The 72,089-nt window shown below is 42.5% G+C and overlaps 1 pseudogene; it reads right to left on the reverse strand.

The window, feature by feature from the left end:
• Positions 1-4,174: 4,174 nt before the first annotated feature.
• Positions 4,175-57,935, reverse strand: LOC136131337 (ribitol-5-phosphate xylosyltransferase 1-like; annotated as a pseudogene).
• Positions 57,936-72,089: the final 14,154 nt, after the last annotated feature.

The following is a 72,089-nucleotide window of genomic DNA, read 5'->3' on the forward strand; positions in this document are numbered from 1 at the left end:
CTATTGAAACACTTTTCACTCTTTTGTATTTGAAGCCAGAATTTCAGTCTCTAAAATATGTTATGTAATTAACAAATTATGGTTGACAAGCCAAATGATTTCAAGAGATTTACGCTCAATTCTTTCCTTCGCCCATGAACTGCTGAAGTTCAAAACAGTTTTGAACTAGAATAGGATAGAATAGGAATAGAACCTGGGTCTGCTGAACTATTGCTGCCTGTTAATATCCAGATTCTTCAATTAAAAGGCCAGTCCTCTTGGGCTTCCCTGGTGGCGCAGTGGTTGAGAGTCTGCCTGCCGACGCAGGGGACACGGGTTCGTGCCCCAGTCCAGGAGGATCCCACATGCCGCGGAGCAGCTGGGCCTGTGAGCCATGGCCGCTGAGCCTGTGCGTCCGGAGCCTGTGCTCTGCAACGGGAGAGGCCACAACAGTGAGACCCGCGTACTGCAAAAAAAAAAAAAAAAAAAAAAAAAAAGTCCAGTCCTCTGTGATCTATGTGCACTTAACTGTCTTATGTAACATCAACCCGTGGTCTACTGTCCTTTCTAATAAATAACTTATAGGGAGTAAAAATTATTCCACCAATGCATAATAACCCTGTATAATGAAGTTTTGTGTGTCTTGCATGATATGAAAATACTTTTTTTCCAGCAAATTAGTGTTTGGTTCAGTCACACCTGCTTAGATCTAAGTCTGTCAGAAAAGTCTTCTTATTAATGCTAATGGAAACTGGCTTTGTGTCTGTAAACGTCAGCCAAGGCATAATGTGTTGCAGCCTACCACAGTCAATACTCATAAAAGTACTGAGGTTAAGACCTTCTGTCTGCCTTCATCTTTCCATGTGTTATTTTGATTGCCCTAATTTAGTGTAGTATTGATCTCACAAGATTTCCTGATCATTATAGCCGTATATTGGGGAGAGGGGAGTTGGAATGATGATTATTTCTACCTTCCTTCTCTTACCCCCTGAATTTAGAACTATTTGAGAAGTAGATTCAGGGGTCATTCAGGTGATGGACATATCAGCCTTGTTGTAAAGTGGATTGGAAAATGTGGTTGAATTCACCTTTGGGCTTCCTCTCCCCAGGTTCTAGACCTTGGGTTAACTGCCTGAGGAAGAGTTTGAGTGTTTAGAGTGACTAGCATACTCAGAATTTCTGCCTTACCCTCTGTGATCCCTAACTGTGTGAGCAGACAGAGAAGAAATACATAACTGGGTACTTAAAAAAATTGAAATATAATTTAAATACAGTAAAATTTATCATTTCCAATGTATAGTTGGATGAGTTTTGACATATGTATAGAATCACGTAACCACCATCACAATCAAGATGTATAGCCTTTCTATCACCCCAGGAGGTTCCCTCTGTGCCTTTGCAGTCAGTCTCCCCTCCTTTCTGCTCTTACCTCCAGACCCTGGCAATCCTGATCAGATTTCTGCCCTGACAGTTTTGCTTCTAGAATGTTATATAAATGGAATTGTACATCACGTAGCCTCCATGTTGTTGCATCTATCAGTATCGCTGAGTTGTATTCCATTGCATGGATGTATCACTGTTTATCTGTTTGCTGGTTGCTGGGCATTTGGGTTGTTTCAAGTTTTTGGCTATTATGAATAAAGCTGCTGTAAACATTTGTCTACAGGTGTTTGTGTGGACTTATGTTTTCATTTCTCTTGAGTAAATTCCCAGCAGTGTGATTGTTAGATCATATGGTATTTGTTTAACTGTGTAAGAAATGGTGTACTGCTTTTTAAAGCATTAATGCTACCCAGTGGAGGAACAAGAACCAATGTATGTCATACTCTAAACACTCACAAGGCAGGTAAATTTTTCACTTGGGGATGAGTAAGTGAGGGATGGGGAGAGAGAATAGAAGTATGAGTTTACTGTAGTGATTTCAACCCTGGATGAACATTAGGATCTCATAGGAAGCTTTTATAAAGTCTGATGCAAGTTCTCCACTCCACCCCTTCAGAATGAATAGGTTTTTGGTGAAACCTATATTTTTTTTAAAGAGCCCCAGCTAATTCTAATATATAGCAAGGATTGAGAACCACTGCTAGCTATAGTGGAAGTTCCCTTGTGGAAACATGATTCCTGTGAAATGGACGTGGCCTCTTAATAACCAAGAGGCCATTTCCTTGATGAAAAAAAATCAGTAATGTGATAAAATTAGTGATAACTTTCTTGTATTACATGAAATGATATGAAACTATAATATTTGGGGCTCTAAATATATTTTAAAATTGTAACATCTTGCATGAATTTAAAAAATGTATTCAAGTAAGAGAACTATAATTTTGAATTATTTAGACCACTTTAAAATCTAATTCAAAATGTTTTGTGTTCTCATATAAAAGCCTCAGCTCTCCTACCCCTTTTCAGTATTAAATGTATAAAGAGACTTGTAATGATATTTTTGTTTAACTCTGCTGAGTCTCCCAAGGACATTACCTCTCTTGACTGGTTGAACACATCCCATTAGGATAAAGATGATTCTGTTTTAAATGGCACAATTTCCTTGAGAAATTCTAATTCTAAGCTACTTGTAGACCATGATTTACAAAACAAACCATTGTTTAGTACTTTTGATCTGCTTTGATTTGAAATGAATGCCTTTTAAAGCAGCTTTATATATTACTGGGCCCACTTGAAAAACTTCTTACTCTGTGTCATGTTCTTTGGGCTTAGGTCTTAGTTCAGAATGTCAATGTCACTCTAAAAAGTGCTTATTGATTGTCAAAGTAAAGTGTTAATGATTCAGGAAAATATCTCTACTTTTCACAGATGGCTTTCTAGTTATATTTAGAAGTAAAATAATACACACATGCTACTTCAGGGTGATAATTTCCTGAAGCAAAATGAAATAAATTGACAGATAATAAAGAAATGAAGAGTTTTGCTGGGCGTAGGAAACTCCCACTGGTCTGGAAAGTTGAAATCCAAGGACAAATTAATAGATTGCATGTTTTGAAATGTCTTTCTATGGAGCATTTATAATGTAAACTGAGGATTACTTAATGATTGTTTTGAATTGCCAATGCTACAGAGAAGGGCAAAAGGAGAGGAAAGAAGAAAGGAATGTTCTTTATCATGGGTACCATAGTAGTACACTGATTAAGAAAGAAATTAACTATACAAACATTATTATAGCAACATCAATGGAACTTTAAATAAAAGAGAAAAATTCACTCACATTCCTGCTACCCAAGAATCAATCTGTTCTCATTTGTTTTAAGGATTCTTTTGTTCTGTTAATTAGGTGGAACATTGTTTATTCACCATTTCCAAACTTATAAGGCAGACAGCCCAGGTTTGTTTTGTTTTGTTTTGTTTTGTTTTAGCATTGTAATATTGCCAATCTTTATGTAAGTTTAGGAAAAACTTTTGCATTATTTTCTTAGAATAAGTCCATGGAAATAAGATTTCTGAATCAAATAACATTAACATTTTAATAGTTCTTTACTATGTTAACTCTTCTTTCAAAAATCATTATCATACCTTTTTATTCTATGCAGGTACAAGTGCACTACCTCATCTGGGTATTCTAATTTGAAATCACATTGGTATAAAGTGGTGCCTTGTTGTTATTTCAATGATTTTTTCTTTGATTATTAGGTGGATTGAACATTTCCCCATGTTGTGTCTACTAATTATAATTTCTATTTTTGGATGCAAACTCTTTGATTATGCCATATATTCATTTGTGTCCAGGGAGCCTTAGTAGAGTTCTTATGAAATTTTCACAAGTGCATTTTAACGTAGGTATTAACCCTTTGCTTATTTAATTACTATAAATATTATTTTGTCCTTTGTATTTCTTTCCATTAAAAAAAAATTTTTAGCATAAATTTTGAATTTTTAATGATAAAATGATTGGTTCTGTCATTTGTAGTTTCTTCTACTGCTTCAAAACTTAGAAAATTATGTCAAACTTAATGTCAACCTCATGTGGCTGTAGTGCATGGAGGGGAACTTAATGGTAGTGGGAGTTGAATAAGGAAATCAAGACAGAGAGAGCTAAGGTTATACAATACTTGTTTTTTTTTTAATTTTTATTGAAGTATAGTTGATTTACAACATTGTGTTAGTTTCTGCTGTACAGCAAGGTGAATCAGTTATACATAAACATATCCACTTTTAAAATTTTTAATTAATTTTTGAATTACAGTTAACCTTTATTATTCTTTAGAAGTGAACTTTCCACAATATTAATAAATCTCATTTTTAGCTCTGCTTTGAAATATTGATAACCAGTGAAGTAACCTTTTTCTTCTTTGAATCTTTTCTTGTAAAATTATAGTTTTCTCTTTTTCTAAAATAGGAAGTTCCTTCCAGTTCTTAATAAAGATAAAGGGAGCATTCATGGACTTGAGTAACTGCAGAGGAGCATTATGGTAAACAGATGAATTTCCACAGCTGCCAGCTGTCATTACGTCTTCTACCATGGGAACGGAGCCATAGGAGCAAGCCTCGTATATTCTGTAACACTCTCTGTTTACTCCTGCTGGGCACAATGTGAGATCACTCTGAAGCAGAGCATCTTGATAATTCTTAAGGCTTTCATTTGTTTCTTGAGGCTGCCACTGTTCTGTTGCTGAAACCCAACAAAGCTTATCATTCCCATCTTGTTTCAAAATTCATTAGCGCTTGTCTGGATGAATTTTCATAAATGGTTCCTACAATATTACACAAGTATGGCCTTTCATATGCAGCATTGACCAATTTGCCTCCACCACAGGAAAATTCCTGTATGTTGCTACTCCTAAAGGCCATTGAATAACATCCATGTTATTAATCCAGGGGCTGTCATATATTATGAAAAGTAGTTCCACAGAGCCTCCATTTCTTTTGAGAAATTGGTTTATCCATTCATTATTACAATGTTCATTTGCAACCAAAACAACAGCAAGATGCTGGAGTTTTTGAGTTTGCACTAAATTTTGTGCATAAAGTAACCACTGGGTGGCAAAAAAGACCTTTGCTTTTTCTCTTCCATTTAGAACGAGTACCACATTATTCTCATCAACAGAGAAGTACCCGGGGACCACAGCTGGACCAGTAATGAAGCTGTAATGTGTTCTTCCAACAACTAAATTTCCTTCTCTCCGCTGTGCATTCACATCAGTGGGCTCAAGTAAACCTTCAAAAATATGCTCCCAAATACAAACCAATGGCAGCTTTGCCCCAGATTTGTACATGGAAGTCTTTTTTCTCTTTTGTGGACTTATTTAATATCTGAAGTCTGTGTTTTTGCTCATTTTTTTCATCTTCTTCCCAAGGATTCCATTCTTCACTTCTCAAAGTAGATTGTTTTTTCCAGAAGTTGCCCAATTATTTCCTTCTCATCCAGAACCATTCAGTGATGACTAATAAGTAGAGGGCACATTCCTTATCACTGAACTTGCACATAGGTAAAGAAGACTGGAAAAGATGCTCTGTGTTTTAAGAGCATCTTACGATGTTCTTAGGTGTTTGCGAACACCTTGCCATGTGCACGTGCCAGTGCTCATCTCATCATCATTATCACCTCAGTGCCCTTCCTGTGGCTTTGATGCTGGCCATTATCTTCAGGGCCAAGAAGTGCAGGTTATTTGGATTTGCCTTTATTTAACTATTTGTGATTGAACCTTCCTTCAGTTTTCATCTGGGGTTCAGCTGATTGAAGCTGGGATTGGCTGGGCTTGGTTTTAGTCTATGGCTTGGGTCCAAGTCTGCTCCATATTCTCATCCTCTATGGTCCAGCAGTTATTGGAGTAAAGGTTCTGAGCCCCACATCAGGCTTCCCAACCTGGGGGTCTGGCAACGGGAGGAGGAATAACCGGAGAATCAGACTTTGAAGGCTAGCGGGATTTGATTGAAGGACTTCAACAGGACTGCTAATGTTGGAGGGTCTCCTGCAGAGGTGGGGGGTGGCTGTGGCTCACCGCGGGGACAAGGACACTGGCAGCAGAAGTTCTGGGAAGTACTCCTTTGTGGGAACCCTCCCGGAGTCTGCCATTACATCCACTTTTTTAGATTTTTTTCCCACATAGGTCACTACAGAGAATTGAGTAGAGTTCCCTGTGCTATACAGTAGGTACTTATTAGTTATCTAATAGTTATATTGTTAAGTGGAGTGTGTGTGTGTGAGAAACGTTTTCCCAGAGAGGAATTATACTGTCCTTCCTGAGAAGTATTAATACTGTTGGCATGGCTGGTACCCACGACACCCAACTGTGCAATAAGAATGAAGAAGGGAGCGTGGCACTTTCTGAGAAATTTAGCTTCATGGAGGTAGCCACCTAGTTTATTCACATTCAGAATAATTTTGTTTTATTTTGGTTGCTTGAGATGAATGGTTGTAAATAGAAGTCTAACTAATGCATAGCTTTGGAAAGGAATGAAATCTCACAATGGTGCAACTGTTGCTAAATAACTTCCTGCGTGTCCGCAAAGTGGCCAGTTTCAGAAGGATTGGGGAGACCTCATCTTGCAACATGTTATAACAAAGAAGGAGGGGTTAAGAAATCACACCTCCTCATTGCTACATGACTGTACTTACAATAACCAAAGATTTTCTGAGATGTCCTTAATTCAGATATTCTTTTTTGTTGATCTAAGGTGCATCCTACTTGTCCCATCACAGGTCCCAACTTCCATTCAAAAAGCAGAGTCACCATAGGAATTCGGCAGCAGATCCTGAGCTGTTCTCACCCCCACTCCTCTCTTCTAACCCATTTTGCTTATTTTCATTAACAGAACAGAACATAACACTTTTATGTGCCAATTCTCAGTCTCAGAAGCCCTAGTGTTTCTTTTTTATACATTGCAACAAACCCAAACTTCTTTTGCCATCTTTAAAGACTCTGCCCTACTTAGGTAACTTTCCTTTTCCTGCTTCCTGGACACTCATCTTTTGCTCTAGTCAAGTACCTCTGGTCTCTTTTCCTTGCAGTTGCCCTGTTCATTCCCACCTGTTATCCCATTGCTTTCCTTCTGTCAATCTGTTCCGGCTGCTAGAACAGAATACGATAGACTGGGTGGCTTATTGACAACGGAAATTTATTTCTCACAGTTCTGGAGGCTGGGAAGTCCAAGATCAAGGCAGATTTGGTGTCTGGGGAGAGCCTGCTTCCTGATTCATAGATGTCCTCACATGGTGGAAGGGAAAGGGGGCTCTTTGGGGTCACTTTATAAGGGCACTAATCCCGTTCTTGAGGGCTCCACCCTCATGGCCTAATCACCTCCCAAAGGCCTCACCTCCAGATACCGTCATATTGGGGATTAGGTTTCAACATACGAATTTTGGGGGAACACAAACATTCAGTCTATAGCACTTTCTTTGTGTAATGATTTCCTCCTGGAATGCTTTCCCTCCTTTCCTCGCTTAAAACTAGACTCACTTGTCAAGCCCTAAATCAAATCTGACATTAAACAAAACAAAGCACAGCATAGAGCTTACCCTCCCAGGGAAGTTTAGGTGCCATTGCATAGGTAAGTCTCTGGGCAGAATCTCATCCATCAAAGACTGCTCTAGCCTCTCTGAGATGGATTGGTGGTTCTCTTTTATGTGTCTACAGTTTTTTGTTGAGCAAGTGCACATCTGTTGGGCAGTATTCAGATTCTTAAAGGATCCTAGATAGGCCCCAACCCCCAAGTGTGATCAGTATATTGGATGTACTGGCTTTGGGTGCTCTGCCAGGAGGAAACAACTTTATTCTTTCTCACCACTGCCTTCAAATAAAACCTTGATATAAACTCCATTCCAAGCTCCTGGATGGTGGCTCAGGTTTTTGTTTTTCTGGATGTGGGGGATTAGAGCAGTTTCAGTTATTAAAAATTCTAGCCCAATCAAGACTTCAATCGCATGTCTATTAAAAGATTCTCCTTCCATGTCCTCCCAGAGTCTTGAAGTGGGAAGTGGGGGAGGCAATGTCTGCCTTTTCTTTCTTCCGCTTTCTACCTCTTGCATCTACTTGCTAGATGCTCCAGGGTTAGGTAGCAAGGAGGGGCTAGAAGTTGAGGAACTTTTTTAAAAAAATAAACCTGGTTGGTGTTAGTCTGCAAAAACCCTCTGCATAGTCGACATCCAAATACTGACCATTTATCAAATAGGGTGCTTTTGTTGGTTATTTGGGGACACCCTGTTGGAGACCTCTGAGGTTGAAACATTTCCTGATGTGGGAGAGGTAGTCTCTTGCTGCCCTCTTGTGTCATGCCCTCAACCCTACTCCAGCAGTTCACACTGTGTAACCTTTTTGCTGAAGCAGTCTGGACCCTGGTGGGCAGTGTTCTTAGATGGGGTGCTTTTAAGGAGGCTCTAGCCTGGCTCTCCTCTGCAACATCTATTTAGCCCACAGGTTACCTGGCATGTTGCCTCTCTAAATCCTAGAAGTACAGTGTTCTCTCTTTGCTCTCCATCATAGATAGCTCCAGCCAGCCTCTCCCCTTTGGACTTTACTAGGTGAGAATCAGGCACCAGTCTCTGTGTTCCCCAAATCCCAGGAAACACAGATCAAACCCTCTAGTGATAGGCAGAAAAATGCCCCCCACAGACGTGCCTGCCTTAAGCCCTGGAACCTGTGAATATGTTACCTCACATGACAAACTGTTGCTTTTCTGGAAGCTCCTCCTACGCGGTTTGGGAGGGCAGTGGTGTAATTTTCTACACCATGGGACTAGCAATCTTGTTGGCACTCTTTCTTGTATATAAGCTAGTGGTGGATGTCTTGGTGTGTCCAGCACATTATTTAAGCACCCTCACTCCCTCAGTCACAGTGTAGAGGCAGAAAATGTCCCATTTAATATTGTTGGACAAGTTTTGTAAATCTTTGTCCCTTGTTCTGTGTTTCAGTACAAGCACATATAGACCATTTCTAAGCATTTCCGTTACTCACTAGCTACCTGAATTCCTCTGCTGGACTAGGACTCCTTGATGGAAATCCTGTTACTGAGTGTCCTCTGCATTTTGATGAACACATCCCTCATGTTGGGCTCTGTATATTTTTGCTCCTTTTTCTGGTCTGAAATTAATTTCTGCAACCAAGTCAGTTCCTTCACTTTCTCATTGTATTTTATGCAAATTGCCAGCAGGACATCATGCCTTATGTCGACGCCTTCCAGAGCATAGGTAGAACTTCAGATTTAGGTGGAGGTAGAACTTCAGGTTTAGGTGGGTTGGAGGGGCTCTAAAGATCAGCTCTTTCATTGCTTCTTTCCTCCCACTCCTGAATTTTGAATCATCTCTCCTCACTGTCATCCAGGATATACAAGTATGGGATCCAGGGGGCATCATACTACTTCCCGTGTTTATTCCATTATGGAGATTTTCTTTGAGCTTGAAGGCAAGGACCAAATCTTATTACCATGGCAACACCAGCCCCAACTCAGATCCTGGAGCAAAGCAGGAAGTCAGTGAATGAATGAGTGAATGAACAAATATTATTGGGCCCCAAACTGGCTTCTCTGTGGCTTCTATAACATCTTCCTTGGGACGATTCAGAATGATTTATTAATTCTCTTCTTTGCAGAATGGCCTTTAACTGTATAAAGCTATTTTGTCCTAATTGAGTCTTTTCTTCTCCTATATTTTCAGTCCCCCAAAGGATATTTCTACATATCAGTTACAACCCTTTCTACTTTAGTTTTCTGATAGCCTCTTAAGGAAGGTTCAGTTTTCTGGAATGAATTCAGCATGACGGTGGGCCAGAAGTGATTGGGTAACTATTGCAAAAGGCTGTGGTTTGAATCTTTCCAAAAGTCTTATCTGAGCAGCCCAGATGCAGCACTGTGCCAACAGTTACAGCTTCTCTGTTTCTCATTGTGTAGTCTGCAGATAGCCCTGCTGAGGGCTGAGGGTTTATATGGAAGGCGTCATGGTGTGTTTTAAGTGTAACAGGATATCAAATGGAATTTTTCATGGTGTCTTGATATTTCATCTGAAGCCCCAGTGCTGAGAACAAAAAGTGATTATTATCCCTAGATTTCTGAATGGTGTACTAGCGCTGCCATATGCATGCAGAAATTGTGAAAAGACAGCAAAACTGGTATCGACCTTCCATCACATACTTCCAACTCATGCAGGAGAAAGGGTTTGATTAAAGACTCTCTGGGGTAGTGGACGGTACTGTGGCATTTCCCTTTCTCTTCTTATGAGGTGACCCTTGAGAGAATTGGGGGCTCCAGTGGTACCCTGGGATTGAAATAGAGCAGGGTGGAGAATTCATGGAGAAATGGATGTGTGTCTTCGGAATTTAGGGATATGAATGAGTGGGACCTGGTGCTTGCTTCCTGCCTGATGAGTCTGGAATGTGGGAGGCTGGTCAGAACAAACAGTGATCCCTAAATGAGTGAAGAGGGCAAGAGTGAGCATGTCTGCGCTACCAGAATTTCTAGGGGTGAGGACACGCGTCTTCCAGGAGTTACAGTGGAAGATAGCTGGCCTTGAACCAGGAGCATTGCTGGTGGGGTGAAGGGACCCCAGCAATAAGCTGCTCTATGATATATTTCTGAGTAGGAGCTGAGCAGTTTGCAAGAAACTTCTGGGAGAAGTGGGAGAGTGCATTTGCTTTGGAGGGGGCTTTTCAGCGGGCTAGTCTGCACAGTGAGCCTTTGAAAGCCCCACAAATGACCCCACTGGAGAGAGCCAGCAAATGGGCTCCTATCTCAAGACCAGGGTCTGCTGTGTTGTAACAGTACCAGCCATGAAAGAAACACTTGTTCCTTTTCCTCTAATCCCCCTGCCCCATGCTTTGACCCTGGAGAAGCTGGAAGCAGCAGTGGGGGGGTGGGGAGGACAGTGAAGGAGATGGAGGAAGGATAGACAGTACTTCCTTTCCGTGCTGTAGGCTGTAGTCACTATGCCTTAGGTTGGGGTGGAGCTGGGGTATGGTGATGGGGGACTCTGATTTGAGTATGTGATTGAAGTTTTAAACAGGACTTTTTAATGAGTTTTTTTTTTTTTTTTTTTTTTTTGGTCTGTGAAAAGCGGCATGCGGGATCTTAGTTCCCAGACCAGGGATCAAACCCCAGCCAAGCAGTGGAAGTACAGAGTCCTCACCACTGGACTGCCAGGGAATTCGCTAATGAGTTTTAATTCTTGGAAGTAAGTTTAAAAATCTCGGGTAGACCTGAGATATTGCCCAGAGGTGGGGAAGGATGATTTGACAGAACATGTTGGGAAGGAGTGATTAGAGAAAAATAAAACTATTATCTGGTGTACACCACCAACTTTAGCCTGTCTGGTAAACTGATTAAGTAAACAGTAATTTTAGGAAAATTACAGGAAGGCCGGGCCTGAGGGATAGATAGGTAACAGACTCTTCTCTGGAACCTTGGTATTATGGACTCTTTGTTTTTCTGAAGTTTTTAATATTTCTGTTTAATATTTTAAAAGTTTTTATTTTGAAATGATGATATAACGACAGGAAAGTCGCAAAAATAGTACAGAGTTCCCAAATACTCATTCCTCAGCTTCTGCTAATGTCAACATCTTATATTGATATAACCATAGTGTAATGATCAAAACCAGGAAATTAACATTGATACAATACTATTAACTAATCTATAGATATTATCTGAGTTTGCCAGGTTCCCCATGAATGTTCTTTTTCTGTCCAGAATCCAAATTGCGATCCCACGTTACATTTACTATCCACAGTCTCCTCCTTAGTCTTTCTTTGTATCATTAAATTTTAAGATTGGAAAAGTTATTAAAGGTCCCCTAGATGAATCACCCAGTAGATTCTTGAATCCCCTCTATAAAAATCCCTGCTAATCAGTTTTTTTGGTAAGAAGACACCTCTAGTGACAGTCTGTTTTAATGGGCCCCAGCTCTATAAGGAAGTTCATAACTGTGATTCTCTTTCTTAAAGCTTCCACTTATTGATTCTGGTCCTTAACTGGTCCTTGCCTTTAAAACAATCCTACTATCTGATGGCCTTCAAATATTTGAAGACCATTATATTTCTACTTGCCCTGAAGCCCGATCCCCCATTCCTGCCACCAAATCCTCTCTTCTTTAGGCTGGCCATCTTCAGTTCCATTAACTGTTACTCATATGACATGGTTTTAAGTCATCTCACACATGGATCACTGTATCCCAAACAAGCTCCAGTTGTATATACAGGTGTAGATGTGGGTCTCTCTATTTGTCTGTGTGGTGCCTGAACAGAGAAAAGTCACGTATCATTCTCCACATTCTGTGTCCTATCTCAGCAGGCCAAGATTACATTAACATTTGGTTCGTTTTTATAAAGATAAGCAGGCAGTAGTTAGACATGCTAATTAAATAGCCATTTTTAGTGAACTTCAGTGGGTGATCCAGACTCCTGTGTGAGTTGCTAAGACAAGTTTGGTATCTTTCTCAGAGATATCTTTGGGCATGGAAAGCTGGACAAGGTAAGAATGTTTTCAATACAAATTTGGATTGACAAGTTTCCAATTGAAAATCATGGTGCCTGGCTACAAGTTCCTGGTATATCTTCTCCAAAAAAAGAAAAGGCAATACATTTTCAAAAACTAGAATAAACTTCTAATGTATTGGCAGAATCTGGGAGAACTTTCATTTACTGAACAGCCAGTGGAAATGGACTGAGAAATGCAATGTGGCCGGAAATAGAGGAAGTATTTTTGTTTAAAAATAATAAGAGGTACAAACTATTATGTATAAAATAAGCTACAAGGATATATTGTATAACATGGGGAATATAGCCAGTATTTTATAACAATTATAAATGGAATATAACCTTAAAAATTGTGAATCACTATACCATACACCTGTAATCATATAATATTGTACATCAACTACACTTCAGTAAAAAAAAAAAAAAATTAAAAAAAATTCTCAAAGGACTATTTTTCAGTCTTCTACTGCCCGTACCCTGGTTCAAAATGCAGGGTATGTTTTGACCTTACCTGTACAGTGTGGGTATTGCTGGAGGAGAGGCCTGGAGTATTCCTCTCCTCACAGTTCCCATGGGTATCTCTCTTTCCTCATACTCTCATAGTCTGTAATTTCCAGAGATGAATGGCAGGAAAGCACGAAGGGATTGGGGTTGGTGCATTTCATCTTGGAGATGAGCCCTAGTACGAGTTAAAGCTAGGACACTTTGCATCTGTTCAGAGAGTGAGAGAACCAACAGTGGAGATGCAGTAACACTAGATGAATTTCTGCTTGATCCTGGGAATTGGGCCAAGGAACTGTCAACAGCTTTCTCTCCAGAAGCGGATTTCAGAGTGGAGTTATACTAGCACCTAAGTGATGCGAAGGAGAAAAGCCGTCCCTGACATTCAGGAACTAGCCCTTGGTGTCATTATAAGCTGGCCTGCGCTCAGTTAAGTTTTGATGTGCTCTTGTTGGACATGAGTAGTTTCACAGGACATCAGCATCAGACAGGGCCACTCCATGACCAGGATGCTTCAAAGCCAAAACAAAGAGCACTTGGTAACTATGTCTGAACACAGACAACACATGAACATTGTCCAAGTCACAAAATACCAAGAAGCCTCTGCCAGCTAAAATGAGTAATGGCTGTTTCCTTGTCAATTATACCTTCCACCTTGCTCCATTCTGCCCTCCCTATAAATCAGACTTACTAAGATACCCAGTGATAAAATTGTCCTGGCTTTCTGACACTGCCTAATTCGCCACATCACCCAATCAAAGCCCAAATCCAAAAATAAGTTCTTTCTACATCCTCGTACTGAATTGCCCTGTGGTTCCCCATGTCATAATTCTGTCTTACTACAACTGGTAATAAATCCAACTTGTTCAATGCAAAACTGATTGGCCTTTGGTTTGAGGGCGAAGGACAGAGAATGGGATGATACATACTTGGCAAATACCAATTAAGTGTTAATCTCTTTTCTTTCAAAGATAAGCAAACAATAAAATGAAACAAGACATGGGGTCTAGGGAAAAAACTACTGTTGAATAAAGAAAAAAGAACAGCATCCCTAGACTTGGTTGGGGCCCCTAGCTATACATTTCTATAACTTCCAGTTTTGTACTGTTTATCGTAGAATTCTGAGGAAACTAATATTTATTAGGAAAATTAAAATCCTAATTGGAAGTATTAAGGAGCCAAACTAATACTGGAGAAAATGGAAATGGTAACATTGAGAGGAAACTTGAGAGGTTTTCCTAGACTGAAGAGAAGGATAATGGGAAAGCACATAGTAGACCTACAGTGATTCAATCCAAGAAGGATTTGTGTTCATAACGAAGAAACAAGAGCGCTTTTAATGGAAGCAGTGCTAGTTACTGCAGACTTGCTTGCTCAAAACGCATTCCAACCCTCTGGTAGTATGCAGAGCCAAGTCCCACTCTTCCCACAGTTGCGTGCAGTTTCGAATATGATTTAGGTTCTTCCAAGATGACGCACTCAAGTGAGCCTGGATTTAGAAGTGAGTCATGTGAGAGAGAAGCAGGTAGGGAGGTCAGAGGCATCCAGTTTGCTGGTGCTGATTATGGCAGAGGCAACTCTGGAGGCAGCTTTCCAATTCGGCGGTCAGCTTCCTGGTGGGGGCAGAGGCGGCAGAGTTTTGGAACCAGCCGGTGTGGCAACAGCTCTTGTCTTGGCAGGAGCCTCCTGACTCTACACTGCCCTATGGGGGTCGGAGCAGCGGCTGTACTGGTAGCCCAGTTCTCAGACGTGCATCTGGGAGTCACTCGCGGAAGGTCAGTCTAGAACAGCACTATCCTATAGAAATGTAAGAACACACGTACATCGTTTAAACTTCTCTAGTAGCTGCAGTTGCAGTCCAAAGAAATAGGTGACATTAATTTTAATAATATATTTTGTTTAACCCAATATATCAAAAAATAGTATAATTTCCACATGTAGTCAAGATATCACTTTTTTCCTACTGATGCGTATCTTACCTGAGACTAGCCACATTTCAAGCACTCAGCTGTCTGTGGCTCCTGTATTGGACAACACAGGTCTAGAGTCCTTTTTTTCCATTTTCCTGGCAATTTAGTAAATAAAAAGGACTCAATCTGTACCAGCAAAATGAATGAAAAGAAAACCATACTTAGACACACTGGTACAAATTCTTTGAACTGCAAAGATGAAAGAACCTCAGATGCATCCAGACAGCCTCCCTTGCCCCCTTGTAAATCTATTAAAGAAAAATATACAGATTAGCCTTAGCCTTCTTTCCTGCAAAGATAAATGGCAGAAGGAAATGGAATGATGACTATACATTTGGGGGATAGAAGGTATAGCTTGAGAATTTTATACTCAGCCAAGTTGTTTTTCAGGTGTAAACATAGCAGAATGACAGATGTGTAAGGGCTCATGAAACATACCATGCATAGAGCTCTCTTGAAAAAGTTATTCGCTGATGTTTTCTTTTCCATATCAACCTTCTCCTGTTTTGCTTCTGCCTCTTTTAGTTTCATAATTTCTTGTTCTTTTTTTTTTCCTGGCTACTTAAAAATTAAAAAAATTATTTTTCTTGAGGATACTAAAATACATTTATTAAAAAAAATTTAAAGTGTGTCATTTTAATTTTCTTTTAATAGTGATTTCATCCATTGATTGTAACAGAGTTGGTGTTCTTTCTTAACATTACTTTTCTTCCTGTGTTTTGGATTTTGGTTTGCAGGCCCTTCTTGAAAGGAAGATTTTATATCTTTATTATTCTCTCTGCCTATTTTCTCTCTCTGATCCCCTGCACCCCGACTCTTGTGGTTTTGAGGTTTGTCTCCACCTGGTCCGTGGGGTCCCCAGGTCTTATATTGGCTGCTTGGTGCTCCTGCCCCACAATGACCTTGGGGATGTCACAGATACAGTCACTGAGCCCATAGACAGCTTGGCTGGCAGCCAGGTGGAAAGGCTGAAGTGTGCCCTCCTAAGCTTGCAGCATCACAGATGCCGTGGTCAAGGTCGCAAGCAGCCGCTGCTTTCAGTTTCCTTTCTTGAGTTGGGGAGCCTCACTACAGGCCCTGGTCTCAGGCCAGGAGCCTGGCCTCCCAAGGGGTATTCCTATTCCTGTCGCTGGGGGCGATAGTCAGCCTGTATGCTCTGGGCGGGCCCAAATGTTTGTTTCCATCCAGAGTTTATTCTAGTGGTTGCCGCATCCATGCTCACTGTTTGGTGCCTGTGTTGTGCTAGTTATTAATATTATCAGTATCAACCTGACCTGTTAACCCCACAGAAGCTGAGTTTCTGGCCACCTCAGATTGCTTCTTGACCTGGAGCCCAGGAGGCCTGTAGCTTTCACTGCTACATCTAATGCTTTGTATTTCTGTTCCAGTTCTGGGCATTTGTTCATTTTGTTTTTTAAACAAATGTAAAATTTAAAGTTAAAAAAAAATAAAAATTGAGGTATAATTGACACACAACATTATACAGTTGACCCTTGAACAACTCAGGGGTTAGGGGCGCTGACACTCTGCACAGTTAAAACTCTAAAAATCTGTGTATAACTTACCATTGGCCCTCGGTATCTGTGATTCCTCTACATCCTCAGTTTCCTGTATCCACGGTTCAGCATTGGCAGGTTCAACCAACTGTGGACGGTATAGTACTGTAGCATTTACTATTGAGAAAAAATCTGTGTACAGGTGGACCCATGTAGTTCAAATCCATGTTCAAGGGTCAACTGTATTAGTTTCAGGTGTTCAACATAATGATTTGATATTTGTGTATGTTGCAAAATGACCACCACAATGTCTAGTTAACATGGCTGTGACTTTTATTTTCTTCTGTATTTTATTTATTAAAAAAAAATTTATTTATTTATTTGGCTGCACTGGGTCTTAGTCGCGACGTGGGATCTAGTTCCCCGACCAGGGATCGAACCTGGGCCCCTTGCATTGGGAGTGTGAAGTCTTAGTCACTGGACCACCAGGGAAGTTCTCTTTTGTATTTTATCTATCAATAAAGGAGCAGAAGAGAGGACCTCACGGTATATACTTACAATGTCATCTTGGCAAGAAGTTTCTTAAAGATGTGGTCTAGATGACCAAGACATATATCAAAGTGAAAGTAATAGTATTAAAGTATTGCAGTATTTTAGTTTTAAAGAGTTGGTGGAGAGTGCCAAAATTTACCAAATAAAGTCTAATTAATTGACTAATTGTAGACACAAAACAGAATGTGTTAACATTCTTTAAAGTGAATATATATAATTTAAAAACAATAATTTTCCTAAAATATAGTGTTATTATAATATGTGATATAATAATGGAGGTGAGTGAAAGGTAATAAATGCTATAAAATTAATAGACATTGTAAACAAACACACATTCATTTAGAAATGGGAAAAAAGAAGAAGCAATTTAAATATTTCATACTTTAAAGTAGAGATTAAAAACTACAACTATAGACGATTTAGAAAATATGGGAAATGAGAACATCATAAGGAATGAGGCCAAAATTGTGTTCAGCAAATTGATACTCTTAAGGGAGTTCATTATTCAACAAGCAAGCATTCAACCTAAGAAAAACAAACTGAACCAACTTAAGGAAAGCAGTGGTAGGAATGAAATATTAAGTAAACTATTAACAGAAATCTCTGACTTAGAAAACAGAAAAACTGTAGAATTAATACATTAATTTAAGAGCCAATTCACTGAAAAACCAGTATCTTTGTCAAGAAAACCTTGGGAAAATAGAGAAGGAAAGAGAAAAAAAATTTTTAAAGAGAAATAAGATAAAATTATAGGCATAGAAGTGGTTAAACTTTTATATTAAAAAGTTCTCTTCTGTAAGAAGAATTACTGAAGTTTATACGAATGGAACAATAGGAAGGCTGGGACTTGTTTTAAAATACAGTGCTTCGGGGGCTTCCCTGGTGGCGCAGTGGTTGAGAGTCCGCCTGCCGATGCAGGGGACACAGGTTCGTGCCCCGGTCCGGGAAGATCCCACATGCCGCGGAGCAGCTGGGCCCGTGAGCCATGGCCGCTGAGCCTGCGCGTCCGGAGCCTGTGCTCTGCAACAGGAGAGGCCACAGCAGTGAGAGGCCCACGTACCGTAAAAAAAAAAAAAAAAAAAAAAAAAAATACAGTGCTTCGGGCTTCCCTGGTGGCGCAGTGGTTGGGAGTCCGCCTGCCGATGCCGGGGACACGGGTTCGTGCCCCGGTCCGGGAAGATCCCACATGCCGCGGAGGGGCTGGGCTTACGTGAACCATGACTGCTGAGCCTGTGCGTCCGGAGCCTGTGCTCCGCAACGGGAGAGGCCACAACAGTGAGCGGCCCGCGTATGGAAAAACAAAACCAACAAAATTTACAGTGCTTCTTGGCTATGAGATGAGTAAGGTCTGAGGATCTAATGTATAACACGGTGGCTATGGTTGTTAATACTGTATCGTGTTATTGAAATTTGCTAAGATTTTAGATCTTAAATGTTCTCACCAAGAAAAAAAGATAAATATGTGATAAGATGGGTGTGTTAATTAACAAGATTGGGGGAATCCTTTCACAATGTGTACGCCTATCAAATTATCATTATATATACTTTAGATATCTTACATTTTTATTTGTTAATTATGCCTCAGTAAAGCTGAAAAAAATATAGGGCTCCACTTATAAAAGGTGATTGAGGAATAAATGAAAGAATATTGGCAAAAATGCTGATTACTTTTAAGCTGGGTAGTGTATATGTGGAGATCCATTACATATTCTCTCTCATTTTATGTGTGCATAAAAATTTCTGCAGTTAAAAGTTGAAAAATTTAAAAGAGAATGTCATGTTTGACTCTATGGTAATACATTTAGAAATCTTCCTAATGAAGTAGATGGTTTTCTGAGAAAACACATTACTAAAACTGACTCAAGAAGTAGAAAATCTGAAAGAAAAGCAACCCTGGAAGAACTTATAAAAGAATTACCTCCAAAAGAGATTCTGAGATCTGTTAATGTTATTAGTGCATTTCTTCAAGAAACACCAAATTCTTATGCTCCGTAAATTATGTCGAAATAAATGATACCATCAAATTCATTCTATAAAGTTAGCGTAACCTTACCACTAGGACCTGATAAATGAACAACAAAAATATCAAACTAGAGCAGTTTTATGTGCAAGTATTTATGGGAAATTTCTAAATGAAATGACAAAGAAATTAAACTCAGTTGCATTCAGCTGATCAATCTCCACTTAAGCAATTCATCAGATTAAGAAAAGTTCATCATTTCCTCTGTAAAACATACTGACTGATGACCACGGAAGGACGAACGCTCAAGATCAGTTTGCTCTGGTGTGTTCTTGCAGTTTTGTTCAGATAATAACATGTTTCCAAACCAGTTTATGTCAGTTTTATTTGTTTCGGTATTTATGCAATCTAATTAAGCATTTGTGTACACTGATGAAATGTGACTGTGGAAAAAAGAATTGTTCCTGTGAAAGCTAAATTGAATCTATTGGGAGAACTCGACGCAAGTGAGGCACTAAAAAAGGATGAGACAAGTGTAAAATTTGGGAAAAATTGCTTTCCTCTCTGCTGTCTTTGCTGTGAGCTTTATCCTAAATGGATTCCCCAAGATGGTTGACAGTAGCTCCTGAGGTTATGTGCTTCATTGTTCTTGTTTAGGAATAGGAGTGTCTTTGTGTCAGTATTTAAAGCACCTTATTAGACCGATTTGGGTCACATGCCCACCCTGGACCAATCGTAGGGCATGGCTTATGCTGATTGACTTGGTCAAGGTCTATACCACAGCTGGGATTGGGGGTGGAGCCAGCATTTCTGGACCCACTTGTATCCCCTGACAAGCATTAGGAGGCTACCGGGAAGCGGGTGAGTGTGGATACTGACTGGGGAGATAATCAACAAATATCTTTTTTTTTTTTTTTTTTTTTTGTGCTACGTGGGCCTCTCACTGTTGTGGCCACTCCTGTTGCGGAGCACAGGCTCCGGACGCGCAGGCTCAGCGGCTATGGCTCACGGGCCCAGCCGCTCCGCGGCATGTGGGATCTTCCCAGACCGGGGCACGAACCTGCGTCCCCTGCATCGGCAGGCGGACTCTCAACCACTGCGCCACCAGGAAAGCCCACAAATGTCTTTTATATTAATGCAAATTATGTCATCAACAATAGTCAATTAAAAAAAAACCATGGTAATTGTAATGGAGTAAAAGACATTCTCTATAAAAATATTTGGCAGATTAAAGAGTAAAACAGTAATATCCCCAAAGAAAAATGGGCAAAGTTCATAAACAGAACTGGCCAATAAGTATGTGGAAGGCACGTAATTTCAGTAGTAATCAAAGAAATGAAAATAAAAGCTATGATGTCATACCACTTTTTGCTTAATCAGTTGACTAAGTATTATGCAAGGAGCAGGGCTGTCCCAAATAACCCTGTGTGCTTACCTGGTGTTGTAGACAGAATTGCACTCGCAACAAGATTCACAGGTTGAAGCTCTAGCCCTCCATGTGACTGATTTGGAGATAAGCCCTTTAAGGAGATAATTAAGATTAAATGAGGTCATAAGTGAGAGGCCCTAACAATAAGATTGGTCCTTATAGGAAGAGGAGGAGATACCAGGAGCGCATGTACACAAAGAAAGCCCACGCAAGGACACAGTGATGAGAAGGAAGCCGAGGAGAGAGGCCTCAGGAGAAATGAAATCTGCCAACACCTTGATCTTGGACTTCCAGCCTGCAGAATTGTGAGAAATACTTTTCTGTTGTTTAAACCACTCAAGACTGTGGCAGCCCTAGTGGACTATTAAGTTGCCTGGGCCAGAGGCTAACAGGGCTCAGGGCCTTGCTCTTCCCCCAGTTGGAGGGGCAATCTCCAAGGTCACATTCTTGAGGAACTTAGGCTTCCACCCCCTACCAAGGGAGGGACTGAACTGAAACATTCTTGGGGCTCCAGAGCCTCCAGGTGCTGGGTAGCTGGCGTTCCAAGACAATTCCTGTAAATAGCTGGCACCCCCAAACCAGATTGCTTGGCATGCTGGTAAGGCTGCCCTGTCATGCTTGTCATATAAGAAAGAATAGGGCATGGGTCCAGCAGACCCTGGCATGCCTCTTCATGGGCTGATGGAGTGACCGTGGGTCCTTGTCATGCTGACCCTGGCCTCGAAAGCTTCTTTATCCAATTAAGCTTATTCCTTAGCCCATGTCATGGGATGTTGTGAAATTTCACCCAAACCCTAGTGCATTACATGGGGAGACCCAGAAGAGAACATATGACACAAAAGAGAGATTTAAGAAATGATATACTCAGTGGTAATGAGGTACAGGTAATGGACATTCTCATCTTGTCTGTTAGCCTAAGACTATTTTACAACCCTTTGCAGAACCAATTTATGATGTGTTTAAAGAGTCCTCAGTATATCAATTTTTAAAAATTATGGGAATATACTTATTAAGTAGTGAATTCATCGCTATGTATCAAGATACCAGGGAAATTTAACAAAAGTATATAGTGTTGAACAGAAAGTATTTTAGCTGTAGCATTAGAGTGAAAAATGCATAAAACTCTATTTTCTTCCACCAGAGACTTTATACCTATGTTGTTATTGATAATTTTCCAGATAAGTTTCTAGAGAACAACAGAAAAGCTGCCACTTCCTGATCACAATTTCAATGGCAATCTTTTTTTTTTTTAAAAAATAAACAAATAAAAATATTAAAAAAAAGAAAAATCACACAGGCAGAGACAGACCCCACTAGAACCTTCTTCACTAACCATTCTTCCGGGTTCACTAATTTGATGTTGTTTTATTTTCTGTGGCATTAAATTCAAGTTTTTATTTAACCATCAATTTTGTTTTACTCTCTCTTAAAAAGAATTATATTAAAGGTAGTGTAGCCTTCTACGTTCTTAGGCGAGTAGCCCAGGTATCAGGTAGCCAGACAGACCATGTGTTTTGGTACTCATTTCTTGACAGTGCTCTGTACATCAGTTGCAAAGGATTCCTTAAAATGAAATCTGGGATTTCTGCCGTGGTTCTTTGTTACCGAGTACATTCTGAGGAACATACATTAAAAGATGATCAATTCTTTTCATTTATAATGGGAAGGCATAGAAAACTACCATAAGAAAGAATTGTTTCTACCATTAATTCCACTTAATCCTTACCCACCTGCATCACTGGATATTAAGTATTATAATAGATAAACTGAAAGTAAATTGTCAGAGCTTTTGAAATCCAATCTCCACAATTATTGCTTACCACTGGGGGATCAGTGTCACAAACCTGTAATATTTGTTTAGTCTAATCCCTCCTTCACTAATTAGAAACACTAAAAGATCACGGAATTTCCCTTCCTGGCCCTTCCCTCAGTGGTGGTATTTGTAAAAAAATAAAACCCAAACTGAACAAACAAAAACCCACTGAATACCCAAGAGCCAACTAAACCCCCCATGGCACTCACCAGTGCTCAGGTGACAAAGCCTGGGGTAGGGGGTGGGGAGCTTGAGAGTAATGTTAAACTGACACTGTAAACAAGGACACTGTGCAGAATGCTACTTCCCTATGTGAAACAATGAGTAACAACTTCATCTGAAACAAAACGACTCACCAGACTTCTACTAACCAACTTCTTTTCCTTGATCTTATAACGAAGTCTTATTTACGGAGTGCCTCCCAAGTTCAAGGCGCAGTAGTGAGCATGAGGCCTCTGTCATCTAACGATGACAAACAAACTTTGCAACTAGGCTTTCTGATGTACCAGACAAATGGAAAGAGAAGACAGCTACACCGGAGACCAAAAAGGGAGGTGGGAGTGGGGAAATCAACTTTTAAGATTCGTCACATTTGTCAATGGCAATTTAAAAAATACATCTCTGTGCCCGCCACCCTGCTTTGAGGGCTAAAGCTGCAACTGGAACATTTAGCATGCACATTTAGTGTTAAATTTGACATTTAACATTCAGACGAACAGTGAGGCCATCTTGTGGCCACTTAGAGAAGTTTCCGCTTTCCGACACCCAGTGCTGTTTGCGTTCCTGCACTTGCACCCCCTCATGCTGAGGCGGGACCTTGAAACTCAGGCTGCTGCACAGTGGTGAGGACTCTTGGTATCTCCTTAACGACATCTCCTGGAATGAGTCCAAGATTCAACTGTCAAATTTAAATTCCATTGTTTGTGGGCTGGTGCGTGTTGTAGGATTTCATGCTATGTGGTTAATATGTATGCACATGTCCTGTCACCTGTTTACAGCTAGATTCATCTGTCAATCATCCTGTTGAAATGGAAAGTTCCTAAAACAATAAAGTTCTTCTGGAAACATATAACAACGGGGTACCGTAAACAGAAGCAGGGCCAGGTTGGAAGGACAGCACAGAGAAACACATTTCCGGACTTCCCTAGTCCCAGTCCTTTGTGAATTATTTGTAAACGATATTGCCAGTTCTCAGAAAACATATTAACCCCTGTGTGGGTGAAAGAAATATTATTACGATGTAAAGGACAGGTGGGTCATGTTTTCTAAAAATGTCTCTTTCCCTGGACAAAGGCCTACTAGAATTCTGACTTGAGTTGTAAGAAGCAGATTCATCTTTGCTTAGCAAAGATTTGCAAATACTTGGAACAATCACTTTGATGATTTTCTCTCTCTGTGTTGTGAATTCACAACTCCTCCTTGACTCTACATTACGAATAACTCTTTGTTATTTATAAATGTAATCCCTTTTCAATCATCCTTAAGTATGAGAGATGTAATTTCCCTTTCCAATTCTCAAGTACTTTTATTTTCCTGTTTCTTTTTTTCCCTCTGAAACAGAATGTAAAATTTCTTTATAGATTAGAGAAACAAAAAACACAAAGCAAATTTTGAGGGAAAAGTGTTTTCCCCTCCTTTGAATCACTTAAGCTCTTTTGGGCTATCTTTGTGAGTTGGAATACCAGATACTGCCTTGAATAAACTGTGTGAATTATGAAACGAATGCAGATCTGTTCTCTGGCTACTTTGAGCTTGTGCAGGGAGATCAAAGGAACCAGAAGAAAAAAACAAAGACCAAAGAGAATTGGAATGCCCAGTGAATCTCTTTCTGAAGAATATACTGCAAACTTTGGAAAGCTTCCCTGTGATATTAACAGCCTATGCTTGTCCAGTGATTTCCAGTTTCTAAAGTACTTTTATGTCCATTAGCTCAGGACTACCCTAACTAGAAGGGCAGTACAGGCATTATTGTTTTCTTGTTACAAAGGAAAGCACATACTTGAAGAGACCGAGTGCATAGCATGGGGCTGCTCACCTTGTGATCCTGGGAACCGGTATTTGAACCTGGATCTGCTGTCTCCAAACTTAGCCTCTTTCTGCCTCATCACAAATTCCACTGGCTTTGGTTACCCTGGAAAGGGTAGTCTGTGTTCATACACATTCTGCTAGTAGATCGTGCATTCCTGGGTCTCCTGCAGCCCCACACCCTGCATCTGCATACGGCAAATGGTTTCCAGGGAAGAGCTCCAGACGGGGAAATATTTTGGAATCAGTCTGAGTTAAATACCAGACCCTATTTGTAATTTCTGCTTAGGCCTAAGCACTTAAAGGATTCCAAAGGGCAACAGTTGTGAGTCCATTTGGCATCCCTTCTTGGGGTAGTGGAGAAGGGGATGGCAAGACAAAGGAAGTTAGAATTATCCAGTCCCAGCTGAGCCCAGCTGCCAGGGCCTAAGCCGAACTGATGGAAGAAAATCCAGCAGAGCTCTGAATCAGATTTCAGTGGTTCCATCTCGAATAGGATTTTCTCATGGGTCTGGCAAGAGCCACACTGGATTTTAAGTGAAATTAAGCTGTGGACTCTGGGGGATAACACAGGAAATTACAAATGAGAGCTGCTTGTCTCAATAGCCACATCTTGTCAAGAGGCCCTATCCAGGGCCGCTGTTATTCGAGGAATGGGGATGCATTGGAATCCAGTTTTGAGCCCCTGGGGAAAGTTGTTTTAGAGTAGAGTGGAGACTCAGAAGGTTGGTTCTGTTTCTTTACTAGGCATGCGATCTCGAATCAGGCACACAGCTTCTCCAAGCCTTGGTTTGTTAATCTGTAAACAGGAAAGTAATAATACTGGCCTATCAGGTTTTTTGTTTTTATTTTCTGGTGAAAGGCATTTTATAATCTGTAAAGTGTTCTAGAAATGCAGGGCTTGTTATTATTCTTGTCATTACTTACAGGTCATTACTTGTGGGGGAAGGGAATAGAGATGCATAAGAAATAAATGGAGTTTTGAAGAGAAGAAAAGGAACAGCGGTAATATAATTAAAATCAATTTTTAAGTGTTTACAGGCATCTGGAACCATAGTAAGAGCTATAAAAATAAGCTTCCCGAGATGTAATTGGTAATCCGAGGCCATTGCATGAAATGGCTCAGAGCTGATGGGGTAGAGGTGGAAGTTAGGGGAGGAATGAGGTGTAACATCAATGCAGCACCTTTGATGTGTGAGGCATTTTTGAAGATGCCATTATCTCCTTAAGCCTTCTTACGAAGTATGTACCAACCTCATTTTAGAGAGGACGAAAGGGAGACTCAGAGGCCTTGAGCACTTTGCTCAAGGCCCCGTGGCCAGTGAATGAAAGAGCTGGGACTTTGCCTCCCAAGCACATCCTCACGTGCAGACAAATGAACCAGTCAATAGGGTGTAAACTAGGTAATTCACAAGACATGCTCTCAAAAGGGGTGAGGCCCGAGAAACGCGAAAGCAGCCCTGAGAGCTAGGGTGACCAGTGCATCCCGATTTGCCCGTGACTGTCTCCATCTTAGCACTGAAAATCCTGTGTCCCAGCCCCTCACCCTGGGGCCTCCTCAGTCCCACGCAAACTGGGATGGTTGGTCACCCTATAGCTGACAGTTAGGGGATGTGCCCTTGGTGAACATAAGCAATTTCTCGGGATATCAGCATCAGATGGGACTTTCATGGATGTGATGGAACAAGACAAAAACGAGACTACTCTGAAATTATGTCTGAGCAGGAATAAAAACAGACACCTTGCAACTGCAAAAATGACCAAATACCCCCCTCTCCTGGCTAACAAGAGGGACTACTGTTTCTTCTTCAGTGACAACTCTAGCCCTGCTTCTTTCTTCCTGCCTATTAAAGAAAAATTAAGATAATCACTAAATTTACCTACTTTCTCACAGCTCCCAATTCACTTCATTGAGTCCTCCTGCAAATCAGCTAACACAGGCCCGACTCCTAGAGCAAGCCCTTCCTGAACACTCTTTCTTTCTCTTTTTTTTTCCTTCTTTTTTTTTCTTTTTTTGTCTGCATTGGGTCTTCGTTGCTGCGCGTGGGCTTTCTCTAGCCGCAGAGAGCAGGGGCTACTCTTCGTTGCAGTGCACGGGCTTCTCATTGCGGTGGCTTCTCTTGTGGAGCACGGGCTCTAGGTGCGCGGGCTTGAGTAGTTGCAGCACACAGGCTCAGTAGTTGTGGCTCGTGGGCTCTAGGGCGCAGCCTCAGTAGTTCTGGCGCACGGGCTTAGTTGCTGTGTGGCATGTGGGATATTCCTGGACCAGGGCTCGAACCCGTGTCCCCTGCGTTGGCAGGCGGATTCTTAACCATTGCGCCACCAGGGAAGTCCCCCTGATATCCTTTTTCTGAGATGCTTCATGTTTCCTCATGATGTCAGGTGGCCTCATAGCAGGGTGCAGCACCAACTCTATTTGACGTCAGGTGTGTTCCTGGATGGTCTTTGACTAGGGGACATTGACAGGACTTATACAAGGTCAGTGTATTAAGGGGGGGCCACCTTTCACTTGTGGTATTGTAATTCTCTCTCTCTGGGCCATCTCTACAGCTAGATCAGATGTTTTTCAAAGCAGAATCACTTACTAAAGATGGTAACTAGCATGTATGGAGGACTTCCACTTGCCAGGCACCATGCTAGGCTCTCTCCAAGGACTGACCCATTTAAGGCTCACCCACACTTTCTGAAGCAGGGGCCACAATTTTCATTTCACAGATGCCGAAGAGGAGGCTGAATGAAACTATGTCCATTGCCCGGAGTTAGTAAGTGGCAGAGCCAAGATTCAGAACCATTGAGTTTGATTCTAGAGCCCTGCTGGCACGCACGGAACATTCAGTGTTTGGGGAATAGATCAATAACCAACTTCTCTTCAGTCAGAGGTCTTGGCATCATAATAATACGAAGGTTTCCTGCTCTGAGCCATACACTGTTTTGAACACTTTCCATGTGTTAACTTACTTGACCCTAACAACAACGCCATAGTTGGCACCTCCATTTTACAGTTAAGGAAGAGGCTCTAAGGTATACAATACATTTATATAGAGTTTAAAGTGAACAAGATCTTTTCACATTTGCATTTTCTAAGCCCTGTGAAGTACTGAATTTCATTAATCTAAGATGCTAGTTATCATAAGATGCACCATTATTTTATGTGCCACGGAGAAAAAAAAGCTGCCAGTTAAAATTTGTAAGATGTCCTCGAATGTACCCAGTTTTTGGAGATGCTAAAATGCAAGGAAAAAGACATTTTAGAATTGATGAAATGGAGTAGGTATTTTTATCCCCATTGTTTAGATGCAGAACCTGGGGCTCGGAAATGAGTATATTTCTCAAGATCATAAAAGTAGCAAGAAAGGGACTTGAATCTAGGTCCACAAAATATGCTCTTTCTTCCATGCTATTCTAAACATTATGGGAGTCTTTGACCCCCGAGTTTAAAGGAGGGCTGAAGGAGTGTGTCTGACTCTAGGGCGTCCCTGAGACAAAAGACTTTTTGGGCCAGGGAACACTTTTTGTGAAGTTTATATCACATTTTGTGGGTGGCCATGTCTGCATCTAGATGCAGGGTGAGCTCTTCTTCTTTGCTTTTTAACTTGGCTAAGACTTTAGGTTCCTGTGGGTCCTTTGGCCAAAGAGATTGCATGAATGAGCTCACCATGCCTGGGTGATGCTTCTCTTTTCCAAGCCCCAGAGATTCTCTGTAGAACTCTCTCTATCTCTCTCCCTGGGCTTCCCCAGTTGTGGTTTAGGTCTGGGACTGTCAACTTGCTTTAAGTTATCATGGGTCAGAGATCTCGCAAGGAGTCTAACTCCATATTTGATGCTCCACTTTTGACAGCTCTTAAGCCTCACCCCTTCTTCTCCCTCTCTGCCCCACATCTGAGCAAGCTGATAAGAAAGCCATGGTGGTCTCTCCTTTGGTCTTGGTGGGAGATTTAAAGGATGCTAGCCCCTGCCAGCATGTGGGTACCCTCACTCTGACCCTACACTCTGTCTATACCCTATAACCCTACCCAGCTTCCTTTCTTTGTGTTCCCAAGCCATTTTGGGCCTGACTGGGAGGTCTGCCCTGATCTCCCCAGAAAAGCCTCAATTATATACATCATAGCCTTTTCATAGACTTTTGGTATATGTGTGACATTCTCCGTCTTGACATCCAAACTAAATTTTGAGTGGGGGTCCCTCCCGCTTCTGTAGAGAGGCTGCAACAGACCCCTCAGAACAACTCAGCAGAGCCACGTCATCTAAAACCTATTTAAATTTTTTTTTTTTTTTTTTGCGGTACGCGGGCCTTTCACTGTTGTGGCCTCTCCCGTTGTGGAGCACAGGCTCCGGACGCGCAGGCTCAGCGGCCATGGCTCACGGGCCCAGCCAGTCCACGGCATGTGGGATCTTCCCGGACCGGGGCACGAACCCACGTCCCCTGCATCGGCAGGCGGGCTCTCAACCACTGCGCCACCAGGGAAGCCCTAAAACCTATTTAAATTTTTTTTTTTTTTTTTTTTTGCGGTACGTGGGCCTCTCACTGTTGTGGCCTCTCCCGTTGCGGAGGACAGGCTCCGGACGCGCAGGCTCAGCGGCCATGGCTCACGGGCGCAGCCTCTCCGCGGCATGTGGGATCTTCCCGGACCGGGGCACGAACCCGTGTCCCCTGCATCGGCAGGCGGACTCTCAACCACTGCGCCACCAGGGAAGCCCTAAATATTTTTTTTAACAGAGAAAAATGTTAGTCATTTGTACCTAGATATTTTTAAAATGAAGAGAGGTTATGCTCACCAGCTTCTGTGTTCAGTTGAAAGTGTATAGATGCCTCTCCATGGTGGTTTGCTAAGAGAGGCGGCAGGAAGGGCTGGCTATATGCAGCTCAGCCGTCATCTTACGTGGGCGGGTCATGTGCCGATTAAGGCAGGTGATGGAAGACATTCCAGGCTGTCAGCGCAAACAGACAAGGCTAAGGGAATCTGTGGGCTTTAAAAGGTTCCTCTGGAGCAAATGAGAAATGGAATGGATAAATCAGACAGAAAAATGAAAAAGGAGTGACAAAGACCAGTGAATTATACAGAGAGAGAGAAAGATTATGAAATTAGAGGAAAAATAGAAAGAGAAATTAGAAATAAAAAGAATGAAGAGTGAAAAGCTAAAACTAATGAATTGCCGGAGAGGCCTGGTACATTAAGAAATGGGAGGAGAGGGCTTCCCTGGTGGCACAGTGGTTGGGAGTCCGCCTGCCGATGCAGGGGACACAGGTTTGTGCCCCGGTCCGGGAAGATCCCACATGCCGCGGAGCGGCTGTGCCCGTGAGCCATGGCCGCTGAGCCTGCGCGTCCGGAGCCTGTGCTCCGCAGCGGGAGAGGCCACAGCGGTGAGAGGCCCGCATACCGCAAAAGAAAAAAAAGAAAAAAAAGAAATGGGAGGAGAAAGGAATAATTGGACAAGGAGAAGACGGTAAACAAGATAAACAATAATACAAGAAAATGATGTTCCCATCTTATGTAGGCTTTTAATCAAGAACCACAAAGTTTTACCACATGAGGGTTGAAATACATCCATTTTCTCGGGGGGTGGAATGAACAGGGTAAACTAGTTGCTGTTTGGACACAATTCGCAAAGTAATTACAGTGTCTAACAATGCTGTTCCCAAGACTGAATCATTAATCACCATTTCCGATGATGCTGAAACCGTAATGAGAAAACCCATACCAATGTTTCCCAGGTCAATTTCAAGCTCTGTTATAAGAGGTATGGAGAGAAATCCATGGTATATTATTTTCCTGATTCTGAGTTGACATTTCAAACAGCACAGTGTGAAAATATAAAGACAGCGCCCTTTTAAAGGTCAATAGTGATTTCCATTACAATCCATGATTTATCATTCAGCCCAGAAGATTTATTCCAGGCTGGGATGTAACCCAAGAGTTTGCTCTACACGGGGGGCGGGGGGGAAGCAAAGCAGAAAAAAAATTACCTAGTAGTTTTAAGGGCCTTTTCCCCCATGTACTTTTCCCTTTGAGCTCAAAAGACAGGCACCAGACCAAATCTTCAAACATTTACATTTGGGGCCTTCTCTCTGTTTTGTGATAAATTCTCTCCAACCCCTCCACAAAGATCTGGTCCCAGTAGCCTGAGAGGTCTGGGGAAAACGCCGTTCAGAGTTTCTCCTTTTTGACATCTTGAAGAAGTAATTCTTGAAGAGTGTTAAAGAGTCTCTTCCTCGCTTTCTACCTGCCTTCCTCTATCTGGCTTTCCCAGCCAGAGAACACTGCTTCCAGAGAATTCCTCAGGCCCTTTAGCCATCCAGGAAAAGAATGACTTCAATACAGGGTATCTCGAATATTTAAGAAAGGGCTATCCTAGGTGGCTTCTGCCCACAAAGGCAAGGTTCTTACCTTCGCTGGCAGCTCAGTGGCTGGGAGCGTTTTGGATCAAATCACGTAGCAAACTGGCTCGGAGGCTGTAGAACAAACCATGAAACCAAAGCTGGATTGACAACAGGTGATAGTATTATTTTGTAAGGTTTTTTCTCTCTTAGTTATATTACCACCCAGTAGTATTGTGGGTCCCCAAACTGATGGAAAATGACTAAATTAACTAGGATGCCTGGGCCTCTTGTTATTTTACTGACTTGAGAGTGATGCTGTCTGCTATCTCCTCTAACCGTTAACATTGACCTGGTTGACTTAATGCACGTGACCAAATTCAGAATCTTGGCAGAGAGCATCCGAAAACAGGTGTATTTGGAGTCAAGGCTAGTTGGGGGGTGGGAGAAGGGAGACTTCTCTGTTTCTAGCGTCTTCCTCCAGGGGAGGGACTGGGAGCCCCATCTGTTTATTGGCGTCTCTGTTTCCTGCCTCTCTCTGCCTGCAGGGGGCAGAGGGCTGCCCCGAGCAGTGAGTGGACCAAGAAGCTGTGCATTGGGGCCGTACCCTTCCACCCTTGCTCTTGGGAATTAACCGTCCACAGGGAGCTTGTGTTCTCTTCTGCAATTCTCGACCATAATTTCCCCCATTTTTTTTTATTGTGGTAAAATGCACAAAACATAAAACTTACCATCTTAAACGTACAGGTCAGTGATCTGAAATGTATTCGTGCACAGCCGTCACCACCATCCATCTCCAGAGCTCTTTTATCTTGTAAAACTGAAACTCCACACCTGTTAAACAATAACTCCCCATTCCCCTTCCTCCCCAGCCTCTGGCAACCACCATTTTTCTTTCTTTTTCTATGGTTTTGACTATTCTAGGAACCTCATGTAAGTGGACTTGTACAGAATTTGTCATTTTTTATAATTCTTTTCTCCCCAGCTTTATTGAGAAATAATTGACATCACTGTATAAGTTTAAGGTGTGCAGCATGATGGGTTTTTTTTTTAACATCTTTATTGGAGTAAAATTGCTTTACAATGGTGTGTTAGTTTCTGCTTTATAACAAAGTGAATCAGCTATACATATACATATATCCCCATATCTCCTGTCTCTTGCGTCTCCCTCCCACCCTCCCTATCCCACCCCTCTAGGTGGTCACAAAGCACCGAGCTGATCTCCCTGTGCTCTGTGGCTGCTTCCCACTAGCTATCTGGTTTACATTTGGTAGTGTATATATGCCCATGCCACTCTCTCACTTCGTCCCAGCTTACCCTTCCCCCTCCCCGTGTCCTCAAGTCCATTCTCTACGTCTGCGTCTTTATTCCTATCCTGCCCCTAGGTTCGTCAAAACCATTTAAAAATTTTTTTTTAGATTCCATATATATGTGTTAGCATACGGTATTTATTTTTCTCTCTCTGACTTAACTTCACTCTGTATGACGGTCTCTAGGTCCATCCACCTCACTACAAATAACTCAGTTTCGTTTCTTTTTATGGCTGAGTAATGTTCCATTGTATATATGTGCCACATCTTCTTTATCCGTTCATCTGTCGATGGATACTTAGGTTGCTTCCATGTCCTGGATGTTGTAAATAGACCTACAATGAACATTGTGGTACACAACATGATGGTTTGATTTATATATATTATGAAATAATTACCACAAGAGATTCAGCTACATCCATCTTCTTATATAGATACAATAAAAAGGAAAGAAAGAAAAAAAAGAGGAAAAAATAGTTTCTCCTTGTGATGAGAATTCACAGGATTTACATTCTTAACGATTTTCCTATACATCATTCAGCAGTGTTAGCGATAGTCATCATGTTTATGTTACATCCCTAGTACTTATTTATTTTATGAATGGGAGTTTGTACCTTTTGACCACTTCCCTCTACCCCTCCAACCCCTGCCTCTGGTATCCACAAGTCTGATCTCTTTTTTTTTTTTAATGAGTTTGCTTTTTTGTGTTTTGTTTGTTATTTGTTGTGTTTTGTTATAAGACCCCTCCACATATAAGTGATCATACAGTATTTGTCTTTCTCTGTCTGACTAATTTCACTGAACACAATGCCCTCAAGGTCCATCCACACTATCGCAAATGGTAGAATTTCCTCATTTTTATTCCATTGTATATAATAGTACTTGTGTTTTTGTCACTGGCTTATTTCCCTCAGCACAATGATGTTGTAGCCTATGACATAATTTTTTAAGGGATGCTTTCCCCACCCTCAAGCAGAGACTGCCCAGAGATTAGGGGTTGACTTTATATGATTCTGAGGTTTAGTACCGTGGGGTCATTTGCCAGTTTTTAAAATTTTGATTTTTTCAGCTCCTTTGTTTTAATTGTCAACTGGCTCAGAAAGGGCCCTATTTATTGGACCCTCTTTAGGTCCCAACAAAGCTGAGATTATGACTCTCCTTAATCATCTTGAAAGCTTAATAACTTGATAGAACGCAGAGATTCCATATGATAGTTTGTTTCATACTTTCTGGCTTCACTCATTTCCTGAACAAATAAAAAAGAAAATCTACTGTGTTTCAGGAGCTATGCCTCAGCAAAGAGCAACTCAGACAGATCCTTGCCATCAAGAACTTTTAGTGGAAAAAAAATAGTAACAAAAGGAAACTTATGAATTGCAATTATTTCTAGTATGGAAAGAAATAAAGGGCAAGAAAGAATAAGAGAGGCAGAGGGTGGCTAGATGGAGTGGATTTGGTTAAAGGCAGCTCTCACCCTTTCATGCTCAACCATTAATTAAAATTGCCCATAATGTTTGAATGGAGGCAAAACCAGTAGTTAGTAAACTTGACATATGTTATGATAATTTTTAGTCTCCCTATAACTTACACGTTTTTCCTAGATTTATTACATATTGTCGTGCATTCATTTCTTGTCAATGCATTTCTAATATCAGGAAATCTGAAAGAGGCTAAGGATATAGGGATGAATAAGACATTCTTGCTGCCCCAAGGAAAAACCTCCCACGTTGAGAGAGCCAGGGACATAAATAAGTAACTACAATATGGTGCGATAAGCTGGGGGAAGATCATGAAAACACCAGAGTAGGGGGTGATCACCTCGAGATAAGGAAGTTGGGGAAGTTCAGGCAGAGCGGGTAGGAGCACCTGCAGAGGCACAAAGCAATGGAAAGCATGGCTTGTCTTTTCAGGGCAGCGAGAGAGCGCGGTTAACGTACTGAGGTTCTGAAAAAGCCAGCGCGTTTCCAGCATTCCTTGGAAACACAGGCCTGATAGCTTCACCTTTTGCTTTGAAACTGTCTTTAAACCTTAGCTGAATTATTATTCCCATTGTAAAGGTAAGCAGACCAAACCTCAGACAGGTCGAGTGACTTGGGCAGGTCACGTGGTTGGTAAGGAGCAGAGCCAGATTAGAATGATCATGGACATAAAATAGATTTTATTGGTATTGGTTAGAATTTATGGAAAGTCGGAGTTTAGTTTTTTTTAAAAAACCTATTCCACAAGGTACACTGTCCTGTTTTGGGCAAAATTTCTGCTTAATCCCCCGAAAAGTATATAAAATTCCACAAGAATTTAATGGCGGTTTTGGATCTATCCATACTCTTGGACTTGAGTGGTGGTAGTGGGGGAGCAGTTCATTTAATTCTTAGCTAAAACATGACAGACACAATTTAAGCGTGAAAAAGAGTGAGATTTAAAAACAAGGAAATAAAAGTTTAATTCATATTTTGTTTGGCCTGAGTGTAAACAATTTCTTGCTTAAGCTCTTGTTGGATACAGTAAAAAGATATTTTTCTAAAATGTCCAAAGCAGTGTTTAGTGAATTGGTCTTGGTGTGTGTTTAAGAGGATAATTAGAGAAAAGGATGGGTTTAAAAGTGACTTATGCACTATCTCCACTAATTATTTTTAATAAGGAGTGATTCACCACGCAGAGTGCTATTTTTTCCTTCCCTTTGCATGTCCAAAGCAGAAGCAATGCTATGTGTGTGCTGAGGCATATCAAAGCTAGGCTGAACCTTCCTTACCAGGTTTGGTGGTTTGATGTTAGTTCAAAGGAAACCTCCAATCCCGAAGACTTTTAAATTTCTTTCTGCAAAATAAATTAAACGCAAAAAGCCAATATAAAACTCTCTATGCCTCTGAATGTGAGGGATAGAGCCAGCTTGTTTCTCTCCAAAGTGTTCTTTGGAAATGCGTGTTTTTCTTGCGCATAGCATACACATATGTGGTAATCAAGATATGAGTCAGTCTTGGAAAGATGGGTCAAGGGTCTAGGGACTTCTGTTGAAGGCAGCTCTGCTCACCTTCCCTGTGGCTGGCCTAGGGCAGGGCCCAGGAATGCTGAATGCGTGAATGCGATGTGATAATTTACTCTTGACACTGAGGTTGTCTGCAGCACACATGTAAGCATGTCACTCCCTCTCCCCAAATAAAGAAAAACATCCTTCATTTGCCCTGTAAGTCCCATGGGGTCTGGCTCCTTCCTCCCTTTCCAGCTCCATCTGGCACCGTCCTCCTCCTGTGTTCCTGAAGCTCCTCCTACCACAAAGCCTTCACCAAGCTGTTCCCTTCCCTATGAAGCATACTTTCTTACACTCTTTGCATCGGACAACTGCTTTTACCCTTTAGGTCTCAGCTCTCATCACTGCTTTAGGCAAACCTTCTCTGATGTGCTTGCATAGCTCAAACGTATTACTTGCTCCCATGCTATTCTGCACCTCTGATATTGTGATATAATAATAAATATATATTTGGTCTTCATCCCCAGGTCCTGGCACACAGCTCCTACTCCTAAAGCCCTTGGAATGTCTGTGTGATAGAGCTATGAGGGGTGTTTTTTGTTATCCATAGTAAAACCCTTTCAACCATACCTAAGTTTATGCTAATAAGGTGACTCTTAGAGGAACTGGGGAGGCTAGTTGCCAGAAGGACCAACTATGTGATTTGAGGTTTGGAACTTTCAGCCCCACCCCCTGGCCTTCACGGAGGAGAGCTGAGCTGGAGGTTGTGCTCAATCAACAATGGCCAGTGATTTAATTTACCCTGAGTGCAGATTCATCTTTCTGGGATGGGCACACATGAACCTAGTCTGCAGAGAGTAATCGATGAAACCAGAAAGATATCCTCTTAATCTCCACCAAGAACTATAAATGTCAAGGGAACTGGCCACTTGACTCTTAAGTGAGTCCTGACCCAGGATATTCTTTCCCTAAAGGCATGTTACATGGGAAGGCAAATAAGAGTTTGCTTGGTAAATCTGGAATCAGCGCTAGGGTGGTAAGTATACTTAATGACATGCGTCTGCTTCATGCCCTTCCACATAAGGGAAATGCTTGCTCTAGGGTTCTCTTGGGCAGTGTCTAATCTGCTCAGTGGTCCCCCTTATCCATTCTTCTGTGGTTGATCAATCCCACTTCTGATTAACAGTTTTTTGGATGTGTCAATAAAGGGATGGCAAGTATATGCTGTCCTTGCCATCAATCCCCTCCTCTTTGCATGGCTGATATTACTAAGTGATCATGGCTTTCTTTCCCACTGGGCTCAGATGAAGCCTCAAAAGTCCTCCTCTACACAGCATTCCAGGGACCACAGTCAACTGACTGGAATTGGCATGTAACATATAAATGATTTCTCTCCCAGAGAAAGTCAGACAAATCAAGTCTGGTTAGAGTCTATATTTTCTCACTATCACTTGCATACTTCATTTTCAGAGGGCAATTCCAAATTCTTGGTGGGGAGTGTGGCCTCATGACTGCCCTTCCTGTACCACTTGCACGACATATTTACATTTTTACTAGGACCTTCAATGTCTTCATTCATTCACTCCTTCCTTCCACAAATATCTGTTGGGAGTTATTGTACTTAGTGCCAGGCTCTGGGTCTCTCCAGGAACTGTTCTCATGAGATTTAGAGTTGGCTGGATTAAACCTGCCAATGGTTCTAAAGAGAGAAATTTGAAATAGATCCATGGCAGAGTCAATGCTGGATTCCAGTCTTCCCCCAGAGGCATGCACCTGTAGGGTATAGCTTATCCTTTGGGACACTGGTGCCCAAACCAAGAGAGCCTGATTCCTTTTAGATTATAGATTTTATTTTCTCCTTGGGTTTGTGTTCCTGTGGACCCACGCTTATCTACGAATTCATGCGTGGTGCCTGGAATACCCCGCTTTTAACAAAGGGATGGTCGTGTGTCCCCTTGTCTTCCAAAGGCAACTGTGGCAACGAAGTGTTTAAATATTCTCCCAACACCCCAAGAAATGCCTGTTACACTGTAATAAGAAAGGGAGGCAATGATTCCACTCCAGAAGTAAAAACGTGGTGGGACAAACAAAAAGAGGTGTGTCAGGAGGAAGCAGGTAACCTAGGAGGAGCGCCCGCAGGAAGCGAAGGAGCACTGAGCGGGTCGTGAAAAGCAGAGCAGGCGAGCGCTGCCGAGCCCCTCTGTCCACTTCCACCGTGGGTGCACCGCACTGTTCCCGCTAATGGGTCGGGAAGGTTCCTGCCCAGCCAGCTTCTCCGGCCATCTGCTCGGAGCTCCCACTGCGCAGCTCCTGCTTCCAGCGCGAGCCCTAATTCTGGGGAGAGGCTTCTTCTGTGTCCCGTGGTGCTTTCCTGGCCACAGGCGACGCGGGGCTCAGACACTTGCAGCTGGGGGCCTGTCTGCCAGTTTCCCTCCCTTCACTTCCTCCTTGAAAAGTACCTCCTTGAAAAGCCTGGGTGTTTAGAAGTGGTCTACATTCATGTCGGGAAGGGAAGTAAAAGAGTGAGAGAAGAAAGGAAGAAAAGGACAGCAGAAGAGGCATTTACCGCTTAACCTGAAGGGCTTGGATCATGGGTCAGACCTGGGTTCAGATTTCTGACTTTGCCATTTTAAACTCTGGGTGGCTAGACAAGCCTCAGTTTCTTCCTCTATCAGATGGACGTAATTACTGTACTGCTAACATAGGGTTGTTGTAAATGAGGCAAGGCAAATAAAATCCTTGGGAAAGAAGCTGGGATGCAGAAATTACTCAAAAATGGTGACGATGGCAACCATGCTGCTCAGCTGAAGCTTTTGCTCTTGTTGATGGTGATGCTGGCGACCGTCTCTCTGGGCTCCAGCTTTGTTATCTGAGTGAGTTGAGCCAGGTGGCCTATGACATCTCTTCTGAGAGTCTATTTCTCATGATTAAAAAAGAAATAATAGGCTTAATAGTGAAAGACAAGCACAACTGACATTTGTAGAGCTCATCAAATTTGCAAATCATTTTTATATAAATTTTCATCAAAACCTCTTAGCATATCTGTGAATAGGGATAATTATCCCAATTTACAGATAAGGAAACTGAGGTTCTGAAAGTCAGATGATCTATTCAAGGCCGTGAAGTTAGCAAATGGCAGGACTGAGGCTCATCTTTCCAACACAACACCGTGCTGCACTCAGTACTCCCTAAACCACATTCACATTTGTACCACTACGTCTCTGCTCGTGCCTTTTCCTCTGCCTAGAATGTTCTCCCCATCAAAACGTCTCCTCCTCTATTCTGTCAGGCCCTTTTCAGTCCTTCTAGAGCTTGTACTGTGAACATGGCACTATCACGGCATTTATCCCCATACAACTGTTTCGTGCAATGGTGCCTGAGCTTGGTGCCTAGAATACCCCACTTTTAACAAAGGGATGGTCATGTGTCCCCTTGTCTTCCAAAGGCAACTGTGGCAACAAAGGTGTTTAAATATTCTCCCAACACCCCAAGAAATGCCTGTTACACTGTAATAAGAAAGGGAGGCTCTTTAAGATAGAAGCCAGTTTTTATTATCCTTGTATTCCTAGAACCTATCACATCATCTGACACATAGTAGGTTCTCAATAAATTTTCAACCAATGAATAAGTATAAGTGATTCCCACTAGCCTGGCTGGGGAAAGAGACATATTTGATGCAGTATAAAAATATTGGAGAAACAGTCACTTTTACAGTGGCCTATATGGATCATCATTTGTTTTTTACAAAATAAGACCAAAGTCTTTGGAATTTGTATAACACTTATTGAAACCCATTAAAAATTGCAATATACCTTCTTGGAAATTTCGATTGGTTGGCATTTTCAAGGTGGCATTCAGAACCAAAATTACATTTAAATGGCTCAATTTGATGAACCTCATTCAGTTCCGGGTGTACCACAGACAGACACCAACGCAAAGTGATATGTTGTGAGTGATGCTTTCGCTAGAGACCTTACTTCTTTAGGGCCTGTTTTTCTTTCCTTCTCATCCTGGGCTCATGGGTCATTTATTTTATCCCCCAAAGGTTCAATCTGATGGTTGTTTTAGACGACTTTGATAGGATTTTAAATGTCATGGCTCTGTGTAGGAGGAGGTGATTCAAGGTTAATGAGAGCCCAGACGGCGCCGAGTGTAAATCTGGCCCTTTGGATTGACAGCCGTGGGTGACAGAGCCCGAAGGTTCCTGTGCACAGTAGATGCAGTTTGACCTTTACCTGGGGAAGAGGATGAGCTGACTAATTCTGAGCCAGGTGGAGTGCTGCTGGGGTGAAAGTTTCAGGAAGATCAATTTGAGAGCTGGAAGGTACCTTGAGGGGGTCTCTCATATATATATATATATATATATATATATATATATATATGTTTGTGTATATGTATGTGTGTACGGTATATATATCTATGTATGTACATATGTATGTATGTGTGTGTGTACCCATTCCTATCCCCTTCTATGCTTAAGGCAGCAGATTTGCAGAGATACACCTACTATGGACTGAATGTTTGTCTTCCTCCAAGATTCATATGTTGACCCCCTACCCCCTCAATGTGATGGTATTTGGAGGTAGGGCTTTTGGGAGGTGATTAGATTTGGATGGGGCCATTAAAGTGGGGCCCCCACGAAGGAATAAGTGCCCTCATAAGAAGAGACACCAGAGAGCTTGCTCCCTCCCTCTCTCTTAGCCATGGGAAGACACAGTGAGAAGGGGGCCATCTGCAAACCAGGAAGCAGCCTCTCACCAGACACTGAATCGGAGGGCACTTTGATCTTGGACTTCCCAGCCTCCAAGAACATAAGAACATAAATGTCTGTTGTTTAAGCTGCTCAGTCTATGGTATTTTGCTACAGTAGCCAGAGTGGACTGAGACGATACTCAAGGAGGTTTGTGAAGCCCATGAAAGTGTGTGCAAAATGTAGTGTGCACGTGTGTAATTTTCACCATATTCTCAAAACAGGTCCCTTAATGGTGGCTTGTTTCTCCCCCACTCCTCATTTTTTGTTGAGGAGAAGGAAGGACTTTTCATTCTACTCCCCAGCAGGATAGAGGATGGGAAGACCAGTTCCGCCTTTATTTTCTCAGCAATCTGGCTCACTCCTCCCCTGGAGCACCTTCTATGTCTGGGGAGTCTGAGTGTGCTCCTTCAGAGCCTCCTGGGCCTCTATCTCATTGGAATCTTCCTGCCGCAGAGGCAGGGCCAGCTTCACAGGTGTGTAACTCATGCAGTTGCACAGGCCCCTATGCTCAGAAGGGCCCTGTGCTTAGGTTAATGTTCTACTTTTGTCATTTTGAAATTATTAACAATTTTTAAATAAGGGCCCCTGCATTTTCATTTTGCACTTGTCCTTGCAAATTATGTAGCTGGTCCTGGAGAGAAGGCAGATTCTCACTGGCTCTCCATTAAGGAGAAGGCTCTGCCCTTGCAAGGGGAGACCTGTAGTTATGGAGGGTAAATTTCAACTTAGAAGGCATATTTTAGGAACAGGAAGTCCGTTTCGCCACAGACCAAGGCTCATTCTCCAACCAGCTTCGTGGGCATGTTTGGCTTTTTAGGGGCAGCGCTGCGTGGTGGTTACAAGTTGGGCCCTGGCACCACTGCTGGATACCAATCCTGGTTCTGCCACTTACTAGTGACATGACCATGGCCAAATGATTCAACCTCATGTCTCTTAGTTTCCCATCCTGTAATACCATCAAATGACTTAACATGTCTAAGTACTTATGGTTCCTAGAACACAGTATGTACTACTAATAATTGCTATTATACTTTGATCTCCGTGATGCTGGTACCTTATTTCTCACTTGATTTGTAATTTGAAAGGGGAAGACAGGGCATTATTTACTGGATGCTCTAAAACTCATATCTCAAAAAAAGGTTAAGAACCACTGATACATTTTTGAACGAGGGTCGGTCCCTGCCCTCAAGGAACTTGTAAATTCATAGCTTGAAAACTGACACTGTAAGGTAATATGGGAAAAGAGCTTTATAAGGATTGAAAACTAAACCCTCTAGGATCAGCTGGAGAAAGATAAGCCCCTCTCATTTTAAAAAGAAGGCTTTTTTATCATCGTCTTTGTGACATTCTCCAAGGGCAGCATTGATGGGTATCTTCCCTTTCCCAGACAGTAGCCACAAGCATGTATCTGAGATGATGATGTATTTATAAAAAATTTGGTTTTCAACTCAATAAATCAGGTCCAGTGTAGTATTTGGGTAGAACGGTGAGCCTGTGACTGGTTTGATAGTTCTCTAGAATCATCTTGGTTGTTCTCTGAACTCCAAAGGGGGATGATAATTGATTCTTTCTCACCGTTCCTGAGCTCAAGAAGCCTACGGGCTGGTGAAGCAACCAAAATGGCCAGTGAGTATGCAGGGTGTACTAGGGAGTAGAGGGACTGCCTTATTCAGTGTGGGTGGCTGTAAGAAACTACTGCAGACTGGGTGGCTTAAACAACAATTTATTTCTCACAGTTCCAGAGGCTGGAAGTCCAAGATCAGGGTGCCAGTATGGTCAGGTTCTGGTGAGGACCCTCTTCTGGATTTACAGATAGCTGTCTTCTGGCAGTGTCCCCATGGTTTACTGTTTCCTAGCGAGCTCTCTGGCCTCTAAGGACGCTAATCTCATTCATGAAGGCTCCACACTCACCACGTAATCACCTTGCAAAGACCCCACCTCCTAACATAACACCATCACATTAGGATCGGTGTTTCAACATATGCATTTTGGAGGGGCACAGACATTCAGTCCGTTGCAGAAGGGGAGAGGGTACTTTGGCAGCCTAAGGGGCCAGTTGGAAAAGCTTCACAGAGAGGGTTAGCTGTAAGCTCCCTGAAGTAAGAGTACAGTTTTCACAGTAGACAGAGGTGTGTGTGTGTATGTGTGCATGTGTGTGTGTGTGATGACTCTTTTAAGAAAAGAAAAATGAATGTAAAAATATTAATGCACAGAAATAGCCTGCTCTCATGGTGGTGATAGTGTCAATTTTGGACTCATTTGAGCTCTAAATGAAAATCCTAATTTAAATACTCTTCCCAGCAAAGACTCCCCTGCTCCTCCTTTCACCCTAGAATGCCTTTATATTTCTTTAAAAATCATCCTTGGGCTTTCCTGGTGGCGCAGTGGTTGAGAGTCCGCCTGCCGATGCAGGGGACACGGGTTCGTGCCCCAGTCCGGGAAGACCGCACATGCCGCGGCGCGGCTGGGCCAGTGAGCCATGGCCGCTGAGCCTGCGTGTCCGGAGCCTGTGCTCTGCAACGGGAGAGGCCACAGCAGTGAGAGGCCTGCGTACCGCAAAAAAAAAAAAAAAAAAGATCATCCTCATTTGTGATTCATACCTGGTTTAACAAAATTTCTCCCTGGGATTTTATCATTGGTAAATAGTTTCCTAGATAACCATGATGGGATAAAGATTTGAAAAGCTTCGGGTAGCTTTTCAAGGGCTCTTTCTAAAAGTGTAGGTGCCACAGGGAGAAGTGAGAAGGAAGGGTTATATTGGAACAATGGCTGGGGTTTTATGAACTACTCCTGAACCCATGAAAGCACAGTATATTTTAGACCAAAGGGAAACATCCTCCCTGCAATCTGTATCAAGAAAAAGGAGACAGTTTTATCAGAAAAGATCTCGAAAAGTCAGGCTTTAGTGAGTACCTTAGCTCAAATGGTGATCAGATGTGGTCTACCAGGACTACAGTATAAATCCTGTACAGAAATCTTCATATACAAACAAAATATGAACTCAAATCCTTAATAAACAAGGCCAACATGGAAGTAACAGTTTCCTAACTGCCAACATCGGTCTCAGGAGCCCCTTCCTTGATGTCCAACTGCACCTTGAACACTTTCCTCCCATTCTAATGTGCTGTTTCCACATTGTATAGTGATGGTGGGTTTAAAGCCTCTGTCCCCTTTGGGCTGTGAACATCCAGAGGTAGCGTTTTTTTTTTTTTTTTTTTTTTTTTTTTTTGCGGTACGCAGGCCTCTCACTGTTGTGGCCTCTCCCGTTGCGGAGCACAGGCTCTGGACGCGCAGGCTCAGCGGCCATGGCTCACGGGCCCAGACGCTCTGCGGCATGTGGGATCTTCCCAGGCTGGGGCACGAACCCGTGTCCCCTGCATTGGCAGGCAGACTCTCAACCACTGCGCCACCAGGGAAGCCCCAGAGGTAGCTTTTGATTCCATGTGCCTAGCACCGTACCCATCACATAACAGATAAGGGAGGGAGGGAGGGAAAGAGGGAAGGAAAGAAGAAAGGAAGAAGGGAGGAAGGAAGGCATTCTTACTGTAGCATTGATGTAAATTTCAGAAAACTCATTTCTTCTGTCTGTTTTGACACAGACCTATGTCCCCCTGAGCAGAGCTTCTGCCATCATCCTGAGGCTTTTGAGCCCTAGGGGTAATTTGGTTCAAAACATTTATGAGAATTTGCCAGGCATTAGGGGGTCCAAGGACTCCAAGGCACAGTTTGCTTTGTGCTTCCAAGTCTTGACAATTTCCCTTATGGCCACTGGGTGGCAGTGTGTCCCATGAAATGCTCATTTTTGTGGGGCTGGTGTGTGGCTCCTCCCCAGGCCTAAGGCTCAGAGATCGTCGCTCCTCACTTGGATTTGTTTAATGCACACTTCCAGATTGAATCGACAGCTCGTATTATAGCCATGTGTGTTCAGTATATGTGCTTAATTATACTGTGGAAGTAAATTCAAAAGGGTGAGAATGCGGTTACATGTGTACATTGCCAAAGCCGGCTTCAGTTTGCAGCTTTTGCCTGGGGCTCAGGCAGGGATGATGCAACTGCAGGGGAAGCTGAGGGAAGCCTCAAACCCAATGGCAGGTGGCATCCGTTTGGAGCGAAGGCAGCTGCAGATTTTGCATCCTAGGCCACTGATAGCCATGGCCCTGAGGTCCCTTCCCTTACCCACTTGCTGCCCCAGGTTCAGGTGCTCAGCCTCTGGGCTCTTCCTCCTGCTCCCAGCCGGGCTGCCTCATGAGAGCTGGCCCTTAAGGGGGCCAACACCTGGCCCCAGACCTTCTTCTCCCCATCTCCCAGCATTACCTACTTATCCCTACCCGTGCACAGAGCACTGCAAACTTTTCTCTACTATGTGGAATATCAATGACTTTAAATGACATTTATTAGACAGGACTTTAATGTCCAGGGATGTCTATAATGGTGAGGTTTCAGACACTGGAAGGTCAATGAGAATGCTCACCAGAATGGAAAATCCTCAAGGTTATCACCACAGCATCCCTACCACCTGGGTGTTCCATTGGTGTTGAATACCTCCAGTGATGGAGATCTCACTGCTTTACAAGCAGATCCTTTCCTTCCTGACAGTTTTAATTACTAAATTTTTCTCATTTTCTTTGAGCTGAAATCTGGCCTCCCGTAGGTTTCAGCCAGGGGCCCTCATTTCCCCCGGGGATATCTAGGCCAGATTGACGGATCTTTTAAATTATGAGACAGAGTCTGAGATTCTGGATCTCTAACAAGCTCCCAGGTGATACCAACCCTGCTGGTTCAAGGGGCATACTGTGAAGAGCAAGGGAGTAGAGGAAAAACCTTGCTTGGGCTTTGAAATTATCCGTGGGTTCAAAATCTAGCATCATTCTCTAGCTCTGAGACCTTAGAAAAGTTACTCAAGTTCCAACCGTAAAATGGGGATAATAAAGCCTAAATGAATAATACCTAATTCATTTATTATGAGACTTAAATGAAATTATGAGTCTGTATCAGCTAGGAATGCTTTCAGTTGCAAGAAAAAGAAACCTAATATTGGCTTAAACTACTGGAGTTAATTTTTCTTGCATAACATGAAATCTGGTTGTAAGTGGTTGCTGGCATTTGTTTAGCTGCTTCATGATGAAAACAAGGATCCAAACTCTTTATATCTTCTTCACTACCATCCTCAGCATATTGGCTTTTCATCCTCAGGCTTATTGTATGGTCACATGAAGGCGGCCACAAATCCAAGTGTGATATGTGCACTCAAGGAAAGAAGAAAAGGGGAAGTTTTGGTAATGGCCAAGTCTGACTCTTTTAGTAGGAAAGCAAATCACTTTCTAGAAGCCCCCTAGCAGAGTTTTCCTTATGATTCATTGGTCAGAGCCAGGTCACATGACCACTCTTAGTGTTTTGTTTTGTTTTGTTTTTAAATTAATTAATTAATAATTTTCTGTGCTGGGTCTTAGCTGTGGCACGTGGGATCTTTAGTTGCAGCATGTGGGCTCTTTTTTTTTAGTTGTGGTATGCGGGATCTAGTTCCCTGACCAGGGATCGAACACGGGCCCCCTGCATTGGGAGCGTGGAGTCTTAACCACTGGACCATGAGGGGAAGTCCCACCACTCTTAGTTTTAAGGGACCCTGGCATAACAGATTACTGGCAAAAAGGAATAGGATTGTTAACGGTTCGTTACCTTGGGCTGGTCACACTGCTACTCTGAACAAAATTGCAGTTTTGTCGGTAAGTGTCTTAGTCTAGTATGGGCTGCTATAAAAAAGTACCATAGACTGGGTGGCTTAAGCAACAAATATTTATTTCTTTCAGTTCTAGGGGCTGGGAAGTCCAGGATCAAGGAACCAGCAGATCTGATGACTGGTGAAGGCCTACTTCTGGGTTCATAGATGGCTGTCTTCTTGCTGTGTCCTCACATGGTGGAAAGAGGGCAAGGGAGCTCTCTGGGGTCCCTTTTATAAGGGATTGATCCTATGCATGAGGGTTCTATCCTGGTGACCTGATCACCTTCCAAAGGTTCCACCTCCTAATACCATCACATTGAGGATTAGGATTTCAATATATGAATTTTGGGGGACACAGGTGTTCAGTCCATTGCAGCAAGGATGAAATGGGAGATAAATAAACATCAGGTAGATAACTGTGTGGTTTTTAAAGCATATTTACAAATTCATGGACACCCCTCCCTTTAATAAGTGGGATATACGTCCCTTCCCCTCAAGCCTCATCTGTAACCAGTGGAATATGGGCAGATGTGATGCTGTGTGACTTCTGAGGCTGGGTCGTAAAAAGTCATGAATCTTCTACCTTGTTTCCTGGAACACCTGCACCTGGAGGCTTGAGATACCTTGTAAGAAGTTGAACTCCCCTGAGGCTGCCATGCTGTGAGGAAGCCAAGTCACACAGAGAGGGGCCACATGTAGGTACTTTGGTCGGCAGTCGTGGTCTTCCAATTAATCCATCCCAGGTCCCAACAGGTGAGTGAATGAGGCTTCAGGTGGTTCCAGCACCTCCCCCGCCCCCGCCCCGCACTGTTGGGTCTTCCAAACCAAGGCCCCAGCATTATGTAATAAGACAAGCCTGTCTGAATTCCCAACCCATAGAATCTGTGAGCATAATTCAATGGTTATTGTCTTTTTTTTTTTTTTTTTTTTTTGCGGTACGCGGGCCTCTCACTGCTGTGGCCTCTCCCACTGCGGAGCACAGGCTCCGGACGCGCAGGCTCAGCGGCCATGGCTCACGGGCCCAGCTGCTCCGCGGCACGTGGGATCTTCCCAGATCGGGGCACGAACCCACGTCCCCTGCATCGGCAGGCAGACTCCCAACCACTGCGCCACCAGGGAAGCCCTCTTTTTTTTTTTGAATTTTATTTTTGGCTCTGTTGGGTCTTCATTGCTGCACGCGGGCTTTCTCTAGTTGCGGCGAGCAGGGGCTACTCTTCATTGTGGTGCACGGGCTTCTCGTTGTGGTGGCTTCTGTTGTTGTGGGGCACGGGCTCTAGGCGCACGGGCTTCAGTAGTTGTGGCTCGCAGGCTCAGTAGCTGTGGTTTGCGGGCTCTAGATCACAGGCTTAGTAGTTGTGGCATGCAGGCTTTGTTGCCCTGCGGCATGTGGGATCTTCCCGGACCAGGGCTTGAACTCGTGTCCCTTGCATTGGCAGGCGGATTCTTACCCACTGTGCCACCAGGGAAGTCCCTGGTTATTGTTTTAAACTACTAAATTTTGGAGATAACTTTTTGTGTAGTAATAGTACCTGGACTAGAAACTAATAGAATTTGCCACGGAGTGTTTCCCACAGGGCCTGGCAGAGAGTAGCTGCTCAAAATTATGCTACTTATTAGAACTTCTCTTTACTCTCTCCAAAGCTGTTTACTTCTTTGGCACCAAAATTTCGACTAACCAAGCCATGATAAGGATCTTAATTTTTTTCCAATATTTTTCCCTTGAGTTGATTTCATTTTCCTTCACCAGCCTGCTTGCTTTCCTCTGAGTGTGTCTCTGGTTACTCTTTTTTGAGGTCTGGCTTCCAAAACAAATGATAGTAACTGTTGAGATTTATAGAATGATTTTTATGTGCCAAGCCCTTTGATAAGCACATTGCTTTATGAGGTTAGGTACTCATATTATACCCATTTTAAAGTTGAGGAAACTGAGGCACAGAGGGGATAAATACTTGCCCAAATTCGCAGGGTTAGTAAGTGGTAGAAGCCAAACCATCTAGTCTAGCTGTTCTTCATTGTGGAAACCAATATGTTGTCTGTGTTAGGACTATTGCAGTAGGAACATGAGCCAGAGAGTGCTTTTGAGATTCTGTGGGGTTTGGGGGAAGAGACATATTGCATGTATGAACAGCTGAGTAAAAACCATGCTGGGAGAAGAAGTCATCTGGAAGATTTTTCAGGTCTCCAAGTTCCCACATTCTCTGGCTCCTGGTATTTGTCCCTTCAGCATCACTTCTGGAAATACTGTTCCTGCTGTTCACACTCACTCCTGACTCTTGTTCTGCCCAGTTGAACACCAGCAAACATTTACTAAGTCCGCCTTGGCTCCCTTTGGGGTGTGTGTTTCTATCTTGCCTTCTTGATGAGATCTTCTCTTCCCTTCCCACTTATCTCCCCATCAGGACCTCCTCTGCGCTAGGTCTCAACACCACACTGGCCTTTTGTCCATGGACTGTTTGTACTGGCCACAAATAATCCCTTCCCTCTGCCTCCCCCCATTCTGTATCCGTTGCCCAGCCCGTTCATTGCCAACTGCTGCCATTCAGATGCTCGATGATGGACTGCCACTCTCTTCCTGATTACCCCAAATGACCCTGGACACCAGCCCTACTCATCTCTGTTTCTGGGGCAAAACAGACTAAACTGATCTTAGTAAATTCCTCAGGGGTCCTGGTTATCACTACTTCCTTTTCCAAGTGCTCATAATTTATAACCATATTAGATAATTTTGACTGAGACTGACAGCAAAAATCACTGAAATACTTTCTTTTAAAGAACTGGAATAACACATACTTGTCTTCAGTCTTCTGTCAGTAACAATAAGAAGTTTCCTTCTCCCAACCACTCCCTACCTACTTGCCAGAGCCAGTCACTTCAAATTTGAAAGCTTCTTTTGGTCTTCGCTTCTCTTATTTCTAAATAGTGAAGTTACTATTTTTTCCTTAAAAGTTGTGAACATTTTAGATCTACTTTCTGTTAGAATTCTCATGCCTCTTATTTTCTCTTCTATTCATATTTTTATATGACAATTTTTAGTTTATTCAATAACCAATTTTAACATTACTTTGACTAGGAGCACATTACTGAGCCAATTAGGGTACTATGATTACATTATGCAAATTTCAAGCAAATCGTTATATAAAAAAAATACCGTGAATACCCAGATACCTATTATCTTACTTAGTCATAACCTAACATTTTGCCACATTTATTTCAGGCATAAAAAAAGCATTATAGATACAATTGAAAACCCTTTGGGTTTCTCTTCCTAATCTCATTCTTGTTCTTCTCCTTACTTATCTCCTTAGAGTAACCATGATCCTGAAGTTCTGTTTGTCATCCTGTGAATTATTTTTTTACTTATATACGCAAGTATTCCTAAACGATATGTCGTATTGCTCTGTTTTAAAATTCAATGTAAATGGCATAATACTTTATTTAGCCTTTTGTACCTACTTTTCCCCTCAATATTTGCTTTTTAGATTTATCCATGTTGATAAATGTAACTCTGGCTTTTAAAACTAATGTATGGTATTTCATTGCATGGCTGTAATGCGCTGTATTAATCTGTTTTCCCAGTGATAAACAAAATTTCTTTTCTATCCATTTTTTGCCATTATAAACAGTGCTGCAAAGAACATTCTCATAATTGTTGTGCAAATGTGGAAGAGTTTCTCTAAATATGATGAATTTTGGTATATAAGCATTGGCGATTTTACAAGGTATTGTCAAATTGTTCTCCAAAATGGTTGAAATAATTAAATACCCACCAGCACTTTATGAGGACTTTCCTGGAATGGTCAGACTTTATTAGTATTTTTTCAATATCATGGACATAAAATGGCATCTAAATGTGATTTCAATTTGCATTTCCCTTTCACCTGTAAGGTTGAAATCTTTTCATAAGGTTATTGGCCAGTCTTTGTGGAGTAAATGTTGTCTCACCTTCATTTGGTCAGATTTCAATGTACCTATTGTTAATTTTTTTAAAGCAGATGTTCTGACATATCTGCCAAAACCTGTCCATGATATTTTCCATACCAGCTAAGATGCTTTGGCCTCAAGTAATAGAGCACCCAACAAACAGTAGCTTAAATAACAAAGACACGTTATTATCTCACGTAACAAGAATCACAGCAGTAGTTGGCTCCAGAGTAGGTTTAGACCTGGCTCTCCTTGTCTTTTTCCTCTGCCATCCTCAGCATGTTGGCCTTATCTCTTGGGTGGTCCTGAGACCACTGCTGCAGCTCCAAGTGTCATGTCCTTATACCACACAGGGAGGAGCAGGAAGGAAGATGGCAGGAGTCAAAACTAGGCCTTTGCCTTTGGTTGCTCTCTTTTACCAGGGAACAAATTCTTAGAATCCCTCTGAAGTCTTGCACGTATATCTCATAGGCCAGAACCGGTCACATGTCTGTATTAGATAAATTGTTGGCCTTTGGGAATGGGATGTCATGGTTGGTTTAGGCCAATACCAATTCATCCCGGGAGCTGGGCAGACTGCATCCCAAACAAAATCTAGCTGCATAGACAAATGAGAAATGGCTGTTGCGCAGGCTGCCAAAGTGCTCCCTTTCCCCAAATCAGCAGGTCGTCTACAGCTCCTATTTTTTGTCTCCTGCACACCTCCCTCTTTAGCCCTCTCTCCAGATGGTTCCTTCCATGGCCTGCTTCCCAGCTTTCCCCTTTGAGCTTCCCTTTAGTATTCTTCTCTGTTGGGTCCCTTTCCTGAATGCCATGTTTTCCTCTCATTTTTTCTGTCTCTTTTTGCAGAAGCCCAACCCGTCAGTAACTTCCTAAAAAATAGTGCATAGGAGACACATGCACTGAACCTTGTTGGTGTGAAATTGTCAATATTCCATCCTCACATTTGATTCATCATTTGGTTGCTATAGAATGCTAAGTTTCAAAATAATCTCCACTCAGAATTTTGGAGGCCTTGCTCCGTCATTTTTTTATTCCCGATGTCTAGAAGTGCAAAGGTATCCTGACTACTGGTCCTTTGATGGAAACTCTCCTGCTCTTCTCAAAGGCTCTCCAGATCTCCGTTTTATCCCTGGCCTTCTGGAATTCCACACAGTTGTAGCATGGCATTGGGCACTCAGAAAGCTCCTTCAGGCAGACTTCTGTTCTGAAGTCCTGAGAAATGTTCTTGTTTTATACTTCTGATGTTCCCTTCCCTCCATTTGCTGAATTCCTGGAATTCCTGTTGGTTGCATGACAGACTTTCTGAATTAACCCCCCTAGTATTCTTATCATTTTTTTGGCCTAGTTTCCCTCTCTTTGGGAGCTGGGCAGACTGCAGCTCCTTTCTGTGAGGTTTGTTTTCCTTTCTGTGAGGTTTTGGGTTTGATTGTCCAAACTCCTTATTAAGTTTTTTATTTGCTTTCATATTTTTAATATCTAGGGACTTTTTCTTTCTTTTCTTTTCTTTTTTTTTTTTAAATTTGAAGTCTTTATTTTCCTCTCTAATCTCATGCCCCTTCCTCCCTCCCATGATATAACAACTGTAAGGAATTTGGTGAATTTCCTTCCAGTTCTTGTTGTGTGCATTTGCTTTGTGTATGTGTGTCCATAAACAGTATTATTTCTTAAATGTTCATAAATGACATCAGATTGTACTTAACATACTTCAATTCATTGTTTTAAACTCACAGGTATTTGGGATTGACTCTTGCTATTACACTTTGATTTAACTGATTCATTTTAGTGCACGATATTCTAGTAATTATAGACTACACTAGACTCATTTTTCATATATTTACTAGGAACTCTTTCTTGTTCTTTAATAAATTCCCTTTCATAGCATCACGTTTTATGTATAAAATATCACTCTGATGTTATACTTTTTTGAGATTTTCTTCTGTTTCCTGGGTTTTCTGTTGTCTCTAGGTTCATTTTCTTCTGTCTTGCTTTTAGTTTGCTTTAGTGTCTCTCATGGTGGAATCTTTGCTCCTATGTATGAGGATTCCTTGTCTATTTGTCCACATTAAAGAAGCAGGCACTGAAAAGATCACTTGGAAGCTCTGAGTGCATGGGCTGGGCTTGTTGATGTGGGAGACTTTATGTAGGATGATTGGAGCCTAGGGTAACATTTTGATGGGATATCTTCAAAATCAAAATGTGTAAGCCTTTATTCTAGGACCATTTCCAATTTGGTCTTGATAGGATCTAACAGTAGGTCTCTGTAACATCAGGTTTATGCAGCATTAACTTACTCATATTTCTCAAGATACCGAACTTCCTTAGGCCTCAGTTTCCTTGTCTGTAATCAGATGGAGTTGGGCTAGGTGGCCTCAAAGGACTTATTCCATTCTGTAGTTTTATAATATGATTCAGGACAGAGATTAGTTAAGAGATGGAAGCATATTAGAAGGAATCAACTATGCTAAAATATAAAAATCCTTTGAAGCCGTCAGGAGATAGGCTCCTAAAAATCTAATAAAAATTTTGACTCATTGGGGACATGACTCAATGGGAGATAATTAGAAATAAACTTGGGAGGGAGGACTCAAGAACAGCTAATATTTAGTGGCAATGCCTTAATTAATTTTGCCTGTACCCTGGGGATGTTTGTCACTAGGCTTTGCAGTCTACCTCTTGGAGCTGAATTGTACACGTAAGCTGGACGTTGCTGATTGAATGGGGCATTATAGATCCGGAGAGAAGGAAGGAGTATTAGATTTTAATTTATAATAATCCATCGAAGACCCTGGGTCTTAGGCTGACAGATTCCTACACAAAGCTCAACATCTTGGAGGATTTCTAAAATTAGATTCTTGTTTACTCCTCAAATGAAGCTGTGTTCTTGGTGTTGTATGAGGTTAAGGGACTCTCAAAAGGTGATAGGGAAAACATTACCTGGAGATTTCACGTTTCTGCAGAGGAATTTTTATTAGGGTCTGATGTGTATTAAAATTAAAACTAAGTCTTAGTTTAATCTCTCTTTGCTTACTTAGACTGTAAATTCCTGCAAAATTGGTGCCTCTGTCCTCACGGTTTTATGTATCTCTCATGCAATGTGTGCAGTTGGTGTTTATTACACATTTGAGTAAATGAATATATTGAGATGAAAACATGCCCTGGGAAACTGCTTCCTTTTCATCCACCTCTAACTCAAGTTGAAAATTTATAGGTCACCATCCAAGTTCAGCATGTTTTAAGCAGGCTGAGGATTGGAACTGGGGCTTGTTTAAAAGTTAAAAGTACATTCAACTCGATTTGGTGGAATTCCACTGTCACAAAATACCTTGAGGAATAACGTCTCAGCCAGTACTCCTTACTTCGGCAGCATGACTTGTCCTGCAGTCACCTCAATATCGTATTGCTGAGCTGAAATATAGCTAACCTGTCATAATGGTATTTACCCAGAGCGCAGGGGAGAGTCATGCCGGGGGAGACATTTAGGGGAGATTTCCTGGATTTACGATATTGATTTTTGGTCTTTGTATGAGGGAGAAATTAACATCCCTCCTCCTGGAAATATATTCTCTGTAATGAGCCTGGTTAACTTCATGAACTGCAGCTTACCAAGTTAGTGTTTGCCAAGAAGGGGGACTGGGTTGGATTCAGAGTGGGGTGGGCAATCTCACTCAGAGATAGGGCTCTGTCAGACCGCAGACAAGGAAGGAGAAGATTTAGGCTGTCTTTGGTTTTGGCAAAGCTGATGAAAGACAAGCTTTAGTTGGGGAAACTTGTTTAAGAAAGGTTGGAGGGGAGAGAGGATTTCCATAGTAGCACAGACTTGGGGGGCCACGTTTTATGTTTTTGTTCTGAAAAAGGCCGTTCATTCATTCATTCATTTCAACAAACATTTACCAAAGGCTAGACCCATTACTAAGGATGTAAGGAATTGCTTTTAGGGAGCTAAGACACCAGAAAAGAAAACAACCCAGACCAGCCTCATAGCAGTTGAAAATGGAGACTAACTCTTGGGGAAATTCAGACTCTCCCCTGAGCATTATAAAATGGGAAACTTCATTTTGGCAAAGCCTAATGTCTAGGTATCATCTTTACATCTTCTCCAGCACCTTACACAGCATCTGGCCTGAACTTTGTTTATTTTTTAAAAATTTTATTTATTTATTTATTTTTGGCTGCCTTGGGTCTTCGTTTCTCTAGTTGTGGCGAGCAGAGTCTGCTCTTCGTTGTGGTGCACGGGCTTCTCACTGCGGTGGCTTCTTTTGTTATGGAGCACAGGCTCTAGTGTGGGCTTCAGTAGTTGTGGCACTCAGGCTCAGTAGTTGCGGCTCGTGGGCTCTGGAGCGCAGGCTCGGTAGTTGTGACGCACGGGCATAGTTGCTCTGCGGCATGTGGGGTCTTCCTGGACCAGGGATCGAACCTGTGTCCCCCGCATTGGCAGGTGGATTCTTAACCACTGCGCCACGAGGGAAGTCCCTGGCCTGAACTTTGTAATCAGTCCTCCTAAAAATACGCCTTTCATCATTTCTCCCTTTCTTAGGGATCTACAATGACTTCCTGTGTTGCTTGCTGAACCCAAGATCAAAAGCCTCTGCCTGAGTTTTAAGGCTCCTCATAATTTAGCTTACCTTCCTAATGTATATTTCATATTTTCCATAAAGGAATAGCCCCCCAGGGGGCCCTCTTTACTTCTGAGTTTGCCCTCAGACAGCTGGTACTCTGACTGAATCTTCAGCTTGTTAACAATGTTGGTAGATAGAGACCATGCACTTCATCCCTGTGGCAATGGGCACATGGACGGGGGTTTGGTTGGCTCTGCAACAGAGGTGTGAGCTCTGGGAGCCTGCTGGGAGGGCTTCCTTTTCTCCACTCCCAGCAGCAGACCCAGGCTGTGGGGACAGAGAGGCCTGAGCTGGGCAGTGGGTATCAGTCTTTTTAGAGGCCGGAGCAGGGGCCAAGGGGAGGATGGGTTGCAGGGTTGACTGTGATTCCCAAAACAGCCTGGGTAGCCACTTAAGTCTGCAGAGCTGCCTCTATCAAAATGTTTGTGTGAGGCATTTTATGCTAGTTTTTGTTTGTTTTTAAAATAAGAGCTAGAAGGAAATCATCCTGAATTCTGTCATCCCAAGGAAAGGCAAGGGGAAATTTGAAGTTTTGCACGTGCTCTTTTTTAAAAATATATATATATTTATTTATTTGGCTGCACTGGGTCTTAGTTGCCGCATGTGGGATCTTCATTGCTGTGTGTGGGATCTTTTAGTTGCGGCATGCAGGATCTAGTTCCCTGACCATGGATCGAACCCAGGCCCCCTGCATTGGGAATGGGGAGTCTTAACTACTGGACCACCAGGGAAGACCCTGAACACGCTCTTGAGAGTAACTCACCCGCCATCTACCTGCCGTTGCTGGCCGGTCCAGGGAAGACCTGGCTCAGAGGATGGGCAGTAGGCGATTGTGGGGCGTACCCCGCAGAGTCCACCCGTGGTGTTGCCGCCGGTGTGCGATAGCACCTCGGGCTGTGATTCTAAGCTCTGTCCAGTGCGGAACACAGGGAAAGAAGAGCCTTAGGAACTGCTGAAGTCACTTGTTGCTCTTCACTGCTTTAAGGAAGTGGGGGAACAACAGCCTCCTGACAAAGGATGCAGTGCTCCTCCCAGCATCATCCAGAGAGGCCAGTTTTTGTGAAAGATGCTTCACCGCTCAATTGATAACGTTCAGCACTCCCCTCCTTGCCTCCACCCTCAGACCTTACTTCTCACTAGCTTGTCTTTTTTGTTCTCCTTCACCCCCTGAATCTTTACTCTGAAATCCCTCCTTGAAGGGCTGCCCACTGGACGGAGCTCCCTGTGTACGTACCTGCTCTTGTCCCCCTTCCCCTGCGAGCGCCTGGCTGCTGTCCCCGGACCAAGCCACCCTGACCGAGCTCCTCTCTGCGCTGGCTGCTCCTGCAGCGACCACACACTACACTTAGTAACGTGGCCAGACCCCTCACACCTAATTCCAGTGCACATTGTTTGTCAAAAGGAGAAAAGGCCTTCTCATTTTGAAATCCAACAGGACAGTCCTGGAGGCCGTTACGAACTCTCACGATGTGTCCTTCAGGTGAACCTGCCATCAGAGTGACAGTACTTCCTGTCTGAGAAAAAATAAAAACGAAAGGGTCACCTGTTCTCCAGCCCTTTTCTCACCTGTATTTTCCCACCCCCACCCCCCCAAAAAACCAGAAAACACTACAAAAAATGTTGGTAGATAGCGCCTGCCTTGAAGAGCACCCCTACAGGCTAGCCCCAGGCTTACCTTTGTCTGGGACCCACCCACCCTTCCACAACCCAGGAGCAAAAGCGTTAACGCAGGCAGGGAGCACCAGCCTCCAAGCGTCTGCTCTGTGTGGTCTGAGCCCAGTCGCACAGCTGGTGAAATGTTTGGCATCCACCCTGTGCAGCGCTGTGGGACCCACTCTGCACTCTTTCCACGCTCTGTGTTTGCTCTTCTTCCTCTTTGCCTGTTCATATTCTTGCCATTTTTAAAGACCCAACACAGCAAACTCCATCTGTGCATTTAACAACTGTTTATTGAGGGGCTGCCATGAACACAATGGTGCAAGACAGACATTGTTAGGCCCTCACAAAGCCTGGAGTCCACAGTGGGGAGAGAGGCATTCATCTAATAATCATCCAAATCAGTGTGAATTGTGTGATGTGGGCCATGCAGAGGGCGTATGGTAGGAGGTTGGTGTGGCGGAGTCTGTGGGAACCTGCACCTGGGCACCTGACTGGGCCTCTGTACCCAGGACCTGGACTTGACCTGGGTTGGGAAAGGGAAGGGGAGATCAGGCATGCCTTCCCTGTGGTCCTGGCCTTTGGGCTGAGGTCTGGAGTATGAGTGGACATTAACTAGGCATATAGGAGGGAAGCACGGTGCGTTTGAGGAACTGACAGTAGCCAGTGTTGTGGCTTGCAAGCCTCAGTTTTTTCATGGACTCTCCTAGGATTTCCCAGAATTATATCCTTATATCCTCTTGTTGATTCATTAAAGAAGAGATTAATGGTTTCAGTAAGCTTTAATTTAGGACCGAGTATGCACTGTGAAGGGTGCTGGGAATACAAAGCCTGCTACAAACTCCATCACTACGTTTTCACTTTTTGCTTTCTCTTTTGTAGTGCCCAGCCCACCTTTAGGTATTGTTCATTGCTTGCTCTCCCTTCCCTGTATCTCTTCAGAGGCTGTAAGTTATATCCTGAAGTGATCGTCTGTCCTCCTTATTAGAGTATCCCCAGCCCTGGAACAGAGCCTGGCCTGTATAGTAGGTGCTCAGTATATATTTGTTGAATAAATACTTGTGTTGAATGAACTCCTGATGAGACATGGTTGTGACCTTGTTGTGTATTGGTTTGTTATGATTTCAAATCCACTTGTTTATGACTTAAGTGAAGGTGTTTTGATCTAAGGGTGAATTTGTTTACATTGAGGAAGATGTGCCAGGATGATGTCATCAACATTAGTTGTAGCTCGGCTATGGAGAGGCGTTGCTTGATTTGAGCCAGAAATCTAGCAGCTGATGGACAGAGGTTTGCAAAACAGAATCCATCATGATAAAACAAAGTCCTATGAAATTTCCAGGAGAAAGTAATTTAAGAGATAATAATAATGATAATGACAATAATAATAAAAATGATAATGACAATAATAGTAATAATAATAATGCAGCTTAACTCAATTCTCTCAATGCTATGTTGCTTTCCCAGTGAGTTCCTAACTTTACAATACAGAGTTCAAAGGTATTTAGTATACCAGGTAAGCACCATATATATTTGATTTTTTGACATTTGAGAAGCAGAGGAGATAGAATTTCTGGCCACTTCCCATTTCAGCTTACCGGGTCACTGCCTGAACTCTCACATACAGAGGTGACATGAAAAGGCTGGTGTTTTATTATTACCTCTCTTTATGGCTTATTGCCTCCATTAAAGAAAAATGGGTCTGAGATGGGATCCTTCAACCCCGGCTCTGAAGAGGCTAGCCTCAACCCCAGGGGAGGGCTAGGGGTCATTTTACACCCCCGTGAGCCCCATGCAGGAAGTTCTTAGGGGGAAAACTCGTTAACCATGGAATGGAGTTTTATTTGGAGCTTTCCAGGTCTGTAATAACCTCTCCAGTGACCTCGCCCAGACTCACAAGTCTGCTGGCTGTGCACTGGCTGGTTTGGCTTTCTCGTCTGTGTTTTGGCTTCGAGGAAGACAAGAGGGCGTGGTTCAAGGGAAGCAGTGAGCCCCAAGGAGACTCTGCCAATTACTGCACCTGTCAGTGTTCAACAACAGATCAAATGAATTCAGAGACCCAAACAGTATGCAGAAAACTGAACACAATTATCTAAGAAATTAAGTTATACAGTTGCTATGACCTTTAATCAATCATCCAACCGTTAATGTTAATTTTGTGATCTAAAAATCATAGTTCTATTTGCATTTTAATGGCTGCTAAATGAGTGTCATCAGGAAGAAATAATGGCAGGGTGGCCTTTTGCTACAAATTCTTGCTTCCTAATGGTGATGCAGAAAGCGAGGAAAACGGTGTTTGGAAAAGGTTTTGTTTCGCCTTCTAACAGATGTATGGAGCTGCCCTTCTCAAATGAAAAAACAAGCAGTTCCCCACAAATACCACCACCTGTTGTTATAAATAAATCCAGGCTGTAAAATGGCACGTACTCTCAATGGCAAAATCATTACGGGCATCCTACCCCTCTCCCGCCAGCCCTTCATTATAGCCTCTTAACACCTTGTTTCTCAGTCACGTACCTTTTCAATCTTTCGACCGGCCATCAGGCCCCATCCCTATCCAAGAGAGATGGCCTGTGGATTTGTGGCTAAAAATAAAAAGTTACCAACCTCGGGGAGAATGATCACACATCCCTTTGCACAGTTTAAGCGGCTAGAAACTGGCTACGTGCCACTCCATATTTAGGGTTCTCTTAAAATCTTAATCCAGACATCCAGTGGTGTATTTCACAGCTAATGAACCTAACCTTCAAGTAGGAGCATAAAATCCTAATTAAATCAGGGCATCGTGAAGTTATTGGCAGGCTGTTTATAATTCGGTAGAATCTTGTTTCTATGAGTAGTTATATGAAAATTATAAAGCATTAGAACTGGAATGTTGTATCCTTTAATTATCTCCTTATCTATCTCCAAACTCCTTTAATCCACAGACTGTGTCACTCCATATATAACTATTGATTGTTTAGCAGGCCCAGGATATTATACTTACTAAAATATTGTGTTTCTCACCTGAAATTCAGCTTCTTGCCTCCACTCTCTTGGGAGAAGTTTCATGTGAATTATTTCTTCTGATGAAAGAGGTCTTGAACTTATAAATTTGGGAAAAAAGCTTAAAAAATAAAGTGCTTCAGATATGTTCTGAGTACAGGAAATTCAAATAGGGAAGGGAGGAGAAATATTAGAGATGAATGCTAACTTATTTTTTTCTTCCAAGGAAAGTGGGCAGGGGGATGTTCCTGCAGAGATTGCAACACTCCATATTTCATAAAAGATTTATTAGCAATGACGGAGGGAGATTGCTGAGAGGAACCCTGATAAATGCCTTGCCTTTTTTCGCTGCTTTAAAATTATGGGTTCTGTCCATAAAGTACTGATTAATTCATATTCATTCAATGACATACCCTCTTTTTCTCCCCCAAGCAAAGATTGTAAGCATTTTACTTCAACAAATAAAGAACTCTGGGTGGGATGCATACTAATTCATTTAGCTCTAGAACTCGCACTACAATTGATGCAGCTAATCACAGCAAAGCAGGAAAGATTCTTTTCTTTTCCTGTGACAAGTCCTGCCTACCTTTCAGCATTTTTTTCCCCAAAGGTATTATTAATCTCTAAACATCACGAAATTGAAGACTTATCTAAGACCCTTTAAAACAGTGTGGCATCATACGTAGCAACTCCCAAGGAGAGAAGTTACTTTGCTTTTCTAAAAGACTGACTGTAGCAATTGGAGTCTTTTTTCCTTGCTTAAGGAATCCGGATAAAGTAACCGGTGCCTGTTCTAAACTTCCGGAGGAAATTGGTTGGATTTTAAACACAGTATTTATTTTGGAATACTGGGTGGTTCAGGCCTAGAAAAGTGGCAAAGTCCTTGGAGGGAAGAGAATAGATGCTGGGCAGCAGATGAAGAGCCATCAGTGGCTCTTCGCTCAGGAGTTTACCTGGGAGAGACACAGCTACGGCAGTGGGATGGATGGGACTTCCTGCTGCATAAGGTGGTCTGACAAATTACTTTTATGCACTTCTCAGAGAATCAGCCAGTATTTTTCAAATTTAATGAATTTTTAAATTGTAAGAGTAATGTACTCCTGTTGAAAATATTGGAAAATGTAGACAAGTACTAGCAGAAGAATTATTTCACAAGCACTGTGCTAGACACCATCCTGGATTATTTAAGGAGATTTCCATGAAAGAAGGTCCCTTAAATCTGGTTGGGGAACAATGGGCTGTAACCTCCATGAGGGTAAGTATCAGGTCTGTCTTGATCACTTGGCCCAGTCCTTGGCACTCTAGATGCTCACTATGTATTGGTTGAAGGAATAAAATTGTAAACAAACAGTAAAAACAGTGCATGTCCAAATTTGATTTTGCATAATTTTGATTGAGAGAACTAGAAGTATTGGTATGAGTAGCTGTCTAGACTTTTGAGTAATTTCCAAGTAGTTTTGTTAAGGATCTAGTTTAAATAGATAGAAAATGACCAGACGTCAAGTTGCGGTGGAGAGGGGGAGTGCTATTTTCCATCGAAAATAAGACTACTTGGGGAATGCTTCTCCATGCCAACTATGGAACAAAGTTTAACCTACCTCTCTTATAGCAACTCTCAGAAGTATGCATTTTTATCTTCACTTTATAATTTGGTTCAGAAACCATAAGTAATTGTTCAAGACCTTAGTTAGTAAGTGGCACACCTGGGATTCAAACTCTCCTTTGTGTAACTCCGACACTGTGTTCATAACCACCATGCTTTACTGCCTGGAGTCTGGGTCAGCCAACGGCAGGGGCCAAATACAGGAGCACATCCAGGGTTTGCACATAGGGATGTTTAGAAGATCCACTGTGGGGAGCTAAGTCCAGGGGAAGAATATGTGGGATTCCTGAACTTTTAATCCAGGGTCTACTGAAGATCCAAGATCTGGGAAATACATTTGCCCAAGACTCACACAGCTTTGAAGAAGCTGAGTTCTGATCACATTGGCAGTGAGCACTGGGAAAGCCAGGGATCAGCAGTCAGGGAGCTGGTAACTGGCATTGAGGGACAGGAGACCTAGCCATTGGGGGCTGACACGTAAGACTCTGTGTTTGGCTTCCGGGGAGGTTGGGGCTTTCCAGTTGAAAACTTGAGATGCCACATGGGGGACTCAGCCCCTGGGAGAAACAGAATGAATCATGATTGACTCTGCAAGGCACCCTGCTGCCATGGAGGCCATCCCATTTGTCTTATTTGGAGACAAACTTAGTACCAGAGCCTGGAATAGAACTAAAAGGGAATCAAGTTGACTCAGTTACCAGGGTTGGATGGTGTGATTCAGTGAGGGTGCAGACTACCCCATGTTTGTCTGACCTTAGGGAATAGTCACATCTAATATATGGGACTCAGTTCATTTTTACCAAAGTTAATTGATATGTTGGATATTTCAAGCTTTCTCCTTTAATAATAAGGAGCACTAATAGTTGTGCATCTAATATATGTCAGGAACAGTGCATAGCCCTTTGCATCTCATTTAATCCTCACAGCAATTTTGGGTGGTAAGCACTGTTATCATCATCTTCATTTTACAAAGAAATGAAGTGAAGGCTTGGAAGAGTTAAGTAATTTGGGTAAGGTCACATATCTAGGAGGTGTGGAGCAGGGCTGAATAGCTGGGGAAGCCATTAAAATACTGAAAAATGTCTATTCTAGTAGTAAGTAGGCATCACAAGCTCTTCTGAGTGTCCACACACCCCTGGCCTGCTCTCCGGTCAGCCAACTAGAGAGGGGTCTGTACAGTAGGAGGTCTCTGGGGCCAGCATCTGCTCTCACTGGATGATTTCCCTGCTGCACTGGATGTACATCTATTGGTGGAGGTAGTTTTCATGGCGCACATGCCACCTGGCAGATTAGGGCTCAGCACCCTAACAACCCTCTAAGAGAATACGAATCGCCCTGAGCGTTCAGATGTGTAAGCTCTTGCCTGTGTGCCTTCATCAACAGTTGCTCCAGGGGAGGGGCCCATAGCGTTTCCTGTCATTCACCCAACTTCTTTTCTCAGTGTTTTGGGCTTTTCCTTTTGTAAAGGTGTTGATCCTGTTAAAAGCCACTTATATTTCCTGCCATTGCTTTCTGCGGGGCAGGTGGTAATGCACTCCAAGAATGTTGAGCACTATTTCCGTGCAGTGTAATGAAAGGAGCCAGGATCTAAAGGTAGCTGACTTGAGTTCAAATCTTGACTCCATCATTTATTATCTCTGTGTGACCTTGCGTAGGCTACCAAACCTCTTTGCATCTCTTCGTTTGTAAAATGATGGTAATTCTATCCATCCGTCCTAGAGACCTACCATCCATTTAAATCTTTTTACCAGAGAAAGACATAAATTAATATCACAGTGGATATAGGCTACTGCACAATGTACTTGTCTAGTCCCTGAGGGGACTGAAAAATTGGCAGACCAGATTATTAATAGTTTTCAAGATAGGATCCACATCAAATGCTGCACTATTCTCTGCCTCCAAAGAGTGGACGTGGGTTTTCTGTCTTATTTGTTGTGATGGGTTTGTTTACTGGAGCTCTTCTTTTAGAACTGTCTAGAACTTTTCCAATTTAAGTGATTCTGAAGTGACATTTCCAAAACTAGCCTAAGGCTTTTCTCTACTCTCACTAGCCTCACCTCACAGCCCCATGAAAGCACACTCAGGCTTCATTACATTTACTAAGATAGACTCAAGTAAATCCTACTGTAGATAAACAGCCCATAAAATTAACCATGGGTGAGCAGATTGTCTCTTAATGCACTCTTTAAAGGGCATGCTCTTTCAGGGGAGAAACCAACCAGGGAATGGATTTGGAGATAATTTGTGAGTTGCAGGTGTGACCTGATAAGGCACTAAAAAGCTCAACATTATGATTGTAAAAATGCAGTATGCCCATCCATCATCAGTGTAGCCTACATAAGCAAAGTCATTTATTAGAGCAGGATAAATAGCTTATTATTTGTCGGGAGTAAAAATGAATAGGTACAAAAATAGTAATATGGTAAAATTTGTGAGCACTTGTATGCATTATTTCTTTTGGTCGTTAAAGCTATGCTGTGTGATAGGTATTACTGGTCCTTTTTTACAAACAAGGAAATTAACCCTCAAAGGGTTTTACTGATTTATTTCTTTCCATAGCTAGGCGTCAGAGTAGTTCTCAATGCCCAGGAGACATTTAGCAATGTCTGGAGACATTTTTGGTTGTCACAAGTGAGAGGAAATGCTACTGATGGGCAGAGGCTGGGGATGCTGCTAAGTATCCTATATGCACAGGACAGCCCCACACATCAAAGTATTATGTGGCACAAGATGTTAGTGGTGCTGAGGCTGAGAAACCCTGAGTTGGAGGGAGTGGCAGTGAACCCAGGTTTTTCGGATTCCCAATTCAATGCTTATTTCTCTACAAGATTTTAAAGATAACAGTGTAGTAGAACTGTCATTGATCATAAGTTTCTCTAGGACGATGTTCATCTGGTACCTGGTAGTTTCAGCTGATATTATTTTGATTATTACCGACCCTCCTGAGTTGATCCCCAGCAAGGACCCTTCTGCTCAGTGTCGCTTACACCAGTAGGAGACTGAATTTGGTTCAGAAAGTAGTGTTCTTTGATCAAAGAACGGTGAGGTACAAGCTCACGCTGTAGAGTACATGCTCTCCCTGACAGGCTGTGGGAGGGGCTGCTTTATAGGGTTTTGTTTTTTTATTTTTGGCCTCGCCTCGCGGAATGCCGGATCTTAGTTACCCGAACCCGTGCCGCCTGCAGTGGAAGTGCTGAGTCGCAGCCACTGGACCGCCGGGAAGTCCCCTTATAGGATTCTTGTCATGGGGGAGGGGGTGGAGTTCTGGGGAGGGCGGGGCTGGCGGGCGCTGCTGTGCTGCGCAGGCTCAGGACTGCAGGGCTGAGGCAGAGCCTCTGCACACGTCCCACCGCCGCCGCCATCTTGGGTCGTGTGGGCCCCGCGCTTCCGCACACGCCCTGCTAGCTGAGGTGTCGGCTCGGCCCCTTGGCACTGGGAGCTCTGGTCTGACCAGTGAAACCAGACTCGGCGCAGAGGGAAGGAAAAGGTTAGACTATTTTATGACCCAGATTCTATTTTTATTTCCCAGGGATTGTTAATGGGCTTTGCCGGTGACAGTTGGTCTTTGTGTCCATTCTGATGGGCTCCTGAGGAGCAGGTTGTGAACTGTTTTGAGTCACACCCCTGGGTGTCACATGACCATGTTTGGCAGTATCTCATCTGCAGGTGATAGAGGATCTCCTTATATGTAGCAAAGTTGAGGAGAAAAATGAACCGGAGATTTTTTTAAAGAAAGGCTCTCCTTTGGCCTACCCATGTAAATAATAATAATGCCCCACCACATGTATTTAGGGCTTTATAAATTTCAAAGCACTTCTGTATTCCTTCAACATGTTGAGGAGAAAATAAGTGCCATGTTGTTCTAGTTCTGAGCGTCCAGTAGAGCCCAAAACAAAGTCTCTCTTGACCCCTTGCAGCTTATGTACGAGGTGCAGGGGACACAGGCCATAGGAAACAAGTAAGTATGTAATATGATGGAGAAAGGTACGCACTGTGGAAAAGGATAAAGCAGAGTAAGCGTAACAGGGAGTGCGGGGGTGGGGGTGTAGCCCTGTCGCCTGGGTGGGCGGGGAAGGGCGATGACGAAGTCAGGTATTTTTGCAGAGATGTGAAGGGTGGAAGAGAGTGAGTCATGTGGATATCGGGGAGAGGAGAATTCCCGGCAGAGAAAACAGCAAATGCTCTGGGACTGGTATGTGCTTGACAAGTTCAAGGAATGGCAAGGTGGCTGGCGTGGCTGGAGCTGAGTGAGCAGCGGGGGAATGGGGAAGAATGGGTCTCAGAGGTAGCAGCAGGGTGACCTTGTAAGCCATTGAAGAAGGACTTCAGGCTTGACTTTGATTGAGATGGGGAGCCACTGAAGAGTTTTGAGCAGAGAAGTAACATGATCAGATACAATTGTAAGAGATCAGTCTGGCTACTCTGTTGAGGCTAAACTACAGGGCCTTAGGTTTGAAGCCAGGAAATCAGTTCCAGGGCTGTTGCAATAATCCAGAAAAGAAGCAAGGGTTGGCACCAGAGATGTAGCATAGGAGGTGATGAAATCAGTCTGATTCTGGGTATCTTTTGAAGGTTGAGCCAACAGGATTTGCTTCACAAATGGGGTATGAGAGAAAGAGAGGGAAAAGAGATGGCTTCAAGGATATTAGCCTGAGAAATGTCCCCATTTGAGATGGGGGAAGCTATAAGAGAAGCAGGTTTGAGGTGAAAGATCAGGAGTGCTGGTTTTAACATATTAAGTGTAAGGTGCTTATTAGGAATCTGAGTGGAGACGTAATGTCATATCAAGTAGCGTATAACACATCCAATGTTACATCTCTCTTTGACCAAAGGCCAGTGTTTAATTAACATGCCCAGGGCTGCAATGTGATGAAACTGGGATGAAATCATACTCTGTCTGATTCTAAGACCAATGTCCTTCTACTGAGGGAGAATTCTAGATATAAATAAGTATAAAGAAAGAAGCCTCTAATAGCACCAATTCCTAAAAACTGTCTTTAAACTGTGCTTCTTTATGATCTTCCCTAAAAAGCAAGGAATGGCCACATTTGGACAGAGGCACAGAGCACATTAAAATAAGTTGACCTCCTGGTGTGGGCCTTGGAATTATTATCAAAGTCATAAAAGGAGCAGGGCAAAGAAGCCCAAATAACTCAGATTCTGCCTACTTCAAATATCACAACTTTTTAAAAGCTCTCTTTTTCTTTATGCATCGATAGAATTAACAAAAAATGAAACCTTACTCTTTGTACTGTTTGGTTTATTTTTTTCCCTAAGTTTTTATGATAAAAAATTCAAACATACAGAATTGTTCAGTAAGCATCCATATATCTACCTCCTAGCTTCTGCATTTAATATTTTCCTATATTTCCTTTTTCGCATATCTGTCCATCCATTCCTCTATTCAGATGTCTGTCTGTCTTACTTTTTTGATGAATGCCATGGTCAACTGCACCCCTCAGTACACTTTCCGCCTAAAGACTTCAGCATGCATATCACGAACCAAGTTCTGTCTTAAACCCTTTATTTTTTTACACTTGTGCCCCATTGGTTTTCAGGTGGCTCTCTTGTAAATGGCATGTAGTAGAATTTTGAATTTGGGTCTAACCTAAGAGTACATCTTCTAAAGAGGAGCCTATCACCCCATCACATTGACTGGGATTGTGGAATGTCAGTTCTTGCTTCTGTCTTCTTATTTTATGTCTTTCTTTGTGTATGCCTCCTTGACATTTCCCCTTTTATACTCTTTAGGCATTTATTCAAGTTTTCTTTGGTCTTTTCCATCTAGTAAACATGTTCTACTTTTTTCTTTCCAACCAGTAGTTACCTTTGAATTAAAATAGATATTGAGTCTAAATTTCTTTATTCATGTCGAGAATGAAACAGCATCCATTGCCTCCTCTCTTGTGGGAGGGGATCATTGAAGCTCCTTTGCTTTCCTTGGCTACTGAACCATTTCAAAGTTTCAGCCCAGGAAATCACAGACTCAGAGCATGTCAGGCTCTCATTTTTCAAGAGGGGAAAATTGAGACCCAGAGGGGGAAAATGACTTTATCCTTCTGAAAAGCCCCAGCTTCTGAATGGAAGAATCAGAGAGCTGGCTTGAACACAGGGCGTTTAGTGCACCTCTACCTTTAGCTCAGACAACACTCAAACAACACTTAACAGCTCCTAGACAGATGAGAAAAGACACTAGTTTTAAAGGATTAAAGAAAATGGATTTCTCAATTCATTGTAGAAATTTAAAAGCCTTCTAGGAAATCCTTCCATCTCTATAATAAAAAATTTTAGCCTACATTCTATTAACCTTTATGTCCACAATGGAAAAGCCTTTTGCTTAATAATATCCCCTCAAGTATTTGAAGACTATTCTTAAGTTTCCCCATAGTCTCCTTTTCTTAAGAATAAATAATCCAAATTCCTTTAAAATTTTCTCATAAATTCTTCTTCCCATTCTTTTATTAATCTTTATAACTTTCCATGAGCTTCCTTCAATTTTTCTATCTTGCTTCTAAGTTGTGAAGCCAGGAAAGGACAAAGTGTTCTGATACTGATTATTGAGTTCATGCCAAACTGTGAGTTCCTTGAAGGCAGGGGTTATTTCTTATTCAACTTTGTACCCCTGGATTAGGGGTCAGAAACCCTTTTATTTTTTTGCCTAAAAAGAGCCAGATAGCAATATTTTAGTCATTGCAGGCCAAGAGGCAGTGTCCTATATTCTTTGAACAGCTGTTGTCTCTGAAAGGCTAATACTCTTTTTTATGTTTTATATTATAGAAATGTGAAAATCATTCTTAGTTCAAGGGCCACGCAAAAACAAGTGGTATGGCAGATTTGGCTTATGGGCTCTAGTTTGTTGACTCTTGCTCTAGATCCTAGCACAATGCATGGCACGTAGTAGGCATTCAGTAAAGTTTGTTGAATAAAAGGATGTATGAATCTATGAAGATTATTTCATAATTTCTGTCTTTTATATTTTTATTTAACATTTCTCTTACATTGCTGGCTCAGTGAACTTGTCCACTAAGACCTTTAGATCTTCCTCAGCCATACACACTCATGGCTAGCACTTTCACATGCTGTTTGTACTTGTGTAGTTTTAGTGTTTTCCCCTTAATCTGAGATGCAGTAGGGGCCCTCTATTAACCTTCATCTGCTGGTGGCTTTGGATCTCATCTTTAATTTAGTGAGGTCGTTTTGAACTTTGTTTTTCCAGTGTGTTCAGCAGCTGCCCTAGTTGCAAATTATCTGTGAACTTAACAAGCAACCACAGGCAATTGACAAAACCAAAATGCCAGACTCAGTTCAACCACCCCAGCTGAGGCCCCCAGCTCTATCTTATTTCCATTCTTATGTCTCCTACCTGCCCTGAAGGGGTTGGGAAACTCATTTCTACTTATTGTCCTGGAATAAATTGGAAGGAATCAGACAGGCACACAGAGGAGGCTAGCACTAATGGCAAAAGGAAAAACCCTTCCTTTTTTTCTCCTTTCTCCTTTTTGGGCCCGTAGAGAATATGAGTCACAGGCTGAGAGAGTGTGAAGTTCTGTATTAGTTAGAAGAATTTCCATTCTGAGCCGAATTTTTTTTTTTTTTTAATTTATTTTTGGCTGTGTTGGGTCTTTGTTGCTGTGCACGGGCTTTCTATAGTTGCGGCGAGCGGGGGCTACTCTTTGTTGCGGTGCGTGGGCTTCTCATTGCGGTGGCTTCTCGTTGCGGAGCACGGGCTCTAGGCGCACAGGTTTCAGTAGTTGTGGCACATGGGCTCAGTCATTGTAGCTCACAGTCCTTAGAGTGCAGGCTCAGTAGTTGTGGCACACGAGCTTAGTTGCGCCATGGCATGTGGGTTCTTCCCGGACCAGGGCTCGTACCTGTGTCCCCTGCATTGGCAGGTGGACGCTTAACCACTGCGCCACCAGGGGAGCCCCTCTGAGTCGAATTTGGATGAAGCAGTTGTGAGCAGCACAAATCCAGCATCAGGGGCATGGAGCTGCTTTACAGAATGCCCGGAGGCTGATCCCTGAGACTGAGTACATCACTCCTGCCATCCCCTCTATCCCACTCCCAGTTTCAGAGGAATTGAGTCCTAGGTCCACAGATGCATTTCTGATGGAATCTCCCTATTTATCTGCAATGACCTTGTGGGGAACCTGCTGTCTCTCTTTCATCCAGGGTCCAGTGGAACCACCTCTAAACTGCTAGTGGGTCAGCAAAGAGCCATGCTTCTTCAGTGCTCGGTGTCCTGCGTGGGACACAGAAGGGCTTTTAGATTTAGCCAGATGTGAAGTCAAGCCTGATGGAAAACATGGGCAGGGGGCGCTCCTTTTCTTTCAAGCTCCTGACTACTAAGTGGTTACAGCTTTCAGTTGGAGGGAACTGGGAAAAGCTCTACTCTGGTTCCCTAGGGGTGATATGAGTTGCCTGTGGACCGTTTTATCCAGTCTTCTCTTTCCCTTTCCTCCCTTACTCTCTGTGTTGCTAAAATTGTTGTGATTGTTACCATTTAAAATATCCAGGAAAGCTGCATTTATTTACAACGACTTCCTTCTTAACCAGCTGGAAGAAGTTGCAAAATAGCCAACTTAGTGGTGGATCAATCTTCAACATTTCTTTCAAATGTTGAAGTAAAGAAAATGATGACAATTTTAAGGCTGTATTAGGTGGAAATGATCTATGAGGGATGGCAGACGGCTGAAGGTCACAAATCAGGCAGCTGCCTCTGGCTCAGTGACTCAGAAGAAACGTGGAAGGCAATGGGAAGTGTGTTCCTGAGTTTTATGAGAGTCCAAGTTTGAGATTATCAACATGCCTGGGATTTCCTGTAACGAGCCTTACTCCTTTCATAAAGCAAACCATTGTCTGATTAGAGCTGGCTGGCCTTCCTTAGATACAGAAATTAATTCATTTTGATTTTAGGGGGAAAATATCATACTTACTTGATAACAGCCTCATTTGCATGTGGGAATCACGCTTATTCCCCACCAGGTTAAAAGAATAATGTCAGTGACATTGAATTTGCATATTTTGTATCATTAATATTTGGAGAGCTTCTTTCAAGGCGTTTTAGATTCTGGGTATACACTCTCTTTTTCTTTTTGTTAGAGGACTTTTTTAACCTGTGTGTCAGGATAGGCTTGGTCATGCTGCAGTAGCAAAACCACTTGCAAATCTCAGTGGCTTAAAATGAGGGTTTATTTCATTCTTGTGCTACATGTCCATCTTGTCCAGCATGAGCTGTGCTCCATGATATTTTCTTTCAGGGACCCCCACTGCTGAGAGCATGGGTTCTCAAACTTTTTCTGTAAAGGGCCAGATGGTAAATATTTTGGGTTTTGCAGGCCATATGGTCTCTGTTGCAGCTGCTCAGCACTGCTGTTGTAGCACGCAAACAGCCATAGCCTATACGTAAAAGGATGGGCATGACTGTGCTCTGATAAAACTTTATTTATAAAAATTTGCAGTGGCCTGGATTCAGGCTGTGGGCTGTAGTTTGCCCACCCTGTGGTGGAGAGGAGAAGGAAAGGTGGTGAACCTTGCACCAGTTCTTTAAGGCTTAACTTCCACTCACACTTGATTGGCCACAGCAAGCCACATGGCCACATCTAACTTCATGGAGGTACAGAACGTGCAGTCCTCATCCCTGTCCAGAAAGAGAACCGGAAATGTTGGTGAACAGCACCTGTGATCACACACCCCTTCTCTATTCTTTTTAGAGAAACCAATATTTCCTCAAGTTCTAGACTAACACTTCAAAAAGCATCCTTTAAATGCAGTCTAACTCAGTTGTTTTGGTGGAGCTAAACAAATTTAGTTAGATGAGCAAGATCTAATTTCCAGGAGTCATTCTAAGCATTAAGTATGTGACATTTTTTCTTTAAGCCCATCAAGTTTCTGTTTGAATCCCTGCATCAATCTGAAGTGAGATTAAATTCATCCATCCAACTCATTGTCAGGTATTTAGACTTCTGGATCCAGGCAGTGATCACATCCTCTCCTTTTCTTTTCTTTTCTCTCTCTTTTTTTTTTTTTTCCCTTTATAGCCATGGAAGTCCAGGGCTCTCACCTTTCACTGGGATATAACTGGGCCTGGGTCTTCCTGACCACCTTGGGCACCCCTCTTTGCATCCCCAAGAGAGACCAGCAATTCCCACTAAGTGAGGTCTCCGGAGCCTCTCCTGTCTTTTAGCATTCATGTCCTTGTTGCTAAGCTTTGCAGATCAGGAAGGTAGATGTTACTTCATCCAGGAGAGGGCACTGTTCCCAAAGTCTAGAAGACAATTCCTTCTGGTGGAGGCGCAAATTAAGGATTAATGAAACCCATGTTCAAACGCTGAAACTATAGCACCTATTATAAAACGTAAACCAAACACCACACTAGGAATGTATTCTATAAAAAGGGAAGAAATGCAATTTATTAACAACTTGTACATTCCAGAAGGTACAAACTGCCTTGTTAAATCATCCAAACATTTTTAGTGGCTCTTCTTTTCTTACAATACAGACTCAGGCTTTTTGAACCAAAGCCTGCCCTGGTGTTGGCTGCTTAGAGGAGGTCCTTGGGATCTTGGAGGCCAAGGCTGAGAGAGACAGGAAGTTTAGGTCCTGTTGCAAAAAGAATAATTTGCCTCTTTCAGGCATCTTCTCCCCACAGGAAGGTGAATAACACTTCTGAGAAACTTAATGCAAAATGTGGGAAGCAAATATAACTAAGACAACTTGGTGGTTATAAACTTTTTTGTTCCACACTCTCAGTTCATTTGTACCTAAGCCTGTATTTCTTTCTTTTTTAAAAAAATATTGTTTATTTGGTTGCGCTGGGTCTTAGTTGCGGCAGGAGGGCTCCTTAGTTGTGGCATGCGAACTCTCAGTTGCGGCATGCATGTGGGATCTAGTTCGCTGACCAGGGATCGAACCCAGGCCCCCTGCATTGGGAGCGCAGAGTCCCATCCACTGTGCCACCAGGGAAATCCGTAAGCCTCTATTTCTCTGGTGTGTTCTTGATAGAACCATCCAGGACTTTTTTTTTTTTTTTTGCAAATTTCTACTTAGCTGCTAAATCTCATCAGGTTCTTAACTCTCTCTGCCTCAGTCTTCTTGTCTGTAAAATAGGTGTAATGATACTGCCTACCTCAGGAGATGTCACGAGATTCCTACTATCTTGTGTTCTTTTGTTTCTTCTCATAAGTTTACGACTGTTTTAACCTCCCCTGTACTTTTTTCCCCCATATTGTTGCCATGTAACTCTCTCTGGAGTTAGTTTACTCTCAGGTAAATTAGTTAGTATCAATCATAAGATAGCAAACATAAGATATTAAAGGCAACTCTCTGGTGGTATTCTTCTCTGAGGGTGGGGGGATGCATATCCCTTTCCCAGTTAATCTTTTTGTGATCATATACAGCATCCAATATATTCTTTACATCTTATTAAACCTCTCTATAGGGTTTTCCCTGGAATGGTGTCCTTTGGAATTTCATCCCCTTTATCTGGTTAAGTTCCTAGATTAGCTTAGGTAAAAAAGGATAATGATAATGTCCATAATGTTCATAGCATTTCATATCAATTGGCTACAATCCATGTTCCAGGCACTATGCCAAGCACTTTATGTGCCCTATGTCATTTGATCCTCATCAAACTCTTGTGTAATATCTCCATTTTGCAGATGAGGAAACTGAGGGTTAAGGAAGTCAAGCAACTTGGTGTAAGTCATACGACTAGAAAGTGGCTTGTGGACCTGGGCCCGCTCACAGTATACTGACGTCAGTCCTGTGCTGGATTGTTCTAAAATGTGTTTCCCCGGTGAGAGATGGAATATACAAACAAACAAAGGCCAGACCGTTTATAAAAATCAAACTCTGACCCACAGTCCGCAGCAACCAGCCCAGGAAACCAACCCATTATCAACAGTAACCAGCCCAGGACACCAGCCTGCTGTCTATCAGTCACACTTGCAGGAAGTCGGATCACTATCTCTAGCAAGTGGTCCAGGAAGCCAAACAATAGCCTCTGGAGCGATTGGCCTCACATGGCCAAGCTTAGTAACTGACAGCGTCCCTAATTTTTGTCCCCACTTCTAACTTAGGACCAATTAGAGAATGCCAAATATACA

Source organism: Phocoena phocoena, chromosome 11, assembly GCF_963924675.1.
Source record: "Phocoena phocoena chromosome 11, mPhoPho1.1, whole genome shotgun sequence".
Lineage (NCBI taxonomy): Eukaryota > Metazoa > Chordata > Mammalia > Artiodactyla > Phocoenidae > Phocoena > Phocoena phocoena.